Genomic DNA, 67,551 nt, shown 5'->3' with positions numbered 1-67,551 from the left:
AGAATCTCTCTCTTCCTCTGACCTTCTCCTACCCCCTCTCACCTGCTACTCTTCCTCCCCAAGGCAGCCCTTAGAAACTGAAAATATGATCTTACCCTGCCTGTGGCCATAAAGAAATTCTCTGACCTGCCTTGTCTGATTGTAGGTCACAATTCCAGGTGGGGTCCTGCCCCATACCCAGGAGGCAGGACGCTGCACAGGGTGGCCAAGAAGAATCCGATAATAGTTCCTCATAGGTATTAAAGAAATAAAAAAAAAAAAAAAAAAAAAGAAGAATCCGAACAGACAGGCCTTGCTGGGTTCCCCACTCGGCCTGGTAGTGTCAGATCCACCAAATGACCGACATCTCTGCACGGTGGTCAGTCATGCCTGTCCAGTGCCTTCTCCACAGGAGGCCCAAGAGCACAGGGTTTGGGAGCTTCCAGACACTGAACACACACAAGGGGCTTCCTGAAGGGTGGGGCCCCTTCCCCAGCTCTTCGTCTGCATCTTTTGTAATACCGTGTTTCCCCAAAAATAAGCCCTACCCATAAAGTAAGCCCTAGCAGGGTTCCTAAGCGTTTGCGCAATAGAAGCCCCACCCCGAAAATAAGCCCTAGTGACAGGCGTGGCTGCGCAGCGCATCTGCACAACCCACGCATTTTGTCGCGGAGCGGGAAAGAACACGAGCAGCCCTTCTCATCCGCCCCGAGAGAGCTCTGTGGCTCCACATGAGAGATTGGGGCCAATGGTTCTAAAGGAAATAGAGTCGCAAGAACTTCAGGATTGAATTTGGGGTTTGGAGAGTTATGATGATGTTCCAGAAGACGATTTAACTGTATTTGAATAAATGTAGATGGTTGTACCATACTTAAAAAAAAAATAACACGTCCCCTGAAAATAAGCCCTAGGGTGTCTTCTTGAGGAAAAGTAAATATAAGACCCTGTCTTATTTTCGGGGATCCTCTGTAATAATCCAGCAAACAGCGGTTTTCCCCAGTCCTGTGAGCCGCTCTAGCAAATTTTGGGGGGGGGCAGCACTCTGCAGCAGTGAAGGTTCAGAGAGCTCCCTGCTCTAGCACATTAATAGAACCCACAGAGGGGGTCGTGGGAGCTCCGGTTTGAAGCCGGTCAGTCAGAAGTCCATAGTCTGGACTCGTGCCTGGTGTCTGGGTGGGGGAGGCTGCCTTGTGGGACCCAGCCCTCTCCCCGAGGGGTCCGGGGCTGTCTCCAGGTGGACAGCGTCAGCACTGAATGGAACTGGAGGACACTTCGCTGGTGTCCGCTGCTTGGCGTGTGGGGAAAACTACGCATTTGGTCACAGAAGTCTTCTGCGCTGACTGTTGTCGAGACAATAGAAAAAAACCCTTTAAGTGTGTTCTTTTCACTCAAGGGGTTTGGAGGGAAATAGCTACGGGTTTGGTAAGTGAGATAATTACATCTAATTCATTGTCTTATTTTATAGTCCTAATGAGGAGGCTGCATTTTCTTTTTTTTAATTTTGAGACAGAGTCTCACTCTGTTGCCCAGGCTAGAGTGCAGTGGCGTCAGCCTAGCTCACTCACAGCAACCTCAAACTCCTGGGCTCAAGCGATCCTTCTGCCTCAGCCTCCCAAGTAGCTGGGACTACAGGCATGCGCCGCCACCATGTCCGGCTAATGTTTTCTATATATATTTTTAGTTGGCCAATTAATTTCTATTTATAGTAGAGACGGGGTCTCGCTCTTGCTCAGGCTGGTTTTGAACTCCTGACCTCGAGCGATCCACCCACCTCGGCCTCCCAGAGCGCTAGGATTACAGGCGTGAGCCACTGCGCCCGGCCGAGGCTGCATTTTCAACTCTCAGCCATTTCATGAGTGCGGCCCCTGCTCCCGGCTTTGGGTGACCCTGCAGAGCATGGTTTCTCTGGGCATCCCCAGGGTTGAGGTCAGGATCTGGCTTCCAGCACAGCCAGGAAGCTCCTCTCCCGGTCTCAGCAGGCCACGGTCTGCTCTGGGAGCTGAGCTTGCTGGTTCCAGTAAGTGCTCCGCAGGTTTGCTCCCCAGCACTGGGCACCTGCTGGGACGGGGATGCAGTGAGTTCTGCCTGCATCTGGGCCCGGCCAGCTGGCCGTACAGGACAATGGGCTTGGATTAGAGGCTGAATCCCCGATCCTGCTGGGCTCTGGCTGGGCCAGGCATGGGGGCTGTGAACCCACTTGACCTCCTGAACAACCAGGTCAAAGAATAGAGCACAGGGGGCCCGGAGGGGCAGGGCTAGCCCAGAGCCCAGGGAGGGCTGTTGTCTTTAAATCTCACGTTGGGCTGGGCGCGGTGGCTCACGCCTGTAACCCTAGCACTCTGGGAGGCCGAGGCGGGTAGATTGCTGGAGGTCAGGAGTTTGAAACCAGCCCGAGCAAGAGGGAGACCCTGTCTCTACTATAAATAGAAAGAAATTAATTGGCCAACTAATATATATATAGAAAAAATTAGCCGGGCATGGTGGCGCATGCCTGTAGTCCCAGCTACTCGGGAGGCTGAGGCAGGAGGATCGCTTGAGCCCAGGAGTTTGAGGCTGCTGTGAGCTAGGCTGATGCCACGGCACTCACTCTAGCCTGGGCAACAAAGCAAGACTCTGTCTCAAAAAAAAAAATAAAAACAAACAAACAAACAAAAACCTCACGATGGGGACAGTTACCCATCATTCTGATGAGACATGACTCAGACCCCAGTGTGGCAAACACAGAAAAAGAGCAGTTCAGGGTGAAGCTGGGATAAGACATAGACCTGCCCAACCCCCCCACTCCCGAGACTCCAACAGGCACAGCTTGACATGCACTGAAGGGGGCTATTACCTCTTTTCATTGCAGGGAAACTGAGGCTTTGTCAAAGGTCACCAAGCAAATCGGGGCAGAAGCCTGGGTGGATGGGCTGAGATTGTCCTCAGGGCTCCCCTGTTGCTGCCCACCCCCAGGTACAAAGCCCAGGAGAGCTAAAATTGGTGTCTGGGTCCAAATTGAGCTTTGCAGAGACATCTGTTTGTCACCTGGGAGAAGGCTGGCTCTTGATCCAGATAGAAGTTTCTCCCGAAGGTAAGGAGGGTGAGAGCCATACGGTGGCAGCAGGGCCCGCCTCCACCCTGCCCAGCCCCCTCGACCCAGCTCCATGGCCTGCAAGCTCTGCGCACTCTCCCACCCGCCGCAGAGATTAAAGGCCCGGAGAGTCCCGCTGCACCTGTGTGCTCCAGAGCTCCCAGACATATTGGGACAGGGAGTCCCTTATTTTCTCTGGCATCCCAGAGGTAGGTCACAGCTGGGGACCAATTGTGGAGGGTCTGTGCATGGTGGGGAGCCTGAGGACTGGGTTTGCAGTCAAGGGCTCCCAGCCCCACTCTGCCACGACTCAGAAGGGGGGACCTTAGCCAGTTTCTGGGAGGACATTGCCCAGTTCCCTTCATGAACTCAAAGCTCAGCCCTCCGAGGTTCCCGGTGGGAAGAAAGCCCACTTCCATTTCTGCCTTGGAGGACCAAGACCAACTTCATGGAGGAACCAAAGGATGGATTTCCTCACATGCCCATTTTACAGATGAAAAACTGAGGACCAGTGAGGAGAATGGCCACAAAGGGTAGCCCGGCTGTTCAGACCCAGGATCCCACATCCCCTCCACCACAGGCCCCACCCAGGCTGGTCCTGAGCTGGTGGACAAGGACTTGTGTGTGACCTGCTGATCCCAGCGGCCGCTCCCAGTGAGCCCGAGACCCACGTTCCCTCATTTAACCCCGGCTCAGGTTGGCTCCACACCAGCAGGGGTGCTTGACGTTTATGGGATAAATGGATGGAGGAGTCAGTGCAACCCTCCCAGCAGCCCCGAGGCAGGTGCTCTTATTTTACTGCTTTGAGCTATGATTGCGCCATAGCACTCCCGCCTGGGCAACAAGACCAGACCCTGTCTCTAAAAAAAAAAAAAAAAATAGTCTTGGGTTTGTTCATTCATTCATTCACGCATGCATCCAGCAGGCACCTAGAACACAACATCGAGCCCCAGCCAACATCCTGCCCTCGGAGCTCACAGCCCAATGGAGGACAGGGCCCAGCTTCATCAGCCCGCCTCCTCTTCCAAAGATGTTTAGGCAATATCTAAGAAGAGTTTTTAAAAAGTCATATATATACACACATAGACAGACAGACAGATAGACAGAGAGACAGAGCTGGAAAACTGCTCCCCTCCCCGTGCTTGGGCTGCGTTTGTCCTTCCCGCTGGGTGCTCCTGCTGGTTCCCCAGACACTCCAGGTCTCACCCAGGTTCCCAGCGCAGCCCACTTACACTCTTTTATTTTTTGAGACAGAGTCTCGCTCTGTTGCCCAGGCTAGAGTGAGTGCCGTGGCGTCAGCCTAGCTCACAGCAACCTCAAACTCCTGGGCTCAAGTGATCCTCCTGCCTCAGCCTCCCGAGTAGCTGGGACTACAGGCATGCACCACCATGCCCGGCTAATTTTTTCTATATATATTAACTGGCCAAATAATTTCTTTCTATTTATAGTAGAGACGGGGTCTCGCTCTTGCTCAGACTGGTTTCAAACTCCTGACCTTGAGCGATCCGCCCCCCTCGGCCTCCCAGAGGGCTAGGATTACAGGCATGAGCCACCGCACCCCGGCCTCCAGCCCATTTACTCTCTGCGTGTAGACAGGTGTACAAATGCTCCAAGTGTGCTTCCTCCTATCTCGCTTTTCCCTCCCAGTTTGTGATTGTGGTATTTGTAAGTCACGGAGGCCTCTTTGTCTTCCCTCACCCTTTCATCCAGAAGCTTCCAAGCCAGGGCTGTCGTTAGGCTGAATTTGCCCTCCTCTAGGGGTGGGGGCCAGGGCAGGACCAGGAGAGAGGGCTGTGGCGGTGGCACAGCGTCCTGGGCTTGCCTGCGGGGCCATCGGGCTCCATGTGCCCTGTCCTGTCAGTGTTTTATTAGAGAACAGTTGCCAGGGAGACACCGGCCTCTGGCAGGCAGACCAGGGAACTTTGTAAACATAAACCAAGTATGGAAAATGAATCAGTAGGTCCCAAACCAGGTCCCAGGGAACCAGTGTTCGCAGCTAAAAAACAAATGGAAGCATGGCCTTTCAGCCGCACTCACCAGCTCCACAGCCTGTGCCCAGGGGCCAGGCGGACCTGGGTTTCCAACTTCAAGCTGTGCTGTGACCTTGAGCAAACCCCAAGGTCTCTGAGCACGGTTGTCCACTTCTCCCTTGGTCTGCCATTCCATCTCGTTCCACTCTCAGCTTTCCTAGGGCACCTTCCTTTTGCCCTCTCCCCTCCCCTCCCTCACCCTGCCTAGCAGAGGCCTCTGCCTGGGAACCCTCCACCTGCTGGGCTTGGCAGGCTGCTAGTGAGCTGTAGGAGGGTCTCTCTCAGGGTCCCCGAGTCCCCAGGGTGGTCCCCAGGGTGAACAGGTGCAGCCCTTCGTGGAAGCCCCCCCTCGCCATGGGAGGAAAGTATATGGTCAACCCCATTTTACAGAGGGGGAGCCCTTGGCTCGCGGTCGTCTAGCCAGCAGAGGTGCCTGGCCCGAGCAAGGAGGACCGACCACTCGGCACAGTAGGTGCGACGTCCAGCTTGTTCTTCCTCTCCGCGGCTGCTTCGAGGCTCTTCTAAACACAGTAGTGTTCTCCCCTTACAGTTTCTCACTTGTCTGTGCGCACCCCGCCCGGGGCCCGCGGACCTGCGCTTCTAGCTCTCAACTGGGTCGGCAATCCCAAGCCAGCCCAGGTGGCAGCAGAGGCGGGAACATGGGGTCAGGCGCTCGGCCCCCGGGGCGGGGTCGCGGGCTGCGGACGGGAATGTGGGCGGGCCCGGGGCGGGGCGCCCGGCGTCTCCCCTCCCGCCCCCCCCCCCCCCGCGCACTTCCTGAGCCCGCCCGCCGGCTGCCTACCTGCTCCTCGCTCCTGCCCGGCGTCTGGGGGACCCAGGTGAGCCGAGCCCCTGGTTGCGGGCCGAGGTGCGCCCCTCCGTCCGTCCTAAGGTCGGTGCGGCCGCGGGGAGTGAGCCTGCACCGCGCCCGCCCGCGCGCCGGAGGAGCGGCGGGAGCCCCGGCGGAGCGCGTGCCCGCCCCCGGCTCGCGGGTTCCCTCTGCAGGCTGGGGTGGGCGGGGCTCGGGGCTCGACTCGTCCTCCGCCGAGCGGCCCCGGCGTCCTGAGCCCCGCGGGAGGCTGCGGCTGGCGAGACCCAGGTGGGGAAACTGAGGCTCAAGAGGAGGGGAGAGGGAGCGGGGTCCTTACCTCCAGGATCCTGGCCTGAGGTCTTTCTCTGGCCCACCGCGGCAGGGCTGCTGGGGCCCTTGGTCACTGGGCCCGGGCGCTGTGCCGGGCGCTGTGCCGGGCGCTGTGCAGCCACTGGCGCGCGCACTCCTCACGGGCAGTGCGCCGTTCCCCCACCCGGCCGCAGCCCCCTTTAGCCTAGAACGCCGAGGCCGAGGGAAGGGGAGTTTGGCCCAAGGTCACTGAGCCCGGGACAGCTGAAGCGCGTTCCAGCCGTCCCCTCGAGAAGCCAGGCCCCGCCCCCCGGAAGGGTGTACGGCTGCCACCTCTTTAGCTAGGGGAGCCCCGGCGGGACTGGGTGTGTCTGCGCTGTGCCTCAGGGCTTGACGTCTGGTGCGCTTGCTGGGCCCAGGGGACTCCTCCTGTTAGCCCTGCCCTCCCGCCTCTGGCTGGCCTGGGCGAAGCGGGCCCCAGCCCCTCTCCCAAAAAGGACAGCCGGAAGCTCCCCCAGAGCACTGAGCCACTGCCACCCATCTGCCTCCCACAGCGGTGCCTGAGGTCCAGCTGGACTGGAGAGACCGGGGTCCCCATGACGCCGTGGGCAGCCGAACCGAGGGGAGGCCCCGGATAAACGGCATTCCTTTGCAGGTGTTGCCTCACAGCCCTGGGAGGGGAGAGCCTGATTGGCCCAGGCTTGCAGAGTCGCTGCAGGTGCCCAGGCCCAGGCGCACCCTCAGCGATGCACCGCAAGAGACTGGCCTGGAGCCTGGGGTTGTGCCTGTTGGCAGGCGCAAGCCTCTGGGTGCTGTGGTGAGTCTGCCCTGTGGAGCTCTCCCTCCCTCTCTCCCTGCCTGAGATTCCTCCCTGTCTTTGCATGTCAACCCCAAAACTGCGATCTCTTCACGGGCTTTCCAGGTCTCCCTAACCTCTCCTGGCCACCTGTTGCCCAGCCCCAGCCCCGGCAAGACCAAACAAGTGCTGGCGTCTAAATTTTGCCTTGTACTGGCCTCCCGGCTTTTGCCCTGCTCTTGCCTCTGCCCAGACCATCCTTCACCTGGTGTTGATGAGGAACTCCTGTTCATGCTCCCAAATTCACCCCCAGTGTCCTGTGAAGCTCCTAGGGCTGCCCTTCACCCTGCTGTTTTTGTCGGTGGGGGTCTCTGACATCAAGAATATACATGCCCCAGGAATGAATGATTGCATGGGTGAATGGATGACTGTATGCAAAGCCCTGTGATACAAGGAATTCCAGGAGACTCTGTCCTCCGAGGTCAGCCAGAACCATAGAATGACTAGGGACCCCCCCCCCAATTGCCCCATGGAGGCCTTCACTCCCAGTGATGTGTGCTGAGTTTTCAGCCTCTAGAGTGGAGTCAACAGGTGTCTTTTTCCTTCCCAGGGTGTCTGTCCAGAACTGGCTGCCAGTCTCCTACCTCCCCTACTACCTCCCCTGCCCAGAGGTCTTGTAAGTACGGATGGAACTAGGGGAGTTGGGGGCCCTGGGGACTGCTCACAGCTGGGGAGACAGGAGAGTTTTTAAGGTCACTTTCTCTTTAGTTCCTGAGTAATAAGCTCATGGTTCTGTTTTTTTCTTTTTTATTATTATTATTTATTATTTGGTTAATGAAGAGGGAGTGAGAAGGAGGGTTCAATTTCCTTGTTTCTTTTTTCTTTTTTTTAACAGAGTCTCACTCTGTCACATTGGGTGGAGTGCCGTGGTGTCATCATAGCTCACTGCAGCCTCAAACTCCTGGGCTCAAGCCATTCTCCTGCCTCAGCCTCCCGAGTAGCTGGGACTACAGGCACACACCACCACACCTGCCTAATTTTTCTATTTTTAGTAGAGACAGGGTCTTGCTCTTGTTCAGGCTGGGCTCAAACTCCTGAGATCAAGCAATCCTCCGCCTCGGCCTCCCAGAGTGCTAGGATTATAGGCTTGAGCCATCGTGCCAGCCAAGCTCATGGTGCTGATAAATGAGATAGGGTGTAGGCGATTTAAGGGCTGCCACAAATGTGGAGTGAAATCCCCCTTTCAGTCTTGGGGCATCCTTGCAGCCCCCTGCATGGTTTGACCTTGGACACGTTGCAAAGCTCTGAGCCTCCCTTGCTACATCTGTAAAATGGGATGGTAGAGGTGCCCCTCCCAGGCCACCGGGGGCAGGGTGGGCGTTCAGGAAACAGTGCTTTTAAGATTGACCTTTTTGTGCTCAATGTTTGTGTTCAATGTGGATACAAGGAACAACTTAACATGTGACCCAAGACTTCGTCACATAACGAGTCTAACTCTTTGACAGTTAAGAGTAAAGAAATGGGTTGGAACAATCTCAAAGAGGCATCTGGCCCCTTGGTCTTTGTTTTTCATGCCAGCTAAAGGAAAGTTAAGCCTCTGGGTCATAGACTGCTAGTTAACTCTGAGGCATGCTTCATTATAAATATAGAATATGGTAAACTATGGCCAGGCATGGTGGCTCACGCCTGTAACCCTAGCACTCTGGGAGGCCAAGGCGGGCAGATCCCTCAAGGTCAGGAGTTCAAAACCAGCCTGAGCAAGAGCGAGACCCCGTGTCTACTAAAAATAGAAAGAAATTAATTGGCCAACTGAAATACGTATAGAAAAAAAGTTAGCCCAGCATAATGGTGCATGCCTGTAGTCTCAGCTACTCGGGAGGCTGAGGCAGTAGGATTGCTTGAGCCCAGGAGTTTGGGGTTGCTGTGAGCTAGGCTGATGCCACGGCACTCACTCTAGCCCGGGCAACACAGGGAGACTCTGTCTCAAAAAAAAAAAAAAAAAAAAAAAAGTATGATAAACTAGGATAGGAAACCAGAAAATGGAAAAGGTGAAAGAAAAAGGAAACCTCTCTAACACCTAAGTGGACATATAGGAGTAACAGTTATCAGGTGTCGGGAGGTTGGAAGGGGGGAGGAGTGGATGGGTATATACAACCAAACGAGTAAGATGTGCAACGTTTGGGGGATGGACACGCTTGAAGCTCTTACTCAAGGGGGGAGTGGGGCATGGGCAATATATGTAACACTCATAAGAAAAAAAAATAATAATAAAACGAAACCTCTCAGGTCCCCCCTGAGCTGTACACGGATTCTAAAGCATGTCGCTAGGTCGCTTGTTTGCTGTTCCTTCTAATTGAACAGATTCTCCATTTACATGGTTCTAAAAGCAAAAAGGCTGCTTGCTGTTGAAAATGGTGTGATCACACTGTTTTTGCAATTTTCCTCCAGTTTTCCCAGAATGGACTTTATTTCCCGTGTGTGTCCCCACTGTTCACCGGCTCCGGCATCTCATCCCACCCAGGTGCTGGGTCATCATTCTTGACACCCCCCCCCAGCTCCCCACCTTTCCTGCCAACAACTGCTGAGCACTTAGGTCGTCCCTGGTCCCCCTGGGGCATAACCCTTTTTCACTGTCAAAGATCATTTCACTCAGATATGTCCCCTTCTCAGGCCAGAGGGTATAGGTAGGTTCCAATCCATCTCATCAGCTTGTTTTCCAGAAGGACCACGGCATAGCAAACACTCACACATACACCTGTGCCTGCGCAGTGCCCCGGTATTGCACCCGGGCTAGAGCCGGAAATACTAGGTGTTATTTAAAAAAATCAGAAATGAACCCACCTTGCTGAGTTAAGAGATGGGAGATGCGCTCTCTGGTTTAAATTTATTTAATTTCCTTTTTTTGAGACAGAGTCTCACTCTGTTGCCCAGGCTAGAGTGAGTGCCGTGGCGTCAGCCTAGCTCACAGCAACCTCAATCTCCTGGGCTTAAGCGATCCTCCTGCCTCAGCCTCCCGAGTAGCTGGGACTACAGGCATGTGCCACCATGCCCGGGTAATTTTTTGTATATATATTATTAGTTAATTAATTTCTTTCTATTTTTAGTAGAGATGGGGGGGTCTTGCTTAGGCTGGTTTTGAACTGCTGATCTTGGATTACAGGCGTGAGCCACGGCGCCCAGCCTATTTAATTTCTTAGATTACTAGGGAGACCCTTGCTCCCTGTGTCTTCCCGTTGACTTTCCCCTTCTGTGAAAAGCTCGTCTGCGGCTTCTCTCTTTGGTCTGCTCGTGGCCGAGCACATCCGCTACACTTTTTTTCTTTGCAGTTTGTCTGTCTTTCAGTTCTACTGAGTTTCGCACCACCGTGCAAAAAATATTATTTAATATTATTTAATTTTTTAATAATAAAAGACATTTTTTTAAAATAGATTGAAATTGAAAATTTTTGTTTCAGATGGTCAAATCTTCACCTCTTTTCCTTTGAATTTCTCACTTTACTTTTACTTTCAGTTTCTTTGCCTTCAGAGGTTTAGAAATGGGAAGTTTCTTTTGTTGGCTGTGGTGCTCCTGTGGCTTTGTATTCTTGTGTCTGAGTGAGTGCAGGGGCTGATGTCTGCGCTGGGGCCAGCAGGCTGGCGCTGTGTCCCCTTCTCACCTCTGACCACCTGCCTGTACTCCCCTTGCTCTCCGAGCAGGGACCCGAAATACGCCAGCTTGTAAGAAACAAAGGCAGAGGGCCGATGCGGTGAATCGACACTAAAACTTTGTTGATTAAAGAATAGGGACTACTGCTCAAGGTCAGGAGTTCAAAACCAGCCTGAGCAAGAGCGAGACCCCGTCTCTACTATAAATAGAAAGAAATTAATTGGCCAACTGATATATATATAAAAAAATTAGCCGGGCATGGTGGTGCATGCCTGTAGTCCCAGCTACCCGGGAGGCTGAGGCAGAAGGATCACTCGAGCCCAGGAGTTTGAGGTTGCTGTGAGCTAGGCTGACGCCATGGCACTCACTCTAGCCTGGGCAACAAAGCGAGACTCTGTCTCAAAAAAAAAAAAAAAAAAAAAAAGAATAGGGACTAGGCCGGGCGCAGCGGCTCACGCCTGTAATCCTAGCACTCTGGGAGGCTGAAGCCGGTGGATCCCTCAAGGTCAGGAGTTCGAAACCAGCCTGAGCAAGAGCAAGACCCCGTCTCTACTAAAAATAGAAAGAAATTAATTGGCCAACTAAAATATATATAGAAAAAAAAGTTAGCCGGGCATGGTGGCGCATGCCTGTAGTCCCAGCTACTCAGGAGGCTGAGGCAGGAGGATCGCTTGAGCCCAGGAGTTTGAGGTTGCTGTGAGCTAGGCTGATGCCATGGCACTCACTCTAGCCCGGGCAACAGAGTGAGACTCTGTCTCAAAAAAAAAAAAAAAAGAATAGGGACTAATTACAAAAGGACAAAGACTGCATGACCCCACTAAAATGAGATGCCCACGACAGTCAGACGCACAGAGGCAGAAGTGGAAGAATCGTTCCCAGGGGCCGTAGGAAGGGCAATGGGTGAGCTATTGTTTATTGGGGACCCAGTTTCCGTTTGGGAGTGATGAAAAAGTTCTGGACACTGAGAGTGGTGCCGACTGCACGACATTGTAGATGTGTCATACTTAATGCCACTGAACTGTGTACTTAAAAATGGGTGAGAATGGCAACTCTTATGTTTTATGTATTTTACAACAAATAAAAAGTAGCACGGACTAAAGGTGGGAGAACTCAAGGAGGCCTCAACCATCCCATCACATGTGACACGTGGAAGCTCACAAGGAGCTGGCGCTAACAGTGTTACCAGGTGGCCAGCGCCGTAGGAGCTCCTGCCTTGGGGCAGTCAACCTCAGGCCTCTTCTGAGCCGCCCCTGGCCCTGGCTGGGCCTCCCTCCCGGCCCCCGTGGAAGCACCCTGGAGCGGTTTGATTGTCCCCAGCTTATGGATGAGAGAAATAAAGCCCGTGGCGTCTGACATCGGGCCGTGGGTGTCTTTCCAGTCGGTGGCAGAGTCAGAGGCGAGCCCGGGGGTCTGACCCTGCACCCCTGCCCCTCCTGCCTCAAGGACCCCCTTCCTCCCTCCCGCCTCCTGGTTTGACGTTTGTTGGAGCGAGCAGACACCGAGCGTGCAGGCTGCCTGCAGGGACGCGGCCAGGATGCACCTTACTGCACGCTTGCCTCGTGCTGGGCCTGGGCCCAGAGCCCCTTACTCGCGTACCTCGATGCATTGTCACTGCAATCCGGGGGTCAGGATGGGCGCCCATTTTACAGATGAGGAACAGTGGATGTGTCGGTCCGAGTTCCCCTGGAGAGGCAGAACCAGTCAGAGATGGGTAGACAGGTGATACCTAGGGTGACAGAGAAGATTTAGCTCAGGGCATCTGCTCGCCTGATTGTGGGGGCCAGCCAGTCTGAACCCCCGGGGCAGGCTGGATCCCCTGGGCGGGAGCTGGTGCTGTAGTCCAGCACCAGGCTGGTGCACAGCTGACCATCACAGGGGGCTCACTCAGGCGAAATGACTCCCTAAGGTCCCCGGGTCACCTGGCCTTTGCAGCTTCTCAAACCTTCTACCCACTGCCAGGGTCCCACAGAGCTTTGGTAGCAGGTAACGCTCAGTTCGAATCTGAGCCCTGTTGCTCACTCAGTGAGCTGGACAGACCCCTCCTGTAGGGGGTGGACCGTGGGGAAGGTCGAGGTGAGCATCTGATTGCTCCTGTGCTCTGCACCTCCGCCCTGGGCCCCGCACTGACAGCTCTTTCTTGCCTTTGCCCCCAGCAACATGAAGCTGCAGTACAAGGGACAGAAGCCATTCCAGCCGGTGGCACAGTAAGGAGACTCATTTCCCCCTTTGCAGCCCTGGGGGTGGGGGCCGCCTCCCCTCACCACGGGCCCTTCTGGGTTGCAGGTCACAGTACCCTCAGCCCAAGCTGCTGCTGGAGCACAGGTAGGTGTCACGGAGAGACCTGGAGGCAGGTGAGGGCGGGGAACCAACAGAGCCCTGATTTCTAAGTTGGGGTGACGGAGGTGCCAGTGTCAGCATGGCCTTGGGGCCCAGGTAGTCTGGGACTGTGGAAAGACACAGGCTTGGAGTTAGGGACCTGGGCTGTGTGACCTTGGGCAGGTTACTCAACTGCTCTGAGCTTTTTCTATACAGGTGAATAATAATAGTACCCACCTGTGGGAGGTTGGAGGCCCAGATGAGATGGTGTCTGCGACGTGTGCATCATGCTCACACGTAGCAGGTGTGCAGTCCCTGGTTAAGGATGGTACTGTCGGGTCCTTAGTGGGGGTGCTCACTCATCAGGCGCCGAGCACACACGGAACGTGCCGGGCTCCTCTGGACACTCGGTGGGCGTTAACTCCAGGTCCTCCCGGCCCTGCTGGAGGTTGCCACTGTTGTCCCCACTTTCCACGTGAGGGAATAAGCCCAGAGACGGGGACGAAGTTACCCTGGCATGAGAGGCAGGGCCGGGATGAGACCCCGGCTCTCACAGGGGAGGGTCTCAGCGCCCACGGCCCCACTGCCACCAGGCCCACGGAGCTGCTGACACTCACACCTTGGCTGGCACCCATCGTGTCCGAGGGGACCTTTGACCCGGAGCTTCTGCAGCACATCTACCAGCCGCTGAACCTGACCATTGGGGTCACGGTGTTCGCCATGGGGAAGTGAGTAGCGGGCTAGGTGGGGGGGAAGAGGGGGTCTCCCTGAGCTTACAGTCCAGGAGAGAGAGGACCCTGGCTGGGCACCAGGGCAGCCCTGCACCGGGTGCTGAGCAGCTGGAAAGCACACAGTAGGGTGTCACTGTGGGAGAGTCTTCCTGGGGGAAGGGGATCCGGCCCTGGCATGGAAGGGCGATGGACACAGCCCAGGGGAGGGAACGGTAGCCTTTACCAGGAGGCCCCCGTGCCCCTCCCTGCTTCCCCGGACCCCTCCTCTGCTTTCCTCTCTCTTCCCTGGCCCCACCACGTAGCCTTTCCTTGAGAAGCTGCCACCTGTTAGCTTCCCTCTGTGCCCCTTCCTAGGACTCCCGAGAGAGAGGGACCATGATGGGACCCCAAGACCTAAAGCACTTGCCAGGTGACGAATGGCCCACTTGGGGTCAGGTGACACCCTCATCCAATCAGTCATGACCTAGGGACAGGCCCATGCCATCCACTTCCCACTCCACGCCCCAGCGTCCAGCACAAGTTGCCTCACCTTGATGCAGCTGCTTACCTGCTTCTCGGCTACTCTCCTCGCTCTGATCCTCAGTGTTCCTGCTATAGGATGGGCAGACTTAGCAGGGAGCCTGTGAAGATCAAAGATGATGATAAGAGTTGGCCGGGCGCAGTGGCTCACGCCTGTAATCCCAGCACTCTGGGAGGCCGAGGTGGGCGGATCGTTTGAGCTCAGGAGTTCGAGACCAGCCTGAGCAAGAGTGAGATTCGTCTCTACTAAAAATAGAAATTAATTGGCCAACTAAAAAAATATATATAAAAATTTAGGGCCGGGCGCAGTGGCTCACGCCTGTAATCCTAGCACTCTGGGAGGCCGAGGCGGGCGGATTGCTCAAGGTCAGGAGTTCGAAACCAGCCTGAGCAAGAGCGAGACCCCGTCTCTACTATAAATAAAAAGAAATTAAGCCGGGCGCGGTGGCTCACGCCTGTAATCCTAGCACTTTGGGAGGCTGAGACGGGCGGATTGCTCAAGGTCAGGAGTTCGAAACCAGCCTGAGCGAGACCCTGTCTCTACCAAAAATAGAAAGAAATTAATTGGCCAACTAAAATATATATATACAAAAAATTAGCCGGGCATGGTGGCGCATGCCTGTAGTCCCAGCTACTCGGGAGGCTGAGGCAGTAGGATTGCTGAGCCCAGGAGTTTGAGGTTGCTGTGAGCCAGGCTGACGCCACGGCACTCACTCTAGCCTAGGCAACAAAGTGAGACTCTGTCTCAAAAAAAAAAAAAAAAGAAATTAATTGGCCAACTAATATACATAGAAAAAATTAGCTGGGCATGATGGCGCATGCCTGTAGTCCCAGCTACTTGGGAGGCTGAGGCAGGAGGATCACTTGAGCCTAGGAGTATGAGGTTGCTGTGAGCTAGGCTGACGCCATGGCACTCACTCTAGCCTGGGCAACAAAGTGAGACTCTGTCTCAAAAAAATAAATAAATAAATAAAAATTTAGCCGGGCATGGTGACGCATGCCTGTAGTCCCAGCTACTTGAGAGGCTGAGGCAGGAGGATTGCTTGAGCCCAGGAGTTTGAGGTTGCTGTGAGCTAGGCTGACGCCACGGCACTCACTCTAGCCTGGGCAACAAAGTGAGACTCTGTCTCAAAAAAAAAAAAAAGATAATGAGAGTTCCTTAGAACGCTGCCTGGCACCTAGCAAGTGCTCAGTGCGAGTTAGCTTGGTTTACGCATGTAACAGTCACTAGTTGTCATCATTCTTACAACAGTCCCAATGGAATTTTGGGAAATTGACAAATAGGGAGACAAGGGTGATTTCTTGAGGTGGGCGCTGGGAAGTGGACCCCAGGCCCCGTGCCCTGCGTGGTGCCGGCACACAGTAGGGACCGGGGCAGTGGCTCAGCAGGGGTAGCAGCGGATGACAGGGTTCTTATCACCAGGTACACTCGCTTCGTCCAACGCTTCCTGGAGTCGGCCGAGAAGTTCTTCATGCGTGGGTACCGGGTGCACTACTACGTCTTCACCCACGACCCTGCAGCCATCCCCAGGGTCCCGCTGGGCCCCGGCCGGCACCTCAGTGTCATCCCCACCCAGGGGCACTCCCACTGGGAGGAGATCTCCATGCGGCGCATGGAGGCCATCAGCCGGCACATTGCCGGGAGGGCGCACGGGGAGGTGGACTACCTGTTCTGCCTCGATGTGGACATGGTGTTCCGGAATCCATGGGGCCCTGAGACCCTGGGGGACCTGGTGGCTGCCATCCACCCAGGTTACTACGCTGTACCCCGCCAGCAGTTCCCCTACGAGCGTAGGCCTGTTTCCACTGCCTTTGTGGCAGACGGAGAGGGGGACTTCTATTACGGCGGGGCGGTCTTCGGAGGGCAGTTGGCCAGGCTGTATGAGTTTACCAGGGGCTGCCACATGGCCATCCTGGCAGACAAGGCCAATGGCATCATGGCAGCCTGGCAGGAGGAGAGCCACCTGAACCGCCGCTTCATCTCCCACAAGCCGTCCAAGGTGCTGTCCCCCGAGTACCTCTGGGACGACAGGAAGCCCCAGCCGCCCAGCCTGAAGCTGATCCGCTTTTCTACCCTGGACAAGGACGGCGGCTGGCTGAGAAACTGACAGCAGAGCCAGGCTACCGGGGGTGGGGACCCACAGCCCCACGGCCACCTCCCTAGTGCTTCAGTCCGCCAAGCCTGACTCGGAGACCAGCCCTGTCCTGCACACTCAGCCTGTCAGGTGGACCCACGGGAGATGGGTGTGGAAAGACCGCTACACTGTAAAGGGCGGTGCACACACGAGGAAATCACAGAGTAAGGTGGCATAAAAACAGACAGGAGGGGAGACTGGAGGTCACCAGGGTGGCCCGGGCAGGCCTGGCACATCCCGCCAGCGTGCCTTCAGCGGGTGGGATCTGCAGCCTCAGCCCGTTCAAAGTGGTGCACGCCCTTGTGTTGCATAGCGGCCTTAAAGTTGCACCTCTGACACCTGGTGTGTAGGCGCCCCAGGCCCCCTTTCTCTGACTGCAGGGGTCTCGCGTACTAAGCTGTCCCCAGTGTTCCCCACTCAGGACCCCTGAGCCAGCCTTTGAAACGTGCTGGCCCAGACTCCCTCCGGTTCCCTGCCCGCCGGCGTGAGCCTCCGGGACGAGCCGCCTGCTTTGTAAGAGGGTTTGGAGCAGTTTTTTAAATAAAGGTGTCATGTCAGGCCCTAACCAGGGTTTTGTTGCCAGCACATCTGAGTGTCTTCTGCCAGGCGCTGGGGATGCAGGCAGACTGGATTTCAAACAACCAACCGGGGTGAGGGTGCGCTATCACTCTAGAAAATCTGGGCTGAAGCTGGCCGCTGCAGCAGACGGGGTTCGTTCCGATTCTTCAGGGACCCTGGGTGACATGGGGCGTGCTGACAGATTTGCCACACCCCCACCCGAGTAGAGGGAAGCAGGGCCTGGCGATCCCTGCGAGGCCTCTTGTGGGCGTGGGGGCTCTAAGGCCCTGGTGCCAGCAGGATCAGAGGGCCTGCAAAGGTGGCTTCTCCAGCCTGGACCCAGAGGGACTTCAGAGGCCCATGGTGGTTCTGTCTGCCTGGCCACGCAGGGGTATCCACTCCCCTGGAGGCAACAGCACCTTTTCCACGGAAAGAAGGGACACAGGGCAGGTTGCAGCATACTCTTGGGCACACACCAGAACGGGCAGAACCCACCTGGCCACGCCTAGCAAAGCTAGGGCCGGCCCTGGGTCCATTCTTGCTGCAACCTGTGATCTGGCCAGTGAGCGGGGACAGATCCCAAGAATGTGACCAGTTTGAGGAGACAGACTGGGCTAAAGAGGACTGCAGGTGCTTCCTGGGCAGAGGGGCAAGAAAGGCCCCATAGGCTCTGTGTCCCCAGCAGGGAGCACCTGCCCAAGGCTCTCTGGGCCTGCACCTGGAGAAGGAGGGTTCTGTACTGAGGAGCCGGCCCTGCCTTGCCTGTGATGTGGCCCAGCTGTTTGTTTGAACCCAGGTCACAAGTGCTACTTTTTTTTTTTTTTTTTTTGAGACAGAGTCTCACTCTGTTGCCCAGGCTGGAGTGAGTGCCGTGGCTCACTCCTAGCTCACAGCAACCTCAAGCTCCTGGCTCAAGCGATCCTCCTGCCTCAGCCTCCCGAGTATCTGGGACTACAGGCATGCGCCACCATGCCTGGCTAGTTTTTTCTATATAGATTAGTTGGCCAATTAATTTATTTCTATTTATAGGAGAGATGGGGTCTCACTTTTGCTTAGGCTGGTTTCGAACTTCTGACCTCGAGCGATCCTCCTGCCTTGGCCTCCCAGAGTGCTAGGATTACAGGCGTGAGCCACCTCACCCGGCCCACAAATGCTACTTTCGACCCAAAAGCTGTGCTGTGCTCGGGAACCCTAAGGAGGTGGCGTCTGAGCCCAGCGCTGAGGGTGAGTCCCTGGAGGGGGTGCAGGGAGGGTCACTGCTGCAGGGGCTGTGAGGGGCAAGGGCTTGGCAGGGTGCGGGTAAGGACAGTGCCAGGAGGCTGGAGTTGGGGCGTGAGGTGCACACTAAGGAGGGTGTCTGGACCAGATCACATGGGGCTCTGAGCGTCAGGCAAGGAGGGAGGGGGTCACGCAGGACTGTCCCAGCAGGGAGATGAGGCGCCTAAAGTGCTGGACTCGGGGGTCCCCAGGCTGGGGAGGCCCCAAGACAGGAGGAGGCCTCTGATGACCAGCTCCAGGAAGAGCAGTGATGCTGGGGACCCACCCACGGTGGGGGGGCCTGGTCACTTGGAGCCCTGTGGCCTGGGGCGTGGCGCCTCTGCTCAGGCATCAAATGGGGCAAAATCGCTGAGGGCAGGGGCTCCCTAACAACAATGACTGCCCAACCCTGGCTCAGCCCTGTTGTGGGGCCCCGGCTCCCTGCGGCCCCTCCTACGCCAGGGACAGGCCAGACCTTGTGGAAGACAAGGAGGGGGCTGGGGAGGAGGAAGGGAGGGGCGGCCTGACCTCCCCACCCAGGCTCGTGTCTACTGTCGCCTCATGTTCCCTGACCCCAACCATCCACCCAAGTCCTGCAGGTGGCATGGGGGTACTAAGGCGACAGGGTGACGGTATATATTTGGTGACACCCTCGCAACGCAGCAGCCCCCGCCTAGCTGGAGCGAGGGTGGCCTAGGTCCTAGGCGGGTGTGGAGCACAGAGCTGCAGGCTGAGGCGGAGGGACACGTGAGATCGGCCGCGCAGAGTACTTAGCGCGTGAGCGCGGCGAGACGGGTCACGTGCACGCGCCGCTCGCGGTCCCGCGCAGGCCCCGTGAGCGCGCCCGGCCGGGAACTGCAGGCCCGCGGGGTCCGCCCGCGTCCGGGAGGGAGGCTCGAGCGCGCTCCCGAGCTCGCCAGGCGGGCCCGCCCCTCGCACCTGCGGGCGGGCTGGGGCGGGGTCGCGGCTGTCCCCGCCCCCCGGCCCGAGCCCCGGGAGCCGGGGCGGAACCGAGCGGCGGGCCCGAGCGGCCGGCGGCGCGGCGCAGACAATGGGAGCGGCGCGGGCGGCGGCGGCGCGGGCCACGGAGCCCCGGGCCCGGCGGGGACCGGAGGCCGCGCCATGAGCCCCGCAGCCGGGCGCCCCCCTGCGCCGCGCGCGGGCCGAGGCGAGCGGCCACTGCGAGCCCCGGGCCCCGCCTTGGGGCTGGCGATGCGCTGCCAAGGCTGAGGATGATGGTAGATTGCCAGGTGAGTGCCCCGCCCGGCCCCGGGCGCCCTCCCGCCGTCGGGGGTGGAGGGAGGACTGCACGCCCCCGCCCACACCCCACCCAGCGGGGAGGGCGCCGCGTCCACGCTCAGCGCTCGCTTACGCAGTTCCGTGTCCGACCCCTCCTGGTACAGTAGGGAAACTGAGGCCAGGAGCGAGGCAAGGACTGGCCCAGGGCACACAAGGTGGGCAGAGTCCGGAGGAGAAGAGAGGGTTCCGGCCTCCTAGGCCAGAGCTCAAAGCTGGGGACCCCCTGCCCACCACCTCTCATGGGGGGCTCTTCGGGGATCCCCACGTACGCACAGGTACACACACCACACGCTTCCTAGCGACCAGGGGAGGACTGGACAGAGGGGAGGTGACAAGGGGGAAAGAAGAGAGAGGCTGGAGACAGCTCTGCCACGACCCGGGCATCCCAGTCTCCTAGCAACCTGCCGGGGCCCACAGCTGGGAGGGGGAGACATGTCAGGCTGCTGGGCAGGGGAGCCCCAAGGTTCCCAGGGTCTGCTTGGGCAGGGGCCAACCCCAGGGCACCCTCCAGAGGACAGGGTGGGGGTCCTGCGTCCAGCACTCCGGCACCTGGACCTAGGATGAGCTTCCCTCCTTAGCACGGAGGGAGCTGAAGGGGAGAAGGCCTCAGTTTCCTCCTCTGCAAATTGGGGTGCTCGGCCTCGCTGACCCCAAGGGCCCCCCAGGCTCATGGACGTGTGCGTTGGCCTGATTCTCCATCGATGACTCACTGCCCACTGAGGTCCTTGGAAAAGACTTTCTCCTCCCTGGCTTCTGAGCAGAGAGCAGCCTGGGGTTTGGGGGACTGGGGACCTGGGGTGGCGCAGAGCCTGGCAGAGCACTGAACCCCTCCTCTGGGTTCCAGGGCCATGTCCTTGTTGGAGCCTCGGGGTCCTCATTTGTAGCGGGGCAGCAGTCACTGCCCTGTTTGGGGTGAGGAGTCCTCATGGGTGAACTGGACACCCCAGGGCCATCAGAGGGAAAGAGGGGAGCAAGGGAGGCTTCTGACGTTCCTTCAATCGCCCCTGGAGCCAGCAGGTCCTGCTGCTTTGCCCCCCTGGGCCCTGGGAGAGCTGCTACCTTGACAACACCCAAACAAAGGTGTGTGTTTTGTTTTCTGTTTCCTGTCTGGGGCTGCAGTGCTAGCTCTGGCCACCAGGGGCGGCAGTGCCCGCTGTGCTCCGTGGAGCGGCTGGAGCCTGGGGGAGCCCCGGTCGGGTCGCTGTGGGGTCCCCTGCCTCCAGCCAGCGAGCACCTCCCTTGCTAGCGTCCGTGCGCACTGCGTGAGCTGCTCTGGGTGGGGAGGGGCTCCGACGTCCTCTCATCTTCCCATTCAGCGCATGTGCCCGCACGCGCCCTGGGGGGGCTTCCGTGCTAGTTCTGGGCGGGGCTCTAAAAATGACACCACCACCCGCAAACCCTGGGCCCTGCCCTCCCGGGGCTACGGGCTGCGGGGAGGTGGACAAAGCACCAGGCAAACACCTGTAAGAAAGAGCAAGGGCTGTTGTGAAAGTAGAGGGGCTGGGGTCCCTGGGCGGGGTCTGACAGGTCACTCTGAGATGACATTTATGCTGTGACCGGAAGGACAAGGGAAGGCCAGCGCTGCACAAGTCTAGGGACAGTGTGCCGGGAAAAGCTCTGGTGGCAGAGACAGGCAGGAGCTTAGAAAGGAGACCAGTGTGGCTGGAGAGAGCTGGGGGTAGGGCGAGCAGCCCCCAGGGCCTGGGGACCGTGCTGGCCACCGTGGCTGGGTGGCAGCGTCCCCCCGACTCACAGCGTCCAACAGACAGGGACTATCCACAGTTCCTGTGACCCGGCCCAGCCCTGGGCCGGGGCCTCTGCCCCCAGGTCTCTGGGGAGGCTGTGGTCTCAGCTGAGGCGGGACAGGGCAGGGACCCGTGTCCCAGTCCCTCCCACCCGAGGGGCAGGGTTCCGTTTGCACCGAGGGCCTGAGTTCCTCCGTGGCTGTCGGCCGGCCCTCTGCTGGCTCTCTGCCATGTGGGCCTCCCTGCGGCAGCTCAGAACTTGCTTCCCCAGAGCGGGGGACGTGGGGGGGGGCACAGCAAAGAAGCATGGCAGAAGTCACAGTGGTTGTGAGGCTGGCACTTTTGCTGTATTCTGTCGGTGGGAAGGTGGGAAGGCAGTCACTCGGTCCAGCCCGCCTGGGGGAGGCACTTGGGTCTGACTCTAAACACGGCAGGAAGCCATGGGGAGGTTTACGCCAGAGGGGCCGATACCTGATTTCTGCCTGATTTTCACACCCCCCCTCCAGTGCTGCAGAGGAGGACGTGAGGCCGAGAGTGGTTTTCCCTAATCCCAGCCCCAGAGCCGGCCCTGTTGTGGCTGGGGTCCCGTGCCGAGTCTCTCCCCTTCTCATAACTTCCATCTCTAAGTTGGTGTGTTAGTGAACAGGTCTTACAGACACTGTCTCACATACACATGATGGTGTCCCTAGCAAGGAGGGGCTAGCGTGCTCCCCATCGTGCATGTGGAGGGGGGGGACATGGCCTAGTCCAGGGTCACAGACTGGAAAGAGGGAGGAGCTAGATGACCCAAATGACTTTAATTCTCTGAGCCTCATCAGGGGAGTGTGGGGACCCAGAGGTTGGCCATCCCAGCTCACAGGGGTGGCTGTTGCCCCTGCAAGCTCCTGCCTGGCCCCCCAGCTGCCATCACCCTCCCCACTTCCTTTAACCCCCAGCACTGCTGTCCCTCGATTTTCACCAATGTCTGAATATGGCAAAGTAGCAAAGAGGGGATGTGTCCGTTCAGGCAGTTGGCGCACTTACCTGCCAGAGGAGGCAGTATTGACAGTCCCGAAAGTTGTCAGGGGAAGGCCGGGCGCGGTGGCTCACGCCTTTGTAATCCTAGCACTCTGGGAGGCCAAGGCGGGCAGATTGCTCAAGATCAGGAGTTCGAAACCAGCCTGAGAAAGAGAGAAACCCTGTCTTTACCATAAATAGAAAGAAATTAATTGGCCAACTAATATATATATATATATATATATATATATATATATAATTAGCCGGGCATGGTGGCGCATGCCTGTAGTCCCAGCTACTCAGGAGGCTGAGGCAGAAGGATTGCTTGAGCCCAGGAGTTTGAGGTTGCTGTAAGCTAGGCTGACGCCACGGCACTCTAGCCCAGGCAACAAAACAAGACTCTCTCAAAAAAAAAAAAAAAAGTTGTCAGGGGAAGGGGTGGTGTTCATCTGGGGAGTGGGCAGGTTCAGAGGGGATTCGCCTGTGCTCGGGGAGGTGTGATGGCAAAGATGGGGGTGGTCGGGCCAGTATCGATCCTACAAGTGTCCCAAGGCTGCTGTAATTAAGTACTCCACACCGGGGGACTCAACACAACAGAACTCACTGTCTCTGTTCTAGAGGCCGGAAGTCCAAAATCAAGCTGTCAACAGGGTCCATGCTCGCTCTGAAGGCTTTAGGAGATCTTTCCTTGCTTCTTCCAACTTCTGGTGGGTGGTTGGCCAGGCACCGTGGCTCATGCCCATGCAGGAGGACTGCTTGAGGCCAGGAGTTTGAGACCAACTTCTGGTGGCTCCGGCAACCCTCAGCTTGTCTCTTGGACGCATCACTCCAAACTCTGCTGTGGTCTTCACGTGGCCGCCGCTGTGTATCGTGTCTGATTTTCCCTGTTATTTAAGGACACCGGCCATTGGATTAGGGTCCACCCTAATCCAGTATGACCTCATGTTAATCACCTCTGCAAAGACCCTATTTCCAAATAAGGTCTCATTCACAGGTGCCGGGAATCTTTTGGGGGGAACACAGTTCACCCCATAATGGAATATTGGGCATGGTTCACCTCCCGAAGGCCAGGTACCCAGGTGTCCTCAGGGACTGGGGGAGCAGTTGGGGGGGTCCAGAGGTGTAGCAGGATCTCAGCCCCTAGCTGGGGGTTGGGGGCTGAGTGGAGCGTGGCGTGCTCCCTGGCCTGGCGCGTTTTGGTGGCAGCACCAGCAGGTGGCGCTGTGCCCTCGCGCACTCCCCAGCACTGCACTGGGCCCAGCAGACAAAGGTCTCGCGGTCTGGTTTCAAGATGACACGCAACTGTAAACAGGCCAGGAGCACACTCATTTCATAGGTGACACGCTCTGAAGGAAACCAAACTAGGCGGGCCCGAGGGGTGGTGACTGCGTGACGACTTTGCATTGGAGGTTGGGGGGCTCGTTGAGGAGGCGACAGATGGCCGATGACAAAGACTGTGCATTGCAGAGCGGGTGTCCAGGGAACAGAGAGGAAGGCAGGGGTGAGTGGTAGGGGGAGCAGGGAGGCTGTGGGGCCAGGACTCTGCATTTGGTTTCATTCCTCGCCTGCAAGCTGAGCCAGCCCTTCTCAGCCCTGTCCGGGGCTCTGCAGCTAGATTACACCTGTGGCTTCCAAACTGCTCTCCTGTTACCGCAGGGCGGCCCAGGTCTGGGGCACAGGGAAGGCAGCTGTGGACATAGGTGGGCTGGCCGTGCAGGTCGTGACTTTAGGGGTCCTTTCCCCAAAGAGACCCTGCCCAGAGGGGAGCAGTGCCGCCCAACCTGGCCTTGCACCTGGCGGGCCCAGCACGGTCCCTTAGATGCTCCTGTGATATACAATGCCAGTGGGGCAGCGTGGGGCTGAGGACAGGAGTCCTGGTTGCCCGCCACGAGTGGGCTCACCCCCATGTCAGCAAGAGGGAGTGGAGGCCATTCCTCACTCTGCCACCTCCCCCCAGCCCCATACTTCTGAATCCCACAAGGCCTCTTCCACCACCTCAGCCTTGGTCCCTGAGGCCTGGTCCTCCACAGCCGGTCCATCGATGGATCCCCAGAGCAGATGTTCAGGCAGGGCCCCGGCACGCCCGGCCCGTGCTGAGCACCCCGCCCGTCCGAGCACCCTGGCTCCCCTCTGAGGGGTCGGGACCGTAGGGAGCAGGGGTGTGGGGTGCGCAGCTGGCCTCGTGGAGAAGGCTCAGACTGGGAGTCTGGGGGCCTGGATTCAGTGGCCGCTCTGCCGTCAGCAGAGTGATCGGCCACGCAGCCTCGGGCCGTGTTCTGCAGAGTCCCTCCCGGGCCACTCCCAAGCCTCTGTCCTGTACTGCGGAGTGCCTGGTGATGACGGCCAGCCTGAAGCCCCTTCTATGTGCCTGGCCTTGTGCGGCACTGTCCCATTGTATCTGCCCAACACTCTGGGAGGTAGATGCCACTGCCATCCTCGCTTCTGGGTGGGGAAACTGAGGCAATGGAAGGGGAAGGGACTCCCACAGCTACAGAGTAACAAGTCTAACAGGGACACATCGCTGTGTGCAGACAAGCCTGGGAGGGGCTGGGCCCCAGGGCTGGGACCAAATTCCTTCTAACTACAGGGGATTCCACTGTCAGGGCTGGGCTGGCCGGGGCTGGGCAGGGCTTGAGGCCCAGGTGGTGGTTAACGGCGGGAAGGAGACGTAAACACAGCTAATGAGCCCCTGCCATGTCTCCCCACTCTAATGAAGGCCTTGGACTCTGGTCTCTGTGTTTTGGAGAGGAGGTGGTTCTTGGTTTTTGAGCCTCAGTCTTCTATCAGGGGAGAGGTGGGTGGGCCCCCCGTGGGGGTTGGGGGTGAGCTTAGAACCCTCCCTGCCCCTCCCAGGTCAGCCAAGCCAGGGTGAGCAGGTGGAGAGGAAAGGACATGGGAAGGATTGTGGCATCCCCCTAAAATGACAAGCCCAGAGGAAGGGAGAGTTTCCATGGCAACCCAGAGCAGTTGCTTGGCAACTGCAGGTCCCCAAAATACTTGCCTGCAGGAAGGCTCAGGGCTGGGGCTTTCCAGTGGCTCACCCCCCTCACCCACAAGGGCACCACCCACCCCTGGCCCTAAGAGGAGACTCTTGAGGCTCAAAACCCAAGAACCCTGAGAAAATACAGAGCCCGAGTCCAAGGCCCCCATTGGCACAGGGAGAGAAATGGGCCCGAGCTGCCAAGCTTGCTCCGGTTCTCTTCTTGTGGGTCCACCCCCACCCCGAGACAGGACCCAGCCGCCCCCCACCCCCAAATCTTTCCCGAGGGAAGCCCCAGCCCACTCCCCCCCATCCCCCCACCTGGCATCAGGCCAGTCCCCTAGCAACAGAGGCCACTTCCTGGATACCTGAGTTGGAGTGCACAGTGGCAGAATGTCAGAAGACGTAGGGTTGAAGGCACAGGGCGTGGGGCCCGGTGCCAGCTGGGGTGGGGGCAGGCATGGGGCCTGTGCTCTGGCCCCCTCCCCCCTGCAGCCATGGGCTCCCTGGGCCTGGACCAAGGTGTGGCTGGGGTGGGTAGAGCTCCTGCAGTGGGACTGTGGTTCTGGGCCAACCTTGATACCTACTAGCTGTGTGACCTTAGCGTGTCCCTTCTCGCTGGCCTCAGTTTCCCCATCTGTGACCCATCTACCCCTCTGCCTGTGTGTTCACCATTGAATGCACAAGCATTGCCCTGTGAATTATGTCCCCTCCTGGGGCCTTGGGGCAGGAGGGTGAGGGGACCAGGAACAGGCCAGCCACTGCCCGGCTCCTCCAACTACCTCCATTCATCTCCCAACTTCAGGAGAAACAAGTGGCGTCAGTTAAGTGCACTGGCTCTGGAGCAGCACACCTAGGTTTGAATTCCAGCGCAGTGCTTGTTACAGGGTGTCCCAGAATGTGCACAAAACCCCCCTGAGCCAGCTGCCTCCCCCTCGGCCCCCTTCCCCAGCTGCTGTGAGGATGCGAGGAAATCCTGCCCTCAGGGAGCCCTTCAGGGCTGCTTTAGTTTGTGGGCACCCCCCACCGCACCCCAGCTGTGCTGAGGACACAGAGGAGGGGTATCCAGCCTGGAGGGAGCAAGGTGAGGGAGCCCTGGACCCCAGGAAAGGGCCACGCAGCGGGATGGGGGAGACCAGACTGCCCCAGGGGTTGGGCTTTGGGGCGGGAAGGATGTGAGGCCAGCTGCCCTCAGGTGTTCTCTCTGGGGATGGCAGGGAGGGGTGGGACTATTGGTAACCACCCCCCAGGGGATTCCCGGAGCCCCTAGGGAGACAGGATTCTAGTCTGACCACCATCATTTGCTTACTGTGACCTTCAGTCCCCACCCAGCCTCCCTTGCCCCACCTTGTCAAGTGGGTAAAGGGTATGCCCACCCCCACAGTTGGGAGAGGCTCTCGTGGCACCCCCTACCCTGTGCCAGGCACCAGGTTCAATTTGCAGGGCAGCGCAGTAGTTCCAGTGGATCATCCCCCCGGGACTCTGCCCCACCAACCCAGGGGAGCTAGGGGGCTGGGGGTGACCAGCAAGGAGCCGGGGCGTTGGGGGGGGTGGTACTGGTGCAGGGGTGAGGAGTGCAGACTGGCACGGGCCGAGCAGCAGCTGCCCAAGTTCACACTGGACACCGCCGGACTAGGTAAAGAAAAGTGGAACAAAGGTGCGGAGCAAAGCCTGCCCCTGCCGCCCACCCCCACCTTCTGGGCCACCCTGGCCTCTTCTCCTTCCCGGGTGGGTGCACGTTGACCAAATGGGGCTGCTCAGCCCCCCCAGGCAGGATTGGAGGGGACCAGGGTCTATCCCTAGCTGGAGGGCACCCTGGATCCATCCTTCTTTCTGGGTGAGGATCCAGAATCGTTCCCCTGGGGCGGGCACAAGGCCTCTTCTCTGGACACCACCTGCGATTCCAGGTGGGCCCATCCGATCTTTGTGTACCAGGTGCGGGTGGAGGGGGGTGGGCTTATCCAGCTGAAAGAAAGGACCCTTGGCTAGTGGGTGTCCCTGAGTCTAGGAACTTGCCCACCTCTCCCACCCCAACCCCCTTGGGACTTCATCTGGACCCTAGGTGTCTGTCCCAGAAGGTGGGACAGACACCCTGTTAATGTCAATTCAAAACTGGGAGGGTGAGAATGTGGGTGGGGGGCATATTTAAGTGCTTGGGGCTGCCACCACCTAAAATGAGCCCATCAAAGGGATTCTTGGTCCCACCCTGCCGCTGCTAGGCTGTAGCTGTAGGGAGGAGGACCATGTCATGAGCTGATTGCACACCCGATTAGATTAGCTTGATCATCTGCCACCATGATCACCAAGAACAGCAGCGCTGAGGCCAGGGCTGCCTGCCTGGAGGTCAAAGGGGAGAAAGAAGCCTGGGGGCCAGGTGGGGGTCCAGGCTGGGAGGTTCCTTAGCTCCTCTGTGCCTCCCTGGCCTCGTGTGTGGACTTAGGGACGCAGAGGTGTGTCTCTGTGTGTGTCTAAAGCTTCTGGCACCACACAACAGGCCCTCTGCAGGTGGCAGGCAATGTGGGTTTGCTCCACGGAAGGTGGACGGCTGGATGGCCCACCCGCCATGACTGCCCTTGGGGACCTGGGCTGCAGGTGGGGGTGAGGGGTGCAAAGGTGGGGCCCTGAGTTGAATCCACAAGTTTTTGCAGATGGGGAAACTTGGGCCCAGGGAAGTTGAGTACATTGCCCAGGCCATATGGGAGCCCACCTGGATCCCCTTCCTCCCTGGGGCCAGTTTCCAGGCTGGGTGCTGGGTCTGGGGGCAGGCAGGCAGTGCCAGTGTGCAAGGCTGAGCTGGCAGCACCGTCTCCCTGGCCCCCTGGCCCCTGGCAGCGATTCCAAGTGCAGTTTCCTTCCCCTCCGCTGAGGCCAGGAAATCCCTGCCCGGAGCACGTGCCACCTCTTCCCCTCCTAACAGCCCTGCCAGGACCAGGCACGCTGGCCCTGAGGTCTGTGGCGCTGGATGGCCATTGTTGTCTGGCAGACGTAGCGTGTGGGGCACGCATCCGGGGCCTTGGGCCTGCGGGGGCGGGGCTGTGTCTGGGTCCTGTGATGTGGTATCGTGTGTGCATGCCTGCTTGTGTGTGTGTGTGTGTCTTGGGAGCGTCTCTCTGCCTTTGGGTGACCTTCTGTGCCAATGGGCGTGGCAGGCCTGCATTTGGCTGAGCGAGCACATATGTGAAGAAGGGATGCGTGTCGCTGCGTGTGGGGACATGTGACTGGTACGCGGGAGAGGGAGAGCACATTGTCACAAGGTATGCACGTGTACGTTTGTGTCTTGTCTTTTCAGAGCACCAGGCCCGAGCCTTGACCACGAGGAGCCCTGAGTGTTCAGGGTCCGGCTCTCGGCCGCAGGGTGTCAGTTTTCTGGTCTGTTGCCGGGTAGACGGCTGTGCCTGGCACACCCAGGCGCTCTATTGCCTGACAGCGCCATGGAGACCTGGACAGCTCGTGGAGGGAGCCCGGGCAGGCGAGGACACCTGCTGCCCTGCTGTCCCTTGTCAGGCATCCCAGGTGTGAGCAGCTGGAGGCAGAGAGGAGAGGCCCTTGAGCCTTGTTTGGGGGGAGAAACCGAGGAAGGGGCAAAGTCCAGGGGTTGACAGGGACAGTGGGTGGCAGGAGGATGAGACGAGACAGTGTCACTGGGCCCCGGGGTCCTGGAGTCCCGAGGCATTGTGCCCAACACTGTCCCCCGCCCCCAGTCTGGGAGAAGTTCCTTGCAGGAAGAGGACTGTGGGAAAGAGGGCAGTGGGCACCAGCCCGGCCACCTCCCAACCGCCAGCTGGAGCCCTGCCCCCTCTCCGGGCCAGGGCCACTCAGGAGGTCCCCTCTGAAAGGGCAGCCCCACCGCCCAGGCCCTGGGCCTCCTCAGGCAGGCAGCAGGCCGGTGGCAGCACCAGCACACAGTGTCCCTGGCACGACAGGCAGCCTTCCGCATCACAAGGGCCCGCTTGTCCTGGTTCCCATGGCCCTGAGTACCGGGTGGCCGGGGCCTGCTGGGCACAGGGGCCTGACCGTGGGCTCAGCGCCATCCCCTAGCCTCGCCGGCCCGGCTGTGCCGGGGGAGGGGCTTCGCTGCCTGCGCCAGAGCAGCCTCCATTACCTGATGAGAGAGACCCTGTCCCCGAGATTGTTCCTGGGCCAGAAATTTAGGAAGGAGAAAGGCCCCTGGGTGGAGCCGGAGCCAACCCGACCGCCCGCCTCCCGCTCCCACGTCCCAGGGCAGGATGGCTTCTGGGAACCTCTGGGCCCTGCTTCCCAGAAAGCCTGGCTGCCGCCTTCCTGCCTCCCCGCCCGGGCTTGCCCCCGCCTCCGCGCGCAGCCTCCCCCTCTGGGAAGCGCTAGTGGGAGCCAGGTGAGCAGAGACGGCCGCCCCTCCCGCTCCTCCCAGCCTCTCCGCCTCCTCCAGGAAGCTTTCCTGGTGATCTTCCCACAGGGAACTCTAAACATTTGAGCCCGGAGACTTGGAAGCTGCAGGAACAGTCTGGACGATTGGGTCCCCTTGTTCGCACAGGTGTTTAGGGGGCGCCCACTGCATGCCTGGTGCTGTTCTGGGCCGGGTCTGTCAGGGAACAGAGTCCCTGCTCTCAAGGAGCTTATGTTCAACTCCCCTGTGCTTCCAACTTTTCAAAGAGGGAAGGGACGCCTGGGTTAGAATGCCGTGCTCTTTCCGCCTGTGTGCACGCGTGTGCGTGTGTGAGTGGCGTGTCCACCCACTTACCTGTTAGCAGTTGCGAAGACTCACAACGGGCCAGGCATCCTCCTGGGCCACTTGGGTGTGGAAGGGTGAGCAGGACAGCGTGCCTGCTGCCCCCTCTGGAGCATGGAGCCCATGGCGGGGCATGAAACGACCCCACGGCAGGACAGTGTTTCGGGGTCCCTCCTTTGAGTCCTTACCTGGGCTGTCTCCTCAGCTCACCTGGCCAGTTTGCAATTGCAGCCTCCGACCCCAGCACGCCCCCTACTCCCTTACTGTTGCATTCCTTCTACAGCATTTTCACCTTCAGGCGCTATTTTACTTATTCAGCCCCAAGACCAGAGGCAGCTTTTTGTCTGTTTTGTCCCTGGTATATCTCGGGTGCCTGAACCGCACCCAGCACCTGGTAAGTGCTCAGTGAGTTCGTGTGGGCCGGCCGGCCGTGTGAGCGCTGTGGCTGTGTCCCTGGCCCCTGTGTGGCCTGCAGCCAGGACAGGCTGCACACTCTGTCACTGATCCTCGCCTGCTTAGTGAGAGAGTCAACAGTGTTCAGAAGCCTCTGAGGCCGTCTGGCATCGCTGCGTCATTTGGGTTGCATTTTACAAAACTTTCAGCCAGCCCCGAATTAAAACCAAGAACCACCGATTCTTCCCCGCAGAGTGTCCCAGTCTACCTTGAGGTACCATATATATATATATTTTTTTTGTTTGTTTTCTGAGACAGAGTCTTGCTCTGTTGCCCAGGCTAGAGTGAGTGCCATGGCATCAGCCTAGCTCACAGCAGCCTCACACTCCTGGGCTCAAGCAATCCTCCTGTCTCAGCCTCCCGAGTGGCTGGGACTACAGGCATGCGCCACCATGCCCGGCTAATTTTTTTTCTATATATATTAGTTGGCCAATTAATTTCTTTGTGTTTTTAGTAGAGACGGGGTCTTGCTCTTGCTCAGGCTGGTTTTGAACTCCTGACCTTGAGCGATCTGCCCACCTCAGCCTCCCAGAGTGCTAGGATTACAGGTGTGAGCCACCGTGCCCGGCCGAGGTACCATTTTTTTAACACGGGGCTTGCGTCAGTTCTTCCCATCGGCATCTCACTTTTCCACGACGTGGTCTCTCTGTGGCAGAGATGGTCTCTGTGTAGGAGCCGGGACTGAGTCTCAGCAGGGAGAAGGAGCCTGCCCGGCTTCATCCAGCTTCACCCACCAGAAAGCGACAGGCTGGGCTTTGGCCCCGCTAAGCCCGCAGCTGCTGCTCTGATCCTGCAGTTGGACGTGGGGCTCCTGGTGGAGGGGGGCAGGCGGGTGGGGGAGGGGCTGTCTCCTGCTGCAGGGGGAGGGGAGCTGCTGCCCTAGGCGGCTGCTGGATCCTGCTGGGCTCAAAGCCAGCAGGAGCAGCTGGGCGGGGCCTGGATTCTCGGATCCTCTGCTTCTTGGCAACCTGCATGACTCAGTGGGCTGGTGAAAGGGGCCGGCGGGCAGGCAGCCAGTGCAGCGGAGCCCTGCGGTGGGTGAATCACCCCCTGCTGAGTTACTGTGCTGCCTGGGGTGGGGCCAAGCTTCATCTGCCAAAATAAGCTCGGCCCTCTTTGCCTTTCTCTCCCAACCCCAACCCACCTTCCACTGCCTCGCCTCGGCAGGTGCGTCCCACCGGTCTGTCGTTCCTAGGGGCCCCTGGGTCTCCCCAGCCTAGAGCAGGGGAACAGGACTCACTCTGAGTCTCTGCCCACCCCAGTGGTCCTCCTGTAGACCCGGGGCCACTGCGGTACTTGCCCTGGCCTTAAAAGGGCACCACAGTGATAAAGTCACCGTTGATTCTGTGACAAGCTGAGAGTTTTCAGGAAGGAACAGCTGGGAGCAGCAGCCCCAAAGCCAGACAGGGTTGGAAGCCCTGCTCTGCTGTGTGGCTTTCGTGAGTTTTGTGCCATCTATCTCCGAACTTCTGTCCCTGCGAAGTTCGGAGGGACAGAACTTCGCAAGCTCACCTGCGAAACTTGCCTCTCACATCGTGCTGATGAAGTGATACCCACACTGGCACATCAGTGCATAGTGGAAATATCGGGGGGTTGTTGACTCCAGTTTAGGCACCAGGTTGGGGGACAGCAATGATCAGGGAAATGCAAGTCGGAATTCTCAGCCTGGGTTTCATTCAGGGGACAGACTGCCCACCCTGGTGACGGGGACCTGGCAGCTTCAAGTCTGCCTGTGCTGCCAGGAACAAATCTCCTTGCGATCGTTAACCTGGCACAGAGCAGAGGAAAGCAAGCAGCCCTGTGAGCCAGCTAGGCCTGGGTGTACACTTGACCTTGGCACTGACAGGCTGTGTGACCTCAGGCAAGCTTGCCCTTTCTGAGCCTTGGTTTTCTGTTTTGCAACAGAGATAATAATTGTGGCTTTGTCTGTCTGGCAGGTGCTGCATGGGAAAGTGCTTGGTGCTCATTGAGGGGTGCTGACGGTAGGGCCAGACGGGGCCCTGGGGGACGAAGGGGCATTAGGAGCTGTCCTGCCTCCCAGGCTTCTAAATGTGGGCAGGCATTGCCTTTGGGCTGCAGGGTGTTTACAGGGCCCCAGTGCCTGGGAGTCTGCTAGTCAGAGCCAGGGCTGGGGGGAGGCCAGGCACAGATGCCCCCCGGACCCAGACCTGCGTGTTCGTCCAGGCTCCAGGGCCTGGCTGTCCCATGCACAGCTACAGCGCCATCCCTGCCTGGCAGAGCCAGCCTGGCCGTGAGTGTGTGTTGAGTGACTTGATGATGGGCCCCAGGTTCCCAGAAATGATGGGGAAGGGAGCTGGGCTGTCCCCCCAGCAGGACCCGAGTCAGGTCAGCAGGAAAGAGGAGCAAAAGCCGGGCCACAGCCTCTCCTATCTGCTTCCTGGACAGGATGTTGTGCTGAGTAAACAGCTTCAAGAGGAGTCACCACTCTAGCTCTGAGTCACAGGTCCTAGCGACAGCCACATGTTGTTTATAAACAATGGGCCTCACGCCCAGCCAGGGCCTACCACCACCTAGAACGGGAGAGAGCCCCCACCCCAGAAGTGGGGCACAGCAAGCTCCCCCGGCAGCACCTTCCTCCACCAAAGGGCTCTGGGCCGGGGGCGTGGGTTCGCACCTGGGCACGCACGCACACCCGAGTTGAGGTTTGCTAGTCTGGGCTTGCGTATAGCTGGCCAGGTACGTTATCCCAGGCCACCTGGCGTGGTGGGCAGGGCACTGTGGAACCGTTGGCAGGTCACATGACCTGGTGTCCTGGGAGAAGCGTGGAGTCAGGGCTGTGTGAGCCTTGGGCACAGTAGATGGGTAGGAAATGGTTGTGCTGTTCTTGTCCTCGGTAGGCCCAGCCCCGGTGGCAGCCAGGGTGGGCAGTGGGGCGGGTGGGGGAGGTTGGCTGCAGGTGGAGCTTCCCAAGTGCCGTCATGCCCCCAGAGCCCTGGTCTTCGTTCCAGGCAGTGACAGTGATGTGGTACATCATGTGGCCACACCAGGCCAGCAGGGAACAAAGGCTCTGCTCTCCCCTACTAGGGGCAGCGGGTGGCAGGGACCACGTGGGTGGGAGGAGGGGTAGATGCACCCAGCTCCTCCCCTCCCACTGGCCCTGCCTCCTCGGGGCTCCCACATTTCTGAGCGTCAGCTGGCCTTGCTCCTGCCTTCTGCCCATGACTCAGTCCCTGGGGCCCTTCCCAGGTTGCTGAGTGCCCGCTGCTCCCGGGCAGCCCCGCCTAGCTTGGAAAGGAGTAGTCCCGGGATTGGGCCCTGAGGCCAGGCCGACCTACCTGCGCTGGAGGCTGAGCTGGGGTGGGGGCAGGTGGGGGTAACAGGCTGGGGAAGCTGTGTTGGGCTGGAGGTGTCCGGCAGCAGCGCAGGAAGCACAGGACGCTTGTGCAGTCAAAGGTGTTAAGGCACAAACACACCTAACGGGGCAGCCCCGCGACCCCTGTGAAGGTGAAACGCCCACCCCGCAACGTTCACACCGTAGGAAACACTTTTCCTGTCCCACTGATCCCTTTCCAGTCCGCTGATCCCGCAGGGCTGGGTGGAGAAGTCAACTGGCAGACGAGGAAACCAAGGCTCAGGGAAGGCCCTCCCACATCCCCCGTTGCATCTGGAGAGCTCCCCGCTGAAGCGGCAGCCGCACCGCACCAAGCAATGCCCGCAGCCATGTGGCCAGGCGGTTGGCATTGCAGGGGTGAGAGGCCAAGATTGAGAGCGGCCCAAGCACCCCAGGAATCCCTCCCTCCTCCATCCCTACCGACCCTTGCAGCCCGCCTCACCAGATCCTGCCTGTCTGCACGGGGCTTCTCTCCCCACAAGACTGAGGACCCAGACAGAGGGGACGAGGCCTGGCCTCAGGGAAGGAGCGGACAGAGCCTGGACATGCCTGCCACCCCTCCCCGCTGCCCTCCCCCTGGCCCGGGCTTGCCTTGCAGCACCCCTTCTTGTGTTTGCTCTCATGTCAACAAACATTTCCGAGTTATCTAGTGAGATCCAGTTATGAGGCCACACTCTGAGTGCCAGGCTCAGAGTGCCATCTGGAGCTTTTTCTCAGGTATGGAGCCAGGGTACAGTACACCTGGCACAGGGACAGTATCCACCAGCATTTATCGAATGTCTGTTACGCGCCAGGCACCGGGACAGGCATGCAACCCTTCGCCAGCTGTAGTGGCCGTGGGGAGATAATCAGTACATGTCTGGCAAGTGCAACCGTTAGCCAGTCCCGTGCTGAGTTCTTATTAAATCCTCCAGCACCCTCGTGCCTATGTTGCAGACAAGGAAACTGAGGCACCCGATGCTAAGTCACTGGCCCAGGGTTTCAGAGTACATGGAAGCCAGGATTTAAATCCGGGGCAGGCTGATTCACAGCCTGGTTGGCTCTGCTGTTTCTTGAAGGTCGGGGCTGAGTGTCACTGTGTGCAAGAGGCCAGAGATGATGCCTGGCTTCGCGAGGACGGGGGCCTCAGAGCCTGGCGCAGAGCAGGAAGTGTGCCAAGTGGAAGGGGAAGGGGGCTGGGATGGCTGGTGGCAGGGACAGTCAGGGATGGTGTTGCTGCATTAACAAAGTAGCCAGAGAAGTCAAGGGGTGGGTGGGGAGGGTGCCGAGTGCCGAGGACGTGGGGGAAGGCCACAGTTCCCAGCAGGGGACACTCACGCGGAGGTCCCAGGTCCAGAGGCCTCAGTGCAGCAGGGACGCGGAGGCCCAAGGCTGGAGTCAGTGGGAGGGGCTGGGGGCCCCATAGCCCCCACTGGATGTTCTGTGTGGGACAGAGATTGTTGGAGGGAATTTAGTAGAAGGGAGACTTGCTGTGGGGCCCCCAGCCCCTCCCACATGGATGTTCTGTGTGGGACAGAGATTGTTGGAGGGAATTTAGTAGAAGGGAGACTTGCTGTGGGGCCCCCAGCCCCTCCCACTGGATGTTCTGTGTGGGACAGAGATTGTTGGAGGGAATTTAGTAGAAGGGAGACTTGCCCGGGCTGCGGGGATAAGAGTGGGTGCAGGCAGGCGGGAAGGGCGCTGCTGTAGGGCCCCCCTCCAAACGCTCCAGTTATTTCCCTGATGTCTGCCCCGCTGGGCCTGACCCCACGCCCACCCACAGCTCCCGAGAACCCCCACGCTGGGGTATCCCTGAAATCCTTTCTTCCATGAAAGAGATATTCCCACGGGAGCCACGGGGTGCAAGTTCAAGGTCAAGAGCTCTGGGTGAGGCTGGCTAGGAGGGGAGGGGAGGGACCAAGAGTTTGAAAACCCCTATACACTCCCCGCCGTTCCCATCCCCCCATAGCACATCAGGAAACTGAGGCGCGGGGAGAAGAGGAACCTGCAGGTCCCAAGGGAGGCAGCAGCACGTGAGGACAGGAACCAGCTCTCTGCTCCCAGGCGCTGAGCTGCCTGTGCAGCCGGGTCCCCTGCAGCCCACAAATCACCGGAAGAGGATGTGAAATGCTCAGAGGAGCAGGCGAGGAGGGAGTGAGACGCTGGCTGGCGGGATGCAGGGCCCGGGGCCTGGTGTGCCTGCCTGCCCCTCCTCCCCACCTCTGTTCTGTGCGCCCAGCCTGGGGCCCTCCACACACAGCCAGGGTCCCAGGAGGGTGGGGAAGTGGCCAGGCCTATTGGCCTCTGACTCTCGCCTGGGATGGCTGGACCTCGGGATCGCGGCTCTGAATGTGTGGGAAGGCGCGTGTGTGGGCTCTGCAGAGCAGGGACAGACACACGTCCTGGGTTCTCCCCGAGAGATCTCGGGCAAGTCCCTGCTCTCTCTGGGCCTCAGTTTCCCCATCTGTCAAGGGGTGTGTTGTACTTATTTGATGGCTTCCAATGCCTGATTTGCAGCGAAATGAGAAAAACAGGGACAGGTAGTAAGCGATCCATGAAGCAAACATACTCATTTTGTGACTGCCCTTCCCGATGGCAGCCCCTCCTAGTTTTGGTGATGTCTTTTCTGAAATGATGGGAACGGTGGTGGTGACAGTCTTGTATTCTTGACCACCCTGCACAGTGAGATGAAGTTTGCAGCCCTCAGCCAGACCCGCTGGTTTAAAACACAGTCCTGTCCCTGGGTGCCCGGGACGGAGGCGCCCCGAGGTCCAGTGGGCAGGGCGGGCGTCCAGAATGAGGGCCGGGTCTCCTGTCCGCCTCCCACAGCCGCTGGCTGGACTTGCCCGCCGCTGCCAGCTCTGCCAGGCGAGCCCTGTTTTGATCTCGGCTAATGCACCTACTCACCTTTGGCTCTGTGAGGTGGTTTATAGGCCCCCGAGGCAGGGGAAGGGAGACGGGGCCTTGGGGTGGCAGGGGAGCCAGCTGGGTCCCCCCAGGAGGAGCAGGTTCAGCTAGAGCTGCCGGGCCAGCTCGGGACAGAGCCCTCCACTCGTTCTTGGCCGGCCCGTGGCCTGGTGCATGTGGGAATTCCTGGCCCTGCCCGTCACAGGAGCAGGTATGACAGCCACGCAGGTGACACCAGGCCTAGGCACTCATGAGTGCTCGGCCCCATCAGGGCAGGCAGGTGACGGGCACACTGGCAGAGGGCCTCTCGCGGAGCCCACTCCCCGCCGGGCTCCTGCCCCACCATGGCCCGGGAAGCATGCCAGGCCGGTGTCAGTCCGGCGGTGCCCAGGGGGAGGAAGGTCTCGGTGTTCTTTGCCTGTGTCTCGGTGGTGACTGCCAGGCGGTGGGCCGTTGCCCGCCGCTCCACTCTCCGAAGCCCGCCACCCTGGCCGGCACCTCTGCCGGCACCCGTCGCCGAGGTAGGTTTCCAGGGCAGCCGGTGCCTCCACCGGGGAGAGGCTGGGTGGGTCAGCGCCAGGGCCCCGGGCTCGGGAACTGGTTTCCGTGAACTCCCTCCCTCCTGCCTGTCGGGGCCGGTCGAGGGAGTTTGGCTGGGGGCCACACGGGAACCTCTGAGAGAGGAGGCTGGGGGCTCCCTGCGGAGCCCCTGGGTGCCCACTCGGGTGGCCTCTCTGCCTGTCCCCCGGCCCCAGTGGGTTGGTGCGCGGTGGCTGTGCGCGTCACAGCGGCGTGGGGTGTGCACCCTGCATTCGTAGGGTGCTTCTTGGATTCCCAAGTGCTTTTGTGTGTTGCTCTCCCAAGCACCCGAACAGTCTGGTGGTGTGATTATCACTGCTGTCCTCTTTGTACTGATGGAGAAACAGGCTAGGAAGACACAGAGCAGGGACTCAAACCAAAGCTAGGCTCCAAATCTCAAGAGGGTGTTTCCTGACCTACCGGAAGGAACAGCCCCTCAGGGCCAGGTCGCCCCAGGTCTTGCTGAGCTGTGCTGGTTTCCAGCGGGCACGTGGCCGAATGTTTCAGAGGAGCTGGGGGCTGGCGGCTGACCTCCCTCCAGGGAAGGGGCGAACGGGGAGGTGCTGGCACTGCTGTGGGACGGATGTCCCTGCCTCCTGATCAGGGGCCCCGGGCTTGGGGACACGTTGGGGCTGAGACTGTGGGACCCGCCAGGCCACTGTCCCTTCCTTGACTGCATATGCCTAGCACTCCCTCGCCCTCTGCAGCGTCGGCTGGGCTCTGGGTGTGGGGGCCTCGCTCTGTCCATGCCGGCTCCTTGCCCACACCCCCTCACTGGTGTCCTCTCCCTTCCGATCAGTTTCAGGGCTCGGTCCCCATTTCTGTTTGCGTGTCCCCCCTCTCTTCCCCTCTCCTCTGCGTCCCTCCACCTTGGGCTGTCATGCGTGGAATTGGTGCCACCTCTGGGGTGTCAGTCACACCTTGGAGTGGGGGACGGTTGTCAGAGTGGCCCCAGTTCCCCTCTGTGGATGGCACTTATCACAACGACGTTTGCTCCTCCGCGCGCCTCCTCCTTGGCATCCCAAGGGCTCGAGTTCGGTGTGAGCACCCACAGCCGGGGAAGGACAGCAAGGCCCCCGGCCAGTACCGGGGTGAGGGGAGCCCAGCGCACCCCCCGCCAGGGCGTTTCCACTGCTGCAGGAACTGGCATCTCTAGTGCTGGTTGCCCTGGGACAGGAACGCCCTGTGAGGTCAGAGGTTTGGGCCGATGATGATGTCACCTCCAGCGTGGTCCCCTGGAGATGGTGGTGGTTCATTTCTCACCTCCTGGCCAGCTCTGAGCTCAGCCTCCAGCCCATGAGGACCACCCCCACACCTCACCTTGCCAAGAGGAGGAGGAGGAGGGGAGGAAGAAGCCACTGAGAGGTCCCAGGAACCCAGCGGCAGAGGAGGTGGGGCTAAGCTGGGCCCGCCCATTGTGCTGGGAACTCCCATGCTTGGGCCAGGTGCGTCACCACCTCCTGCCAAGGTGCGTGCTCACCTGCCCACAGAGGGACACTCCAGGACCTAGGCAGGCTAGGAATGGTGATTGATGTCAGTGTCCGGAAATGACCGAGGAGCGTGGCCAGGCCACACCTTCTTCATGTCCTCCCAGGCTCTAAATATAGATCACAGCAGACATATTGGGGTGACCTCCATCTGCCCAGCACACAGAGAGAGGTTTTCTATCAGGGCTGACCTGAGTCTGGGTGCTTGGCTGTTGTTCCTCCCAGCCCTGGCCGAGCCCAGGCTGGGTGAGGTGAGGGCCCAGGTCTGTGTGTCGCCCAGGTGTTGCTTTGTGCCCAGTTCTTGCTCTGAGCTGCTGTGTGCCTGGCAGTCCCCAGGACTGCACCCTGGGCGCCAAGCCCGTTCCCTGGGACCCTGCGCAGAGGCAGGCCTGGGTCCTTATTCGAACGTCCACTGGGGTGACATTTATGAACCTCTTGTCATGTACTTGGCAAGGGGTGGGTGGAAGGGGAAAGCACTAGCCAGGCTGAAGGGACACCACGAACAAAAGCCCAGAGAAGGGAGGGCTGGAGGCCGGCGGCAGTGCTGGTACAAGGGCCCTGGCGTGTCGGCCAGGCTGCAGGAAGCTGGTGTGTGTGTCTGGGGACCAGAGCCGGTGTAGGGGCAGGGAGGAAAGGGACCACAGAGATTTGACCTGAGCATCCCTTTCCTTACACCGCAGACGGCTGCCTGCCTGCGGGGCCAGGGAGTGATGCAGGGAGCCCAGGGGACCTGTGGCAAACTGGAGCGCGTGCCCTGGCTAAAGGGGACGGCTGCCAGTCAGCTCCCACCCAGCCCTGGTGGCACGCGGGAACGCAGACCCAGTGTGGCCAGGTCATCCAGAGTTACAGGAGAAGCCGGAAACGGTGGATTTTTATATGAAATCACCTGACCTTTTCCTGTTGGCTCAAAAATTTGAAAACACTTTGCAAGCCAAACAAAACACACGTGTGGGCTGGATTTGGCTTCCAGCTGTCAGTTCACAGGCTGCCTTTTAGAGTTCCTCTGTGAGCAACATCCCGACTTCCGAGAGGTCAGTACAGTGTTGTTCTTGGGGGCTTGTTGTAGCCCCCAAGGAAGGGCAGACGCACTTCCCAGGGGAAGGTTAGGAACCTGGGAGGGCTGGGCAGGGGCGGGGCTGTGTGTGCTGGGGACAGGAGGAGGGAGAAAGGGAGAGACACCAAGTCATAATAACACACACACACACTGCTTCCTGGGGTTGCTTTGTGCTCCGGGATTCCTGCACCTCCCAGCAGACCTTCCAAGTGCTGAGTGCAGGGTTATCATGAGCCCTGAGCTGCAGACTCACCCCCAGTCACTGGGGCTGCCCCAGCCCCCTCTCCCAGCCCTGTCTGGGCGTCGGGACTGGGTTTCCCAGCAGCCCACTGCCTCAGCCCCCAGAGTGGAGCCCCCCAGCCACTTTTGTTGTGAGGATGCCAGGTAAGCACAGATTAGGGAAATGGTCAACCTGGCCAGGTGTCACTGTCTTCCCTTGAGGGCTGCTGGGATCCTCAGGGGCATCAGAGAATGAGTCTTACTTAAGCTGTGTTGTGTCCTTTTTCTTCTTATAGTTTTTATTATGGATAACTCTAAATAGACACAAAAATAGAGAAAATGGCATGAAGAACCCCAGCTTTAAGGATCAGCAGCAGAGGGCCACTCTCATTTCACCCCTTACTGCCCCACTTCCCAGCCTCCCCGGGGGATGGTGTTTACACAAATCCAGGCACATTGTTCTGTCCACCAATAGCCAATATGTGATTCTAATAGTAACCACAACGCCATTGTCACACCTAAAAGTAACTGCAACGCCATTGTCACACTAAAAGATGTCTCATGTCATCAAATATCCAGTAGTGTTCAGATAATCTCAAGCGTCTCATAGTTATTTTTTTAAACAGTTGCCTTGTTCAAATCATCATGTAAGACCGAGCGTAGTGGCTCACACCTGTAATCCTAGCACTCTGGGAGGCCGAGGCGGGCAGACCGCTCGAGGTCAGGAGTTCGAAACCAGCCTGAGCAAGAGTGAGACCCCGTCTCTACTATAAATAGAAAGAAATTAATTGGCCAACTAATATATATAGAAAAAATTAGCCAGGCATGGTGGCGCATGCCTGTAGTCCCAGCTCCTCGGGAGGCTGAGGCAGGAGGATCGCTTGAGCCCAGGAGTTTGAGGTTGCTGTGAGCTAGGCTGACGCCATGGCACTCTAGCCAGGGCAACAGAGTGAGACTCTGTCTCAAAAAAAAAAAAAAAAAAAAATCACCATGTAAAATCCACACATTGCATTTGGTTGATGTCTCTTTCCCTTCTCTTAAGCTAGAGCTTCCCTTTATTTTCCCCTGAGATGCATTTGTTGCAGAAACCAGATGTTTTGTCCCGTCCCTAGAGGAGAGGCTCCCACAGCCTGGAATTTGTGGGTAGCGTCCTCGTGGTGTGTTGAACGTTTTCCCCTGTCCCCTGGCATTCCCGCAGGTGATCACATGCAGTGGCCTGGATGGATTTAGGTTCGGGTTCTGGCGAGGACACTTGGTGAGTGGCGCTCTGTCCTTCCATCAAGTGGCGTGTGTTGCCCTCATCTCCTGGGGTGGCCTGACCCTGAGTAAGGGATCTCCCCATAGCTTGGGGGAGGATTTCGAGAGAGGACAGATGAGGCCTCAGGACGGGGCCTTGCACGCAGGTGGCGTCCAGTGGATCTCAACCCCTGTTGCCCACAGTGTGGGCGGAGCCTCGGGCCCACCTGATCTGGGGGTGCCAAGCACTGCGGCCTGTGCAGGGTGCTTTACCTGCGCTGTCTCATTAGCAAAGGAGAAAACTGTGCCTGAGACACCTGTCTGGCCTGGGGGGAAGGGAGGCGACCCTAGAGTAAGACGGGTAGGGCTGGGCTTCCCTGGGAACTAAGGGGGGGAGGGGTGTGCACGCATGTGCTCTCACACCTGTGCAGAGACAGAGTGGTGTGCAGGCTTGCCAGGAGCCGGGAGGGGAGCCCCAAAGCAGGGCGAACAGGCGGGAAGGGGAACTTTGTAAAATCAGACACCAACCAGAGGGACTGGTTAAGTAAATAAATGGCAGGGCCCCCTGCCGTGCAGATGCCATCAGGTAGTCGGGTGGGAGGCAGCCTGGCCTGTGTGTCTGAGGTGCAGGGTGATAAACACACTCTTCACCTCTCCAGCATCCTGGGGCCCCACCCACCACCACCCCAGCAGTGTGGACCATCAAGGGCAGAGAGGCGGTGACTCCTCTGCGTTCTCATGACCCACCTGCCCTCCATGGGCTTTCTCCCTAAGGCTTGCTCCAGGCCCATCTCTGCAAGAGCGAGATAGCAGAGAAAGGAGATAAAGTCCCTGCAGACAGGGTGGTGCTGCATTCGTAATTCCTGGAGGCACTGAGAGCTTGGCCCCTGGATGGGAGGAGAAGCTCAGAGCCAGAGGGCAGTCTCCAGGTCACCCCTTCCTCGCCCTGTGGGGACCTCCTTCCTCTAAAGGTGCCCCACCCACCCCACCCTCCGTGGTGGCAGAGCTTGGAGGCTTCCCAAACAGCCTCAAGGGATCACCACCCCAAAACGTATCTACCCATCTTGCTTTTATTTTTTTATTTTTTATTTTATTTATTTATTTATTTTGAGACAGAGTCTCACTCTGTTGCCTGTGCTAGAGTGCCATGGCGTCAGCCTAGCTCACAGCAACCTCAAACTCCTGGGCTCAAGCAATCTTCCTGCCTCAGCCTCCCGATTAGCTGGGACTACAGGCATGTGTCACTATGCCCGGCTAATTTTTTCTATATACTTTTAGTTGGCCAATTAATTTCTTTCTATTTTTAGTAGAGACGGGGTCTCACTCTTGCTCAAGCTGGTTTGGAACTCCTGACCTTGAGCGATCCTCCTGACTTTGCCTCCCAGAGTGCTAGGATTACAGGTGTGAGCCACCGCACCCGGCCCCCATCTTGCTTTTAAAAAAAATAAAACAAGAACAGCCTTGGTTACATATACCTAATTCTAAAAGTATTGCTTTTAGAAAAATTAGAAAATTCAGAGAAGTAAAATGAAAAATGTATATGCACACCCAGCAGTAAGCACTGTGACTTTTGTGAATTAGGTTTGCTGGTCGTGCGCCTGTGTGTGGGTCTGGTTCTACAGGCATACCCTGCACCCCGGCTTCCTCCCCTCTCAGTTAGGCAGACCCGGGGGCACGGTGTCTGAGGCTTGGCTGCTGTAGGAGCGCAAGATACACTTACAGAGTCTTGCCCTCTGTTTACAGGTGGGGAAACTGAGGCCCCATGGTATGAGACCAGACCTGGGGAGGTTGGTGGCATTGCCAGGGCTGCTGCAGGCGATCACCAGCCTCCAAGGCCAGGGCAGTCAGGTCAGACACGTGGAAGGGTCCCTTCCTTCAGCCCTTCTCCTGACCCTGCGGTGAACCTCCAGGCTCTGCCCTCCAACCTTAGTGGCTTCTGGAGAGAGTTCCCTCCCCTGCTGCCGCCTGGGCCCAGCAGCCTCGCTGCCACCCTGACTGCTGCCCTGAGACCACGGGTGCTAAAGCCTCCCGTGGCTCCAGCTGCCCGAGACCCCTGCCCTGCCCAGCGTGTCATCTGACCCCTCCCTGCTCCAGGGTGTCCCTAAGCCCGAAAGGGGTAGTGCGGGGCGGCCTCCCCACGCACGGCCGGGCGCAGGCTCGCCGAGGGCAGTTACCTGATGTGCTCCCCACTGCCCTTTGAGGGAGCCATGTCCATTACCCGCCTTTCCCGACGAAGAAACTGAGGCTCAGAGAGGTTAAGCAACTGGTGGAAGGCCCCAGAGCTGGGGAGAGGCCTAAGTAGAATTGGGGGAGCTGCCTGCGCACATCAGCACACGCACACCTCACACCTACGCGCACGCCGCCAGCGCGACGCCCGCCACTCGGGACCGCGTCGCACCCGTGGGAACGGCCAGCCCCGGCCCTGCGCGCTCTCGGCCCCGCCCCCGGCCTGACAACGGCGGGTGCGCGCGCACACGCCCCTCGGCCGCCCCGCCCCCCGCCTGACAACGGCGGGTGCGCGCGCACACGCCCCTCGGCTGCCCGAGCCCCGCCCCCGCGCGCTCCCGTCCCCGCCCCCGGCCTGACAGCGGCGGGCGCGCGCGCACGGCCCTCGCCCGCCCGGCCCCGCTCCCTCTCCGCCCCGCCCCTCGCGCGCACGGCCCCGCCCCCTCTGCGCCCCGCCCCTCGCGCCAGGCCCCGCCCCTGGCGCGCCAGGCCCCGCCCCCGGCCTGACCTCAGCCGGGCCGGGCCGCGGGCGCAGAGCGCGGGCAGCACCGAGCCGCGCGGGCCGCGCCGCCGCCCCCGCCGCGCTGGCCGGGCCCCGCGGCTGCGCCGCCCCGGGTTCCGCGGCCCGGCCGGCCGTGCGAACCGCCGATGGTGCAGCTCATGTGGGCCGAGGCGGCCGGGCCTGCGGGCGGCGCCGAGCCGCTGTTCCCCGGCTCCCGGCGGAGCCGCAGCGTGTGGGACGCCGTGCGCCTGGAGGTGGGCGCGCCCGGCAGCTGCCCCGTCGTGCTGCACAGCTTCACGCAGCTCGACCCCGACCTGCCGCGCCTGGAGGTGGGTGAGCGCGCTCGCGCCCGCGGCGTCGGAGGGCCCGGGCCCGACTCGCAGCAGCACGGGGCGCGCCTGGGGTCTGGGGGCCCGCTCCACATGGGGGTCCCTCCGCAGAAACCCCCTCCTTGCTCCAGCGCCAGGCCGGCACGGCGGGCTCGGGGGCTGCCAGCGCGCCCCAAATGACAGGGACCACAGCTCGGTTCTTTGCCCCCCTCAATTCCATCCCAGGGCCTGCAGGGCAGTTAGGCTTTAGGGGTGCGGGTGTGGACAGGTGGCGGAGGGTGGCAGAGTCCTAGAATCCTTAGAGGTGATTGGGACCCCAGGCCCTTCCAGTGCGCCTCCCTTGGGGCAGAATGGGTCTGGTGACAGGGAGACATCAGGGCTGCGCAGAGGAGGGTGAGGGCAGTGCTGGGGAGCAGCGGGCCTCCAGCTTGTGGGGCTACGTGTCTGGTTGTGAGGGGGCCAGGGCTTCTCAAGCCCTCGCACGACTTGTTTCTGCTTGATTAGAAAGCGCGCCAGCACCCTGACTCTGTCCCTGCTTGAGAGGGCTCAGAGAAGGGTGCTCTGTGCCTGTCACAGACGCAGGCAGGGGTGACTAGATGAGGGCTGGGACTCTTGTTTCTTGTGTGCCCTGGACAGGGGGCCATGGGTTGGTTACCGGGTAGTGCCCCCTGCCTCCCGCCTGACTGTGCACCAGACTCCATGCAGCCGAGGCAGTGGGACTCAGAGATGGCCCCTCTCCCTGCTCTGCCTGGTGTGGGGCCTGGACAGAGGCCATCCTGGGTCGGGGACTCAGGACATATGTCAGGGCTCTGGCTAGGCAAAGCCTTAGCAGTGAAGGTCCCCAGCCCGAGTGCTGTAAACAGGGTCCCTGTCGGCACTTTAGGCCACAATTTGTTGTATGTAATTGTCAGCCTGGGTCTTGAGCCTCTTCAGGTCCCAGTTCCTAGACAGGCCTGGCTAAAGCGCGTCTCTCTCTGCCCAGCTTTGGGGAGAGCTTTTGCTGGGGAACCCCAGGCCTGGGAGACCCTTTCCTCCTGAGTGAGGCAGGTGGCTGGACCAGGAGTGTTCCCTAGCACTCATCCACCCGGAGCTCTGGTCCTCACTGGCAGCTGGAGAGGGAGCCCTGAAGGGGGAGGCCTGCCACCAGCCCAGGGCTCATCTGGCTTTCATCACGCCTGGCAGCGGCTCTCGCTTTGTGTGCTGGGAGGGTCCTGGCCTGCAGAGAGCTCACAGGGGCCGGGCAGGTTCCTGCCGGGGTGGGGCCGCTTTCTCTCCACCCTCTGTCTGTCTGCATCCCTGAGGGACCTGGGGAGAGGCAGAGCTGGGCTCCACCTCTGCCAGGGGGCTGGGAAAGGGCTTCTGCTCGCCCAGCCTGTGGCGGCCGTTCAGAATCAAAGGGGAAGCTTCTGGCTAGGCAGGAAAGCCAGGGTCCAGGCAGGAGAGGAGGCCACTGCCGGAAACCGAACACAATGACCATTTACCAAGGGCCCAGGGGAGGGGTTGGGGAAGTCCCTGTCCCTCCTGCCAGCACCTCCCCCGTCCCCATCCTGGGCTGATTTCCTGGTGGCTGAAGCGTGCCAGAGCTAAAGCGGCCCACTTGCAGTCCCTGTCCTCTCTGGAAACCACCAGGCAGTTTCTGCCTTCCTTCCCCCCCCCCACCGCTATTTCCCCACCAAGCCTCCACCCAGTCCTTCCCTTTCTGGGCTGCCAGATGTCCTCGCACATCTGGGCATCCGCTTGTCATCTCAATTCTGAGCCAAGCCACCACAGACCCAGCTTGGCCTGCGCAATCCTGTGCTTTCTGGAGGTCAGGTTCCATGCTCCTGTCTCCAAGCAGGCCACTGCGTCAGCCAGGCAAGAGCTGTGGCCACCACCACCTCATTCCACCCGGCTGAGGTGCCAACCCTACCTTCTAGGAAACTGACAGCCGGAGAGGTGAAGCCCGTGACCCGAACACCCATACGGCCAAGAAGGGTCACTGCCAGAATATGAACACAGGCTGTGTGCTGTGTGGGGTGCCTGCCGAGTGCAGGAGCCGTAAGGGGTCAGAGAAGGCTAGGGCAGAGTTCGCTGGAGTGGCCCGGCCAGGCAGCCCAGAAACCCCTTGGTCGGGTAAGGGGTAGGGATGCTTCTGGCCCAGAGGAAAAGGAAAGTGCTTTGGTCCAGAGGACACGGGAACTTCCGGGAGGAAGCCAGTCCACAGCTGGACCTCACAGGCTTAAAATACTAGCTAAAAAGAGCAAGCATGTCCTGGGAGCCCCCGCGGTAATGTGCATTCATCATGTCCTTGTGAGGTCGAATAGTCCCAGCCATTTGACAGACAGAACTGCTGAGGCGCTACAGACGATTAGACTGCACGAGCTGTTCGGCGGCGGCGCAGGCCCGAGGGCAGTGTGTGGGTGCGGAGGGCTGCTCGGTATTCACGGGGACAGTCTCCCTCCAGCCTCCTGCCCACCTGCTCTCATCTCCTGCTCGCACTGGGCGCAGGTCTTAGGTTTAACTCCCAGGGCTCAGCAACATCTTTGACACTGGAGGCTCAGAGGCCGTCCCTGGGTGGGCACAGCCTGTGCTCAGCCTGCGTTCCTGCGTGTGTTCCAGCGCGCATACTGTGATCTTCCAGGACGGCTTCCTGGCCCTCGCCAAAGGGGCCGACCCCAAGACCCTCGGGTTCCACTCTTGCTTTACTCCTCGAGTGCCCCAGGAGAAGAGAAGGGGTGGGGGGCCAGGCTTTCTGGTACTGAGTCCTTATTCCTTCTGAAGGTGGGGGACACTTGGGCATGCTGGTCTGATTCCCGGGAGGCTCAGGGATGACCCTGGAGCAGGAGCGGGCGACATCCCTGGGAGAGGTTAAACCGCCCGTCGGCAGGGCTGGCGTCCCATTCTCAGCCCGTAGGTCGGATGTTTCCAGGCCCCGTCTGCATTGCCGGTGAGAAGGGGTTGGGGCAGGGGGTTGTCGCTTGCCCTCGGCTGGCAGCTCTGAAGGAGGCGGTGGGGCTGTTTCAGGAGGCTGCGCCCAGGCAGCTGAGGACAAGTTCCCAGGGGCTGCTGGCTAGCTGCCCAGGCGACTCCCACGGCGTGGCACGGCCGTGCTGTGGCCACCCTGTCCCATGGTGAGGCCCGCAGCCTTGCAGCCCCAGAAACGCCGTGTTCCTGGACACACAGCTCCAGCAAAGCGAATGAAGAGGTAGAAGTCGAAGCCTGCCGCCTTGGGCTGGAGAAGCCGAACTCTGAGCAGACCCGAATCCCCACCTCTGCACGTCTTGGCTGCCCGTGGGCCAGGGAGGGAGGGGCATGACAGTCCAAGGCTGCAGCACGCAGGGCAGGAGGACCCGCCGAGGGCCTGCGTTAGGGGCCTGCGTTGGGGACGTTCTTGGCTGAGGGTGTAGCGTTGGCGGTTTTTCTCTCCTCAAAAGGACCCTTTGGTGCCTTTGCAGCCCTAGCTAGACTGAGTGCTCCTGCTCTCTGAGCCTTGGTTTCCTTGTCTGTAAAATGGACGCGATGCCAGTTCTTCCTTTAGGGTTCCAGTGAGGACCCAGTGAGTCAGGAGACCTGAGAAGCAGTCTGCACAGTGCCTGGCACAGCGTCAGGGCTGGACAGGGAGCAGCTGCTATGATTAATATTTTCTGACTAGGTGCCAGGGCAGTGGCCTGAACCTTCCAGGTGCCCGTGCCCTGGGCTCCTGGGGCATGTTGCTCCATCAGCACTCGGTTTCCTTGGCCTGGGTCTTACGGGCCACCTCGGGGAGTGGGTGTCTCCCAGGCCTCTCCCCCAGGGCATGTCCACAGACCTTCCCTCCCTCCAACCTGCTGTGCAACCTGAGGAAGCCCTTCCTCTGTCTCTGGCCCCTCCTCCCCATGGGGTCGGACTCTGCCCTGGGGCTGTGACCCTGGCAGCGGCTGCAGTCAGGCCTGGGTGTGTCCCTACAGGCCAGGGTTCAAATCCCTATCCTGCTGGCTACTTCCTGGCTCCCTACTGGGCGAGTTCCTGCCCGCCTGTTTGCCTGCCTGTGGGAGGGTGTTGCGAGGACCAAATGCAGGGCCTGGCGCCCAGGAAGTGCCCGCACATGCTGCACACCGTGGTCATCGGTGTTGGTGTTGCACCTGGACCTTCAGCCTGCTCCACCCTGCACCCCATTGGGACCAGGCCACCTCTTCTTCGGCTGCCACTAGCCACACCTCCCTCCAGCCTGGCCCCCAGGTGGCCTGCCTGCCTGACATTCTGGAGCTGAGCGTGAATGGACAGGAGGCCGGGCGTGGGCGAAGCCTGTGGCTGACCTGCGGGGCCGGGTCTGCCCGCCTGCACTGGAGGCATGTTCTCCTGGTCCGAGAGTAGCAGGCCTGGCACAGAGGGTTTCAGAAGAGATGGAATGGCTGGTCACCAGACTCCATGTCCTGGGGTCATGGAGCTCTCTGGTTGCCCTGGCAACCAGGCACTTTGTGTAGACCTGGGGAGGCCACCTCTGTGAGCTGCGGTGCCAGGGGACCAGGAGTGCGGCCCCCCACACCAGGGCTGCCCTCATGTCCCTGCTGGGCCCCGTCCATGCCCTGGGGTGCAGGGTGCAGGGCACGCGCTGGAACTGGGGACAGGCAGAGGGCAGGAGAGTCGTGGGTACTCGGCGTTTCATCCCCCCTCCCTCGTTGGGGTTCATGGTCAAAGAGATGAGCCAGGACGTGGACTCGAGGAGTCGTGGGTTCTCACGTGGCCCGGACACACTCTCCTTGACCTCCTGCCCAGACTCTGTCGCCAGCTGTGTCCGTGGGGATGGTGTGCAGCAGCCATGGGGCTCGCTGACCTTGGGAGCCCGGGGCTGCGCAGAGAGCGAGCGGTCCTCTCAGTCCTGCTTCATGTCTCGGCTTCTGCGTTCGAGCAAAAGGCTAAAAAGTCAGCAAGCTAGCCGGGCGCGGTGGCTCACGCCTGTAATCCTAGCACTCTGGGAGGCCAAGGCGGGCGGATTGCTCGAGGTCAGGAGTTCGAAACCAGCCTGAGCAAGAGTGAGACCCCGTCTCTACTATAAATAGAAAGAAATTAATTGGCCAACTAATATGTATAGAAAATTAGCCGGGCATGGTGGCGCATGCCTGTAGTCCCAGCTACTCGGGAGGCTGAGGCAGAAGGATTGCTTGAACCCAGGAGATTGAGGTTGCTGTGAGCTAGGCTGACGCCACGGCACTCACTCTAGCCTGGGCAACAAGCGAGACTCTGTCTCAAAAAAAAAAAAAAAAAGTCAGCAAGCTGCTGCTGCCTGCAGGATTTTAGGGTGACCCATCCTCTCTAAGGTGGCCGTCCTCCAGGTGCCCAGGCCTCAGGCAGGTCTCAGGGAGGCTTCCCTCGAGGCTTTTCCCGCCAGTGTTCATCACTGATTCCTGGGGGCCAGTGTGTGCCAGGTGCTGCCCGCTGCCACTGTCGGTCCCACAGTCGCTGGGCGTCCGCGTTCTCTCTTGACCCCACCACTGCCGGTTGGAGACAGGCTGCCACCTTCCCAGCTCACGGACCAGCGCACTGAGGCCGAGGGCTCAGCGCAGCCGGGGGTCTGACCGCTCCATGAGAGTCGGCGCTCTGTGGTCCGGCGGGCCCTGGGGAGGGGGCTCGTGTGCCCAGAGGCATGGGATGCCCGCAGGTGGCTGGCGAGGGCCTTGGGGCGACCTTTGGTGACTCGGTGGACCTGGGCAGCAGCTCAGAGGGGTGCATGAGGTCCCTGAGGGAAATTTCATGCTCATGCAGCACTACCATGAGAGCCACCCCACCCCACCTGAGCGCACTGAGCCTTTCTGCAGGCAGGCCCGGGAGGGCCGGACACGGACACGGAGCGTGCCGCGGAAGCCCTCTCCTCCCTCCGCCTCTGCCCTCGGCCAGGGCCCCGCTGGAGGAGGCCGACTGCCTGTGGCTAGAGTCATGGGGCGCCAGGGGCCCCTAGTTGTCGTTACCAAGGAAACGTGTGTGTGTGTGAGCCTGGAGGAGAGAAGGCACCTTGTGCGTGTGCAGGCGTGGACTGCCCGCTGGGCAGATGGCAGGGCTAGTCTGGCCCCGAAGGGCACCCAAGACCCCCATTCTACCTGGAGGGCATCCGGGCTTGGCCTACAGCTGCTTCTCTCTGCCAGCCAGGGACACGGCCTCCTGCTCACCTGTCACCCTGAGAAGGCTGATCAAGTGACACACTGACCAGGCGCCACCCAAGCCCAGTTTCCCTGCCTCGTCCTCAGGGCTCCAGGCTGTGCCCAAGGATAGTGGGGTGTGGGGGCCTCTCGCCAGGGCCCCAGAGGCACCATGTCCCCCTCACCGCACTGACCCCAGAGGTGGAAGGCCAGGCAGTGTGTTCAGAGGCCTTGCTCCGACTGGGTCCCAGGGCCAGGCTGGGGGTGGGACGGGAGTGTCCCCTGAGGACACAGCCAGGCATGCTGCATTCTTTTCTCCTAACACTCTGCCTAGAGCTGCCTGGACGCCTGCCCTCAGGGGAGGCGTTTTCTCCGCATCAGCTGTTTGCCGGGCCCTCTGCTCCACCGCCCCCTGAGCTCCCAGTCCTGCCTGCAGGGCCCTGGGGGCCTGGCACTGCCCACGCGGGCTGTCTGCTCTGCTAGCAGAGGGTGGCCCAGGGGGCCAGAGCGCTGCCCTTCCTGCCCCAGCGGGTCCCAGGGACAGATGCCAGGACTGTTGGTTGCTTTTCTTTTCTGCCCCTGGAAGAGGGGCCTGCACTTTCTGCTGGAGCCCCAGGGCGGTGGAGCCAGCGCCTCTGTTGTCCCTGGGCAGGCGGTGAACCGGTGTCTGTGCTCAGCAGCGCTCTTGCAGTCTGTGTCAGGCCTGCCGCTGCTGCACCGGGAAAGCACAGACAGGGTCGGCCCCCTGGGGCCGGAGCATCTCCCCATCTGTGCAGCAGGGTGGCTGCTCCCCCATCCCAGGCATGCGTGGCTCTCAGCGTCCTGCCTGCACCCCTCCCCTCCACCTGGCTGGCAGAAGAGGGCCCCCGGGTGGGGGCAGGGCGAGGGATCACATGACACTGCAGGGCTGGGCCAGCTGCTGGGCTGCCAGCAAGGCCTACGGCTCACTGAGGAGCTGCGGGGGTGGCCGCCTGGCCCCAGCCCTCCTGTGGGTGGGCCTGGCTGGGGACACACTTATGTCCAGCAGGCAGTGATGGAACCCAGGTGGGAGCAGGTGCTGTGCCAGGTCCCCAGGTTAAAGTCCAGCGTCCTGAGGCAGGAAGGTCCTGCGTGAGACCTGTGCTGCCGGTGACATGGGCCACCAGGCAGCCATCCGCCTCCCAGCTGGTCCAGATGTGGCTAAAATCCCCAGGAGCGGGAGAGACCCTCCCAGCTGAGCTGCTGGCCATTGCAGGAGGCAGACTCTGACCTCTGAGGAGACCGGGGTGGTCAGGGGCCCTGGGCACTGTGGCCTCTGAAGCTTGTCCCTTCCCAGGGGTGACTTTCTAGGCAGGGGAGAGATTTGCCAGGCGGGATAGAGGAGAGTGCGCATCTGTCTCAGTTTTCCTGTGCATGGGAGGGCCAGACCGCCCCAGGCGTGGGCCGCTCAGGGGCGTGGGTGGGCCCGCGGTTCCCTGCTAACTTCCAAGACACAGGGCCGGCTCTCCTCCAGGGGGGCGGAGGGCCAGGAGCCCAGGGTGATGTCTGCGGCCTTCCAGTTGGTAGGAAGCCCGGCGTGGGAGGGCGACCTCAGGTCAGAGGAAGTGGATTCTGAGGGTGGGCGCAGCCCGCGGCGTGCTGGGCACCTGGCCCTGCCCTGCAGCGGGTCTGGCAGCGCGGCCCAGGCTGAGTCAGCACTTTCTCTCAGCTCCCGGTGCTGACTCCATTTGCAGCGGGACCCCGTACCTCCCTGCTCCCCCTAAAGCCTCAGAGGCGGTATCTTTGCCCCCAGGCTCCCCTCCCCACGGCAAGCTCACCCCTTCCCTGGACCAGGCAGACGGGCAGATGTGGCCGAGTGGCTCGGCTTTGGCCGGCCCCGATGATGTGGCCCCTGGCCAGCCTGCCAGACCGGGGGTGTCTTTGTCTCCTAAAACAAGGACCTTTCCTTTCTGCACGGGGATCTGGACAGCAGCCAGATGACCCCTGCCTGTCCCAGCCAGGGCCCCGTGGGCTTGGGGTTCTGTGGAAGCCAGCGTCTGCCCGGATTCTGTCGCCGTCCCCGTTCACGCACACCCCCTCACGTGGTGACGGACGGGGAACTGGGAACTCCGCGGTTGCCCAAGAGGCACAAGGCATGAATGAGCAGAAAGGGAAGGAAGTGGCCGCGATGTGGCCGTCAGGGATGCCCCAGACCCGTGATGCTGACTCCAGGGCTGGGCCGAGAGGAGCTGCCCACTGCTGCTGGCTCAGCAGAGGCCGGGGCTGGGCGCAGGAGGAGTGTGAGGAGATGCCTTCTCAGGGGTGCAGCTGCCTGAGCCTCAGGGTCCCCGCTGCACCATTTACCTGATGTGCATGACCTCGGGCCAGTTGCTCTGCTCGGCCTCCATTTACCCACCTGTGATATGGCTGAGTGACAATACCCGTCTTGGAGGGGCTGGCTTGAGGAGTGGGCCAGTCCTGGGCAGGAGCAGGTCGCTGGGGGCCTGGAAGCTGCGTGGGCCCATCGTGTTCACATCCCAGGTAGCGGGGGCCGGGTGGGGAGGGCAGTGTTGGGACAGCAGCCTCTGCCCTGAGGTTAAACCCGAGCCCCGGAGCTGTCGTCCTCTGTCGCCCCAGGCCAGAGTCCGGTGTAGAAGGTTGCAGGGTGTCCCCCCCTGCAGCAGGCCCCTGACAAGGCGCCCGGCCACGGGCACTGTCTTTGCAGAGCTCCACACAGGAGATCGGCGAGGAGCTGATCAACGGGGTCGTCTACTCCATCTCCCTGCGCAGGGTGCAGCTGCACCACGGTGCCAGCAAGGGCCAGCGCTGGCTCGGGGTGAGTGTGGCTCGGGTCCCCACTCGGGCCCAGGACCCAGTACCGCCCCGGCGACTCCGCCGGGCCCCTTCCCAGAGCTTTCCCGCTGGAGGGCCCAGCGTGCTTTTCCCAAAGGAATCCAGGCCCTTGCACCCCCAGTCCCCAGGGCCCAGCCCAGGCCTGGCCAGCTGCAAAGGCGCCGTTGCCACACGTCCACGATTGTCAGAAAAGACATGTTTTCATGTAGTGCTACGGGTTTTCCTGTGTGACTCCGGTCCCCAGGTGTGCGACACACAGCCATCAGCCTGACCGTCCCCACGCCTTCTCCCAGCCTCACACAGCATCTCGCGTAGCAGGGCCGACTTTACCCGGAGAGAGCGTGACTCAGGCCGTCACACGCCCTTCTCTGCAACTTGCCGCCCCCAGGCCCTCCCGGGTGGGGAGCTGGGGCCTGGCTCAGCTGCGGCGTGACATTCCAGAGGGAGGCCGGTCACCTCTGCGGCTCCGTCCCCACTGCTGTGGGGCCAGGACGCGATCCTTTCTGAGGCCATTCCGGCAGTGCCGCAGGGGACGTCCTGTGCCTCCCGCCCTGGGATGAGCCTCTGTTTCCCGTCTCTAGAATGGGGGTGTTTTGTTAGGACTCGCTCGCGTAACGCGCTGGCTACGGGGCAGCACTGTCATTACTCGGCCGATAAACTGCCCTGAAGGTGCTGGTGGTTGAGTCACTGCCACACCTCTAACGCTGCTTCCAAAGCTTTTTCCGCTGGAAGCACTCACGTCTCGCCTCTTCCCTCGCGCCGGTCAGGGGCCGGGCGTTGGGTGGGAGTTCCAGCCTCTAGCCCTCCTGGAGATGCGTGGTGCTGCCACCGACTGCCCGTCCCCCCTCTGTCCCACCCAGTATGAGAACGAGTCGGCCCTGAACCTTTACGAGACCTGCAAGGTGCGGACGGTGAAGGCGGGCACGCTGGAGAAGCTGGTGGAGCACCTGGTGCCCGCCTTCCAGGGCAGCGACCTGTCCTACGTCACCATCTTCCTGTGCACCTACAGAGCCTTCACCACCACCCAGCAGGTGCTGGACCTGCTGTTCAAGAGGTGAGCGCCCGTCCCTGCGAGGCGCAGCGGCGGGTCTTGGGAATATCACGTCACCTCCCTGAGCCTCAGCTCTCCACAGGAGAACTGGGTGCCCCGAGGACCCGCCTGCCAGAGCTGTCGTAAGGGCTGGGTGGGGTGAGCCGCAGAAAGGGCCTCCCCCGCACCTGGCCCCGGTGGGTGCTGCGTGGGGCCGGGTGGCTCGCGTTCCAATTCCCCACTGCCCCGAGAGGAAGCCCTCCGCCCCTGGTCCTGCCCACGGCGTGTGGCCTCGGCAAAGCCATTTGCCCGTTTGTCAAGCAAGGCAGTCACAGACCTCATCTGGGGGGCTTGGGAGCCACGATACCTGGGAAGGGGTGGGGTGGGGCTCATTCATTCGGTAAATAAACAGGGAGTGCCTGCTGCGTGCGGGCACCTTTCTAGACCCTTAGCACAAGTTGATGAAAACAGAAAAAGTTGCTGCCCTCCTGGGCTCCCACTGCAGCTGGAGAGCCAGGCAGTAACACTAGACGTCGTAAGCAGGTACGGTAGATGTGACGCCCTCACGGCCTCCTCTAGATATGGCTGCATCCTCCCCTACTCCCATGAGGACGGCGGACCCCAGGACCAGCTTAAAAAGTGAGTGGGCCTTGGGCCAGCGTGGGGGACCTCCTGTCTCCACGGTGGGGGTGTCTGGGGTTCTGCCTTCAGGAAGAGAGAAAACAGAGAGCTGGAGACAGGGTCCCAGCCGCCCTGGGGAGTGGAGGGGAGGCTGAGACTCCATTTGCACGGTGGTCTCGTCCCTGCTCGGCTTGCCCAAGTGCCCTGAGCCAGGGGGCCCGGCGGGACAGGAGGGGTGAGCAGCCCGCTCGCATGCTGCCCCGATCCTCAGTGAGCTCAGCCGGGGCTCACGGGGACTCAGGGAGTGCTCAGGGGCCGGCCGCAGCCACTCTCTGGGAAAGTAGTAATAATACCGGCAGGAAGACGACACCTGCACGCAGCTCACACCGAGAAGGCAGCGTGTAAGCACGCGGGCTGCAGGTGGAGGTATCCCCAGGGACCCGCAAATGCTAGGCAGGAGGACGGATCCCTCATGGAGGGTACATTCCAGTACGAAAGGCTGCGGGAGATAGGAAGAGGAGTGTGTCGCCTTTCGGGAAGGAGGGGGCAGGTGGTCACACCGCTGACCAAGGGCTCCCTCCACCGAGGCTCTGCAGAGCCGAGGGGGCTCGGGCTGGGCGGGCTGGCCTCCAGATGGAGCCACGGGCGGGCCGGGGCCAGGGAGGCCAGGCCTCTGACGCTGCTGCCGCCGCCTGCCCCCAGCGCCATCTCCTCCATCCTGGGCACCTGGCTGGACCAGTACTCGGAGGATTTCTGTGAGCCTCCGGACTTCCCCTGCCTCAAGCAGCTGGTGGCCTACGTGCAGCTCAACATGCCCGGCTCAGACCTGGAGCGCCGCGCCCACCTGCTCCTGGCCCAGCTGGAGCACTCGGAGCCCCTTGAGGCAGAGCCTGAGGGTGAGGATGGGGTCGGTGCTGGCACACGCGAGCTGGGCAGGAGCCCAGAGCAGCCCAGAGCACCCAGGCCCCGGGCCGCAGCTGGCAGGGCATCCTGGGGTGGGCTCGCACGGGTGGCTTTTCCAGAAGGTGGCGGGTGCTGCGTCTCTGGGAAGGCTCTCGGAAAGACTGCCACGCCCGTGAATTTTCTCCCCCAGCTCTTTCACCAGCTCCGGTGCCAGCGCTAAAACCAACGCTGGAGCTAGAGCCAGCTCCGGCGCCCGCCCCAGCACCCAGCCCCGTGCCAGCGCCAGCCCCAGAGCCAGAGCCTGCGCCAGCCCCAGAGCGGGAAGCAGCTCCAGCTTCAGGGCTAGAGGTCGCTCTAGCGCCGCCTCTCGAGCTGGAGCCAGTTCTGGTGTCAGCTCTCATGCCAGCGCCGGAGCCGGAGCCGGCGTCCACACCAGCTCCGGAGCCAGCGCCAGCGTCCACACCAGCTCCGGAGCCGAAGCCAGCGTCCACACCCGCTCCGGAGCCGGAGCCAGCTCCGTCACAGACTCTCGAGCTAGAGCCAGTTCCAACGCCGGCCCCGTGCTCGGAGCCTTCCTGGCCTTCACCTGCGGCTGCAGAGAACGGGCTGAGTGAGGAGAAGCCTCACCTCCTGGTGTTCCCTCCCGACCTGGTGGCCGAGCAGTTCACGCTGATGGACGCGGTGAGCGGCTCAGTCTGGCAGGGCAGGGCAGGGCGGGGCAGGGCGGGGCGGGGCGGGGCAGGCCTTCCTCTGGGCATCTGCTGCCTGCTCCTGCCATTCGCGGGCCCAGAACCAGCGTTCTGGTTCAGATCCCAGCCCCACCATTACAGACCAGGTGGCACGGGCAAGTTTCTTAACCCCACAGGGCTCAAGCCACATCCTCAGCTTCCCAAGCACCTGCCCAGCCCTCTGCAGCAGGGCCGTGACGCCTCCCCTCCTCCCCAGGAGCTGTTCAAGAAGGTGGTGCCCTACCACTGCCTGGGCTCCATCTGGTCCCAGCGGGACAAGAAGGGCAAGGAGCACCTGGCACCCACCATCCGCGCCACCGTCGCCCAGTTCAACAACGTGGCCAACTGCGTCATCACCACCTGCCTCGGGGACCGGAGCATGAAGGCCCCGGACAGGGCCAGGGTGGTGGAGCACTGGATCGAGGTGGCCAGGGTACGCTGCAGGAGGGGCCCGGGGACCCCCGTCTGCCCTCAGGATGTCCCTGGCCCCTGCCCCACGCAGGCCCCAGCCTCTCCTGTCCCGGCCACTCTGGCCTCTCCTCCCACTGCCGGACGCTCACGTCCTCCTCTGGTTGGGACAAAATCCCCCCCTCGGTGTTGCGCCCTGCGTCCCGAACGTGTCCCAGGGGGGCTCCCGGGGCGCCCGTCTGGAAGGGGCCCGGCCGAGGGGACCGCAGCTGGCTCTCTCGCCTGCCCAGGAGTGCCGCGTCCTCAAGAACTTCTCGTCCCTCCACGCCGTGCTCTCCGCCCTGCAGAGCAACTCCATCCACCGCCTGAAGAAGACGTGGGAGGAGGTGTCCAGGTGGGCACAGCTGTCACCAAGGCGGCTCCAGGGGCCTCCCACAGGGAGCCTGCAGGCTTCGGGAGGCCACGATCTCCGAGGGCAGGGACCCTGTTGCCTGAGTCGGGGTGCAGCTTCCTTGCCTGCCGGGCGCGGGTTGAGCCAAGTCAGAGACTTTGTGGCACTGACGCTGTAGCCACAGAGCTCGGTGCCCGCTGGGGCCCTGGTGGGAATGGGGGCCCCGTCGTGCCAACGCGAAGGCCCCTCCCTAGCCCCCTGGAGCCTGTCGGGAACCACTCACCTGGGCGGTTTGGGATCTGTGAGTTGTTAAGTGAAATAGGTTTGCGCTCGCGCCGTTCCCAACTTTCTCCTTCCTTTGCCCTTCCCACAGGGACAGCTTCCGGATCTTCCAGAAGCTGTCGGAGATTTTCTCGGATGACAACAACTACTCGCTGAGCAGAGAGCTGCTCATCAAGGTGGGGGCGGCGGGGGACGGGGTGAAGAGGGGAGCACGAGCATCTCACCAAGAAAGTGTCTTTGGAAAATTGCAGGCCCTTTTGTTTGGTCTGGACACAGGGGAAGGGGTGTCTGTTTGCCCTCGGGCAGGTGGGGGCACAGAGGCCCCATGAGGCAGGCGCTGAGGGGCCCGAGGTCAGGGGTGTGCAGGGTGAGGACTGAGGGGAGGAGGATCTTGCTGACCTCGTCGTCACCCCTGGCAGGAGGGGACCTCCAAGTTTGCCACCCTGGAGATGAACCCCAAGAGAGCCCAGAAGCGGCCGAAGGAGACGGTGAGTCTGCCCGAGGGGGGATCAGTGGGGCGGCCCCCAGCCCTGTCCTCCCTGCCACCCTGCCTGGCACGCCCCACGAGGCCTCCTGGACCCTGGCAGGACTTCCCTGCCCAGCTGCAGCCACCAGAGCAGGGGACCGGGGCAGGCTCAGGGTGGGCTGGGGCGGGCCACATGACCCTCTGCCCAGAGCCAGGCTGGGAGACGGCTGGAGGGAGTCTGGGGTCTGTGGAGGCCAGGATGGGGCCTGGGGGAGGCTGGTGAAAGTCCCCAGGCTGCTCCAAGTGCGGGGTGGGGGCTGAGGCCGAGAAGCCTCCAAGGGAGGGGCCTCGGAACTTACTTGCCGCCCCCGACCCCGACGTTGTAGGGAGCCATCCAGGGCACCGTCCCCTACCTGGGCACGTTCCTCACTGACCTGGTGATGCTGGACACTGCCATGAAGGACTATCTGTATGTGAGTGAGCTGGGGGCTGGGGCAGTGGGGGGTGGGGCAGCTGGGGCCTGGTGGTGACTGACCAGAGCTGTAAGAGGGTTTGGCCAAACTGGACACGGGCGGGAAGGTGGTCTGGCAGCGAGGGCGAGCAGTCCCTCCACTGTCCCCAGGGAGGGTTTGGCAAGAAGCCCCCCCCCCCAGCCTCTGGCCCAGGCCCCACCCATGCCCAGAACCCACCCAGTCCAGGACCCTATGCGCCCTGCCCCCTGGTGGGCACTCCTGGTAGTGCAGTGGGGGGCGGGGGGGGCAGGGGGGTACCCGTCTTGGGGGCACCTTCTGATGGACACTGTCTGCCTTCCAGGGGAGACTGATCAACTTCGAGAAGAGGAGGAAGGTGAGTCCCCGGCTGGGGGAGGGGTGGGAGTCAGACCCACCTGGGCAGACACGGGTCCCATCCCCCTCGCTCTTAGGTTTATGGGATCATTTGGATAGGAGGGAAGGGGGTCCCCTCCCGGAGGAGGTTGGAATCCAAGACTCCTTCCTGGGGAGTGGCTGTTTGGGCCCAGCTCTAAGAACAGGGAGGCCCAGATGGGAGCAGGGAAAGGAGGGCACCCCAAGAGCAAAGACCCCAAGACTGGCCCCTGCCAGGCCCCGTCACCATCTTGTCTTCCCCTCTGGCGCCAGGAATTCGAAGTGATCGCCCAGATCAAGCTGCTGCAGTCAGCCTGCAACAACTACAGCATCGCGCCCGAGGAGCACTTCCGGGCCTGGTTCCGGGCCGTGGAGCGGCTCAGCGAGACAGAGAGGTGAGGCCGGGGCAGGAACCAGGGGTGGCAAGGACGGGCGCTCCCTGAGGCCAGCTCCAGAGAGCCTGCAGTGGTGGCCCCTGTGCCCGAGGTCGGCCCGGGTGCTCGGCCTCCAGCTTCCGGGCTGGTGCTGGGAGGAGACTGAGCGAGGCCTCCTGTAGACACAGCTGCCCTCTGCCTGCAGCTACACCCTGTCGTGCGAGCTGGAGCCTCCTTCCGAGTCGGCCGGCAACACCCTCAAGACCAAGAAGAACGTGGCCATCGTCAAGCGGTGGAGCGAGTAAGCGCCCACACAGGCAGGAGCTGGGGGGCTAATGGTGGGCTTGGGGGTCAGGCAGGCCCTGGGGTCCCACCCCGCTGCTGCCTGGCTCCGTGACGGGGAGAGTCCCCTCACCTCTCTGGGCCTTGGTTTCTCCCGCTGTGAACTGGGGTGATGCTAAATGATCCGCCACACAGCCGGAGCGTGCAGGGTCCTTGTGACTGATCAGGCACTTGTCACAGTGCCTTGGGTGCAGAGTGTGCGGTGGGGTGCCTTGGGGAGGCCCCCAAGTAAGCAGGCCCTTCCTCCAGTCGCCAGGCCCCCAGCACAGAGCTCAGCACCAGCGGCAGCTCCCACTCCAAGTCCTGCGACCAGCTCAGGTGCGGGCCCTACCTCAGCAGCGGGGACTTCGCGGACGCGCTCAGCGTACACTCCGCCGGCTCCTCCAGCTCCGACGTGGAGGAGATCAACGTGAGCTTTGTCCCGGAGTCCCCCGATGGCCAGGAAAAGAAGGTGACTGCCGCCCTTCCCCCCAACGCCCTTCCCCGCCCCTCCACCCCCGGTGCCGGCTCTGCACCCTGCACCCACGCAGGGGCCAAGCAGCCCCAGCTCCTGAGCACGGCTGCCCGGACCCCCCCCCCAGCTGGCCGCCCGTGTCGGGGGCCCCCTTGGGGTCCAGGCTCCTGCTGACATGCCGACCCCCGCAGTTCTGGGAGTCGGCGTCCCAGTCGTCTCCGGAGACCTCGGGCATCAGCTCCGCCTCCAGCAGCACCTCATCCTCTTCGGCCTCCACCACGCCCGTGGCCGCCACACGCACCCACAAGCGCTCCGTCTCAGGGGTCTGCGGCCACGGCTCCTCACTGCCGCTCTACAACCAGCAGGTGGGCGACTGCTGCATCATCCGCGTCAGCCTGGACGTGGACAACGGCAACATGTACAAGAGCATCCTGGTGAGCAGCACGTCGAGCACTGTGGAGCGCCGTGTGCCGCCCCTGCCCTCCTGGGGTCACCTTCTAGGGGCAGGCAGGACAGGTGCCAGCCAGACGCAGAGATGAAGGAGACAGCGGTGGGCGCCAGGGGCTGGCCCGCGGGGAGGGAGGGAGCAGCCGGGCCGGGCACCAGGCGGCAGAGGAGCAATGGCTTGGCATCAGGGTTCTGGGCTGTGTGGGCCCCTGAGGACTTTGACCTTCTCGTGGAGGGAGGGGGAGCCGCTGCAGGGTGGAGCAGAGGTGGGCAGCGAGCGACTGCTGGCTTGTTTTTGGGGCTGGGCTGGTGCCAGAGAGGCTGCTTAGGAGACTTCTGGGGCAGCCCCAGCCAGGAGAGCAGTGGCTGCCACAGGCTAGAGATGACCAGCAGTGTCAGTCTGGACAGGATTAGAGGTGGAGCCAGTGGGAAATACAGGATGTGCGTGGGTGTTGGGGGGGGCCCTCCCTGTCCTCCCCGGCTTCTGCTGCAGACAAGTCCCCCCACACTCTGGGTCAGGCACCCCGTCACACGCCCACCCTGCTCAGAGCCTCTTGCTGCTAGGAGCTGACAAGGCTGTCATTAAGCAGCCACCTGTGTGACCCTGGGTCTAAGTCTCATGTGTATCTCTGGCCCTCAGGGCTCAGGCAGCCAGGGATCAGCCTGTGCTGACCACAGTGGGCACCTGGCCACCTCCTCTCTTACCCCCAGGCGTCCCCCAGGCTCACTGGGGCTGTTACCCTGCCCCTGGGGGCAAGCGGCTTCCCAGGGTAGCATGGGAGCAGGTGGCAGGCTCTTGTAGGAGCCCCTTGGGAAAGATGCCTTCTCATCACATGGAAGTCTCCTTCAGGGAGCATGGGAAGGTGACAAGGGCCCCCTGGACCCAGCACCTGGCCAGAGGCTGTGAGCCCCTGTCCTCAGTGCTAAAGGGACTCCAGAGGGTCTTGGCCATTGCACTTAGGGGAACACTCCAGGGGGCCCTGATAGCCTGCCCCTTTCCCAATCCAGGTGACCAGCCAAGATAAGGCTCCGGCCGTGATCCGCAAGGCCATGGACAAACACAACCTGGATGAGGACGAGCCAGAGGACTACGAGCTGGTGCAGATCATTTCAGACGATCGGAGTAAGTTGGAGAACCAGACAGGCGGGTGATGGGGTGGGCTGGGCCAGCGCCACACCCCAGCCCCAGGCCCTGGCCCCTGAAAACTCACTCTCAGGGGCAGGTGGGCACCGTTCTCAGGGCAGCCCCGGGCTCCCCTGGTGTTTCCTCATCTGCCCCCAGCAGCTGCTGGACCTCCCTGCGAGTCCCCTACCCTGGGCATGAAGAAGCAGTTCAGACCTAACATTAGGCCAGGCACAGTGGCTCACACCTATAATCCCAGCGCTTTGGGAGGCCAAGGTGGGAGGATCATTTGAGGCCAGAAGTTTGAGACCATCCTGGGCAACATAGCAAGACCCCATCTCTACAAAAAAGTTTTAAAAATTAGCAAAGTATGGTGTGGCACCCTGTAGCCCCAGCTACTAGGGAGGCTGAAGTGGGAGGATCACCTGAGCCCAGGAGCTAGGGGTGAGCTTTGGTTGCACCACTGCACTCCAGCCTGGGTGACAGATCGAGGCCCTTGCTTAAAAAAAAGCTAACATGTAGCAAAGAAAAAAGGCATTGTTGGGGCAAGGTGGCCAGATGGCACATGGCAAAGGACATTTTCTGACTAAGACAGGAAAATATGTGCTTCAGAAACATTGCAACTGCCATGGACTGAGCATCAAATGTTAAAATCCATGAGTGTCTGACACTGAAACAAAACAGAGACTACCAGGGAGCCAGCACAGTGTTCTAGAGCCAGGAAACGGGAAGTATCAAAGAGCGAGTACGGGCTCAGCCAGGGCCATGGGCTCGGAGGCTTTGGGTGAGTCCCTTAAGTCCTCTGTGCCCGTTTTCTCAACCCCAAAATGGAGATAAAGTAGCCAGTGAGTCAGGCCTGTCCGTGTAACGGAGAGGGAAGCGTATGGTATAGACACGCACCGTGAAAGTTAACTATGCTGTCACTGTCACTCTGATTTCTTTCCAATGAACTGAGCACCACTCCCAGCCGTTGGCACGGACAGTCAGCAGTGGCTCCCACGTCCCTAGAGGGTGTATTTTAAATCCTCCTGCAGTGTCTCACACCAGCTTGGTTAGGCAGACAAGGTAGGTGTGACCCCGTCTTACAGAAAAAGAGGACTGAGGCCCAGAGAGGTTAAGGAGCGAGAGTCAGGGCCACACGGTGTCGCCTGGCAAGAGCACGGATCCAGCCCCGCGCAGCCCTGCGGCAGGCTCTGGGCCAGAGGAGACGGCGGGAGCCAAGAGCACGTGTGCCTGCCGGTGCCTGGCCCCACGAGGTGTGCAGGCCGCCCTGGAACCCGGCGCAGGAGGCCTGTCCCGAGTAGGGCCGGATGGAGGGGAAGTAGTCAAGGTCCTAGAAAGCCTGTTGCAGCTGGACAGGGTGTAGGCAGGACAGGGTGACTCACCGCCAGCTTCAGGCCAGGCTGGAGTTTCGGAGTCAGAGCCCTTTTTGAGACAGAGTCTCACTCTGTTGCCCGGGCTAGAGTGAGTGCCGTGGCGTCAGCCTAGCTCACAGCAGCCTCAAACTCCTGGCTCAAGCGATCCTCCTGCCTCAGCCTCCCCAGTAGCTGGCACTACAGGCATGCGCCACCATGCCCGGCTATTTATATATATATATATATATATATATATATATATATATATATGTTAGTTGGCCGATTAATTTCTTTCTATTTATAGTAGAGACGGGGTCTCGCTCTTGCTCAGTCTGGTTTCGAACTCCTGACCCTGAGCAATCCGCCCGCCTCAGCCTCCCAGAGTGCTAGGATTGCAGGTGTGAGCCACCGCGCCCGGCCGCGAGAGCCCTTTATAGACAAGCACCGCTAGGCCGCATCAGGGTCTTGTCAGAGTCTGTCCTCGGGCAGGAGTCATTGAGGGGGGTCCTTGGTGGTCCTGGAGCAGGACTGGGGGATCTCAGGGCTGTCCTCGCAGGGGCTCTCGGGCAGTGGGGCCCCCAGGAACACAGGCGACCACCCTCTGCCCCTCCCTCCCCAGAGCTGAAGATCCCTGAGAACGCCAACGTGTTCTATGCCATGAACTCTGCCGCCAACTACGACTTTGTCCTGAAAAAGCGGAACTTCGCCAAAGGGGCAAAGGTCAAGCACGGAGCCAGCTCCACCCTCCCCCGCATGAAGCAGAAAGGACTCAAGATTGCCAAGGGCATCTTCTGAGGGCGTCTCCCCGGGTCTGGCTGGCCGGGAGCTAAGAATTTACAGGCTACCCTGGCCTAGGCCCGCCGGGCACCCGCCGCCCACCCGCCAGCCCAGGGCACCCCAGACTCCACTTCCATCCCGAACCTCTCCTGCTGCCGGGATTGACGCCTGCCGCGTGCTGGGCTGACCTGGCCTCCCGCGGACCACTCGCTGCCTTAGGTGCCTTCTGCTCTCTGGAACCAGAGGACTAGCCGACTTTTGCCAAGGAGCGGTGCCAATGGGCAAGGTGCCCTGGTACCATGGTGCCTGCCCCTGGGCACTGCCTCTGTACACTCCCTGACACCTTCCCAGGTGCGGGTCACTGCCACCTGTGCCACAGGCACCCCAGAGCACCCACTCACCCACCAGGTCTGACCACTGCAGTTCTCTCCTCGTGCCCACGGGCACCGGCCCGTGACCTTTGCAGGGGTCCTGGCCCCTCCTCCCGCCACTCTAGCCTTTCTAGGCTGCACCAAAGATTCCATCATCAGGGCCAACCGAGAGTGAGGGAGTCTCGCCCACCACTTGCCCCAGCCCTCCCCCGGGAGAGGAGAGAGAAACCCTCTTCATGGACCACACTCTTCACCCAGTGAGTGAGGACAGTCCCAGCTGCGTCCCATCCATGTTGACTCTCACGCCACTGCAAGTGCCATTCACCGCTGCATCCTGGGCTTTCCGAGACCACACGGGACGGGGGTTGCTGGGGAAGGAGGGTTTGGGGTGGGAAGGCGATTGAATATTTGTATAAAAAGGAAAAAAAAAATGTTTACTGATTGGGGAGGGGCAATATTTATTTGTTGTAAATAGCAAATGCTAGACTTGAATATTATATTAAAATCCTGTTTCTACTACCGCCTGGTCCTTGTGGTTTTGTTCTTTCATTCCCTATCACAATTTAAATGACATGGAGACTCTCACATTCCATGTTCAAGTGAGGAATCTTGCAGGACTGTCAGGTTTTTTTTATGCAGAAGAAGTAAAAAAGTGGCAGGCACACTGAAGGGAGCACACAAGTCCACCTTTCACAGAGCAGATGTTCATTTCCGTGTCACTGAACTGGGCAATGCACTGAGACAGTCCCATAGTACCCCTGGGGCTAGAGATTGGAGGTGTTTTCACAGGGCATAGCAATAACCTCTGACATTTGGGTGTCCTTTTTTTTTTTTTTTTTTGTGAGACAGAGTCTCACTCTGTTGCCCTGGCTAGAGTGAGTGCCGTGGCATCAGCCTAGCTCACAGCAACCTCAATCTCCTGGGCTCAAGCAATCCTCCTGCCTCAGCCTCCCAAGAAGCTGGGACTACAGGCATGTGCCACCATGCCCGGCTAATTTTTTCTATATATATATATTAGTTGGCCAATTAATTTCTTTCTATTTATAGTAGAGACGGGGTCTCGCTCGTTTCAAACTCCTGATCTTGAGCGATCCGCCCGCCTTGGCCTCCCAGAGTGCTGGGATTACCGGCATGAGCCACCCTGCCCGGCCTGCATATCTTTTAAAGATAACATTTACAACAGAAAATGGCAGAGTAGGAGGCCTCAAGTTTCAGTCTCTCCATGGAATCAACCATTCAGCTGGGAAAAAAATTGATCAGAATCAACTATTTTGGCACTCTGGAACCTGCTCAGATGCAGCACAGCCAGGGGACCGGTTGATGAAGGGAGACCCTGCTGAATTTCAGCTGCTAAGAAAACCTCTGTCAAGTCACAGGCTGGCTGACAACAGGGACAACGGGACAGAAATGGCTGTGACTACACACGACAAGGAATACAAATACAAGCTGGGCAAACGTGGTTTGGAAAAGTCACTGTGGAGACAGGAGACTGTACAAGTGACACAGGCAGTTCCCCAGGAGAAGACAACCTGATTTCCAAAGTTACCACATTATAATGCCCAGTGTTGTTTGGTTCTCCAAAAATGACAAAGCATACAAAGAAACAGTGAAGTTGGCTCATTCACAGGAATAAAAGAATTTGACAGAAACTATCTCTGAGGAAGCTCAGAGATTAAAATGACTAGTTTGTTTTTTTGAGACAGAGTCTCACTTTGTTGCCCAGGCTAGAGTGAGTGCCATGACGTCAGCCTAGCTCACAGCAACCTCAAACTCCTGGGCTCAAGCAATCCTCCTGCCTCAGCCTCCCGAGTAGCTGGGACTACAGGCATGCACCACCATGCCTGGCTAACTTTTTCTATATATATATTAGTTGGCCAATTAATTTCTTTCTATTTATAGTAGAGATGGGGTCTCGCTCTTGCTCAGGCCGGTTTCTAACTCCTGACCTCGAGCTATCCGCCCGCCTCGGCCTCCCAGAGTGCTAGGATTACAGGCGTGAGCCCGGCCAAAATGACTAGTTAAAGGGGTTAAATCATCTTTCTCAAATGTGCTCACTGAGCTAAAGGAAACCATGGAACTAAAGAAAATCAGAATGCTGTATGAGCAGATGGGTAATGCGATAAAGAAATGTAAATTATAAAAAAAGAACCAACCAGAAAATTTGAAGCTGAGAAGTGTGACAACAAATGAAGAATTTACTAGAGAAGTTCACCGGAGAAGTTCACAGGCAGAAGGGTCGGCGCACTTGAAGATAAGGCAATTGAAATTATTCCATCTGAGGAGCAGAAAGAAATAAGGGTGAAGAAAAACGAAGAGAGGCAGAGGTTCCTGTGGGACACCTTCAACGTTCACTTAATGAGAGTTCAGAGGAGGAAAAGGGCAGAGAGATTATTGGAAGAAATAATGGTCAAAAACTTTCCAAATTTGATAAAAAAAAAAACAAAAAAAAAAACATAAATCTACACATCCACGAAGCTCAACGCACTTCAAACAGGATAAACTCAAAGAGAGCCACGCTGAAATGCAACGGAGTCGCATTGTGGAAAGAGAAGAATCTCGAAAGCTGCGAGAAAGAAGCGACTGATCACAGACAAGGGAGCCTCCGTGAGGTGAACGGCAGATTTCTCGCCGGAAACCGTAGAGTCCAGAAGGCAGTGGGACGACATATGTAAAGTGCTGGGGGAAAAAGCAAAAACGTCCTTTAAGGATGAAGGAGACATGAAGACATTTTCGGGTAAACAAAAGCTAAGGAGTTTGTTGCCAGTAGACCTGCCCTACAAGAAATGCTAAGGGAGCCCTCGAGGCTGAAGTGAACGTGGGCGGTAACCTGAACTCAGGAACGCTGGTAGGGGTGACGGGTAAGTAATTGGGAAAGCCAGTGTTGTTGCACTTTGGGTTTGTAACTTATCTCTTTTTCCTTATAATTTAAAAGTAAAATTTATAGACCGGTTAAATCCATGTTAGTGGGAACACAGTGTATGATGATATAATCTGTGACAGTGACAGTATGATGGGGGAGGAGTGGAGCCGTGTGGGCGGAGGGCTTGCATACTTCTGGAACTAAGTTGGTGTGATTCAAACTAGGCCGTTATACGCTTGAGGTGTTCATTGCAATCCCAAAGGTAACCACTAAGAAAATAACTAAAAAAATACATAGGAGAGCAAAGAAGAAGAGAATCCAAAAATCCACCAAATTCATAAGAAACCAGTAATGGAGTTGAGGAACAAAAGGCATATCCGACACACAGAAAACAAACAGCAAAGTGGCGGAAGTCAGGTCTTCTCAGTAATTACTGTAAATATAAATGGGTTAAACTCTCCAGTTATTTCTTTTTCTTTCTTTTCTCACTATCCTAATGAGGATAAACTCTCCAATTAAAAGGCAGAGATTGGCAGATTTAAAAAATGTGTATGTGCTGTATTTTAAGAGACTCGTCGTGAATACAAAGATAGGAAAAGGTTAAAAGTAAAATGTTGGGAAAAGTTGTACCATGAAAATAGCGTGT

The 67,551-nt window shown here is 59.9% G+C and overlaps 2 protein-coding genes across 6 annotated transcripts; both read left to right on the top strand.

The window, feature by feature from the left end:
• The first annotated feature begins 5,853 nt into the window (after positions 1-5,853).
• GBGT1 (globoside alpha-1,3-N-acetylgalactosaminyltransferase 1 (FORS blood group)) lies at positions 5,854-16,926 on the top strand. Of its 3 annotated transcripts, none has more exons than XM_012744117.2 (7): positions 5,854-5,918; positions 6,855-7,016; positions 7,606-7,671; positions 12,794-12,844; positions 12,924-12,962; positions 13,550-13,684; positions 15,630-16,926. In XM_012744117.2, the coding sequence occupies exons 2-7, from the start codon at positions 6,946-6,948 to the stop codon at positions 16,312-16,314; spliced, it is 1,047 nt and encodes a 348-aa protein (XP_012599571.1). In that variant the 5' UTR covers positions 5,854-5,918; positions 6,855-6,945; the 3' UTR covers positions 16,315-16,926. The 3 variants fall into 3 exon arrangements, with proteins under 3 accessions (XP_012599571.1, XP_012599575.1, XP_075865268.1); XM_012744121.3 differs by lacking the exon at positions 5,854-5,918 and adding an exon at positions 5,962-6,178; XM_076009153.1 differs by lacking the exon at positions 5,854-5,918 and adding an exon at positions 6,505-6,599.
• A 2,288-nt stretch (positions 16,927-19,214) lies between these two features.
• RALGDS (ral guanine nucleotide dissociation stimulator) lies at positions 19,215-64,564 on the top strand. 3 transcript variants are annotated; one of them, XM_012744114.2, is made up of 18 exons: positions 19,215-19,406; positions 52,983-53,093; positions 53,971-54,164; positions 54,684-54,779; positions 55,464-55,657; positions 55,855-56,345; positions 56,610-56,825; positions 57,091-57,194; positions 57,565-57,649; positions 57,893-57,961; positions 58,326-58,412; positions 58,753-58,785; positions 59,076-59,197; positions 59,382-59,477; positions 59,768-59,969; positions 60,164-60,406; positions 61,428-61,542; positions 63,517-64,564. In XM_012744114.2, exons 1-18 carry the CDS (start codon positions 19,389-19,391, stop codon positions 63,690-63,692), a joined length of 2,652 nt encoding a protein of 883 aa, XP_012599568.1. In that variant the 5' UTR covers positions 19,215-19,388; the 3' UTR covers positions 63,693-64,564. The 3 variants fall into 3 exon arrangements, with proteins under 3 accessions (XP_012599568.1, XP_012599567.1, XP_012599565.1); XM_012744113.2 differs by lacking the exon at positions 19,215-19,406 and adding an exon at positions 43,911-44,207 and having other exon boundaries at positions 54,720-54,779; XM_012744111.2 differs by lacking the exon at positions 19,215-19,406 and adding an exon at positions 43,911-44,207.
• Positions 64,565-67,551: the final 2,987 nt, after the last annotated feature.

Source organism: Microcebus murinus, chromosome 12, assembly GCF_040939455.1.
Source record: "Microcebus murinus isolate Inina chromosome 12, M.murinus_Inina_mat1.0, whole genome shotgun sequence".
Classification (NCBI taxonomy): Eukaryota; Metazoa; Chordata; class Mammalia; order Primates; family Cheirogaleidae; genus Microcebus; species Microcebus murinus.
The sequence above is the reverse complement of the archived record's forward strand: the minus strand, read 5'-3'. Positions and strand labels throughout refer to the sequence as shown.

What these genes read in the sequence shown, in the direction of transcription:
- GBGT1 (XM_012744117.2), top strand. Translation starts at nt 6,946, where the DNA reads ATGCACCGCAAGAGACTGGCCTGGAGCCTGGGGTTGTGCCTGTTGGCA. An exon ending in AAGCTGCTGCTGGAGCACAG is followed by an intron (nt 12,963 to 13,549) that starts GTAGGTGTCACG and finishes CACTGCCACCAG; the next exon opens with GCCCACGGAGCTGCTGACAC. An exon ending in ACGGTGTTCGCCATGGGGAA is followed by an intron (nt 13,685 to 15,629) that starts GTGAGTAGCGGG and finishes TCTTATCACCAG; the next exon opens with GTACACTCGCTTCGTCCAAC.
- RALGDS (XM_012744111.2), top strand. Translation starts at nt 44,025, where the DNA reads ATGGTGCAGCTCATGTGGGCCGAGGCGGCCGGGCCTGCGGGCGGCGCC. An exon ending in AGGGCCAGCGCTGGCTCGGG is followed by an intron (nt 53,094 to 53,970) that starts GTGAGTGTGGCT and finishes TGTCCCACCCAG; the next exon opens with TATGAGAACGAGTCGGCCCT. An exon ending in AGAAGCGGCCGAAGGAGACG is followed by an intron (nt 57,962 to 58,325) that starts GTGAGTCTGCCC and finishes CCGACGTTGTAG; the next exon opens with GGAGCCATCCAGGGCACCGT.